The 70833-nt window shown below is 44.4% G+C and overlaps 3 protein-coding genes and 1 pseudogene across 6 annotated transcripts in view; all 4 read left to right on the top strand.

The window, feature by feature from the left end:
* LOC147346432 (serpin B3-like) overlaps nt 1-9016 on the top strand; it is a 10042-nt gene extending 1026 nt beyond the window's left edge. The window contains exons 2-9 of one of the 2 annotated variants that reach the window (XM_086373746.1): nt 1285-1431; nt 2264-2453; nt 3040-3096; nt 4836-4964; nt 5280-5397; nt 6564-6706; nt 6997-7152; nt 8073-9016. In XM_086373746.1, coding sequence (XP_086229872.1) covers nt 2289-2453; nt 3040-3096; nt 4836-4964; nt 5280-5397; nt 6564-6706; nt 6997-7152; nt 8073-8477 — 1173 coding nt within the window. In that variant the 5' untranslated portion in view covers nt 1285-1431; nt 2264-2288 and the 3' untranslated portion in view covers nt 8478-9016. Of the gene's footprint in view, nt 1-1284; nt 1432-2263; nt 2454-3039; nt 3127-4835; nt 4965-5279; nt 5398-6563; nt 6707-6996; nt 7153-8072 lie in introns of both variants that reach the window. The other variant, XM_086373745.1, reaches the window with a different exon arrangement.
* A 19840-nt stretch (nt 9017-28856) lies between these two features.
* Nucleotides 28857-50441, top strand: LOC147346430 (serpin B3-like). 2 transcript variants are annotated; one of them, XM_086373743.1, is made up of 8 exons: nt 28857-29272; nt 30104-30293; nt 30878-30964; nt 46613-46741; nt 47055-47172; nt 48360-48502; nt 48793-48948; nt 49615-50441. In XM_086373743.1, exons 2-8 carry the CDS (start codon nt 30129-30131, stop codon nt 50020-50022), a joined length of 1206 nt encoding a protein of 401 aa, XP_086229869.1. In that variant the 5' UTR covers nt 28857-29272; nt 30104-30128; the 3' UTR covers nt 50023-50441. The 2 variants fall into 2 exon arrangements, with proteins under 2 accessions (XP_086229869.1, XP_086229870.1); XM_086373744.1 differs by lacking the exons at nt 28857-29272; nt 30104-30293; nt 30878-30964 and adding exons at nt 43440-43489; nt 44503-44692; nt 45278-45334.
* LOC147346431 (serpin B4-like) lies at nt 31941-34707 on the top strand (annotated as a pseudogene). Its single transcript, XR_015153343.1, has 3 exons — nt 31941-32089; nt 32383-32538; nt 33887-34707. The product of XR_015153343.1 is annotated as a serpin B4-like (transcript).
* Nucleotides 50442-62357: 11916 nt separating the features above from the next.
* LOC147346429 (serpin B4-like) lies at nt 62358-70246 on the top strand. Its single transcript, XM_086373749.1, has 8 exons — nt 62358-62444; nt 64635-64807; nt 65638-65827; nt 66414-66500; nt 66683-66807; nt 67489-67630; nt 67924-68079; nt 69426-70246. The coding sequence occupies exons 3-8, from the start codon at nt 65663-65665 to the stop codon at nt 69828-69830; spliced, it is 1080 nt and encodes a 359-aa protein (XP_086229875.1). The 5' UTR covers nt 62358-62444; nt 64635-64807; nt 65638-65662; the 3' UTR covers nt 69831-70246.
* The last annotated feature ends 587 nt before the right edge of the window (nt 70247-70833 follow it).

Below are 70833 nucleotides of genomic sequence, written 5' to 3'. Positions count from 1 at the left end.
CTTCACAGTCCAACTCTCACATCCATTCATGACCACAGGAAAAACCATAGCCTTGACTAGACAGACCTTTGTTGGCAAAGTAATGTCTCTGCTTTTGAATATGCTATCTAGGTTGGTCATAACTTTCCTTCCAAGGAGTAAGCATCTTTTAATTTCATGGCTGCAGTCACCATCTGCAGTGATTTTAGAGCCCCAAAAAATAAAGTCTAACACTATTTCCACTGATTCCCCATCCAATTCCCATGAAGTGATGGGACCGGATGCCATGGTCTTACTTTTCTGAATGTCGAGCTTTAAGCCAACTTTTTCACTCTCCTCTTTCACTTTCATCAAGAGGCTTTTGAGTTCCTCTTCACTTTCTGCCATAAGGGTGCTGTCATCTGCATATCTGAGGTTATTGATATTTCTCCCGACAATCTTGATTCCAGCTTATGCTTCTTCCAGCCCAGCGTTTCTCATGATGCACTCTGCATATAAGTTAAATAAGCAGGGTGACAATATACAGCCTTGACATACTCTTTTTCCTATTGGGAACCAGTCTGTTGTTCCATGTCCAGTTCTAACTGTTGCTTCCTGACCTGCATATAGGTTTCACAAGAGGCAGGCCAGGTGGTCTGGTATTCCCATCTCTTCATAATGGACCTCAATTTATTTTTCTGATACATCTTTGTGTAAGAATGAGAAAACTGCCCCCCAAATGACCCCTGTTTATTTACATCTTGTTCCTCCTGAGAGCAGGTGACTCTGCAAGAAAAAGAGCTTCCCTTTGATATGAGAACTCAGGGACCAGCTGGGGGTGCTGTCAGGAGGATGGGGTCACAGGGAGGACCGCAGCCAAGGTCCCGCTTTTTGGGGAAGGCAACTGATACCTATTCTCCGCACATGGCTGAGACACTTTGCCAGTATCTCTTAAACTGAGAGTTTGAAATATTTTTCTAGTTATGTGAATAAATCTCAAGGACATCGTCAGGTTGGACCAGCTCTCAGAACATAAAATAGAAAATGTAAGCTATTTAATCATTTTTGTTAGAAGTGGTCTTAAGGAAAATTCAACATGTAAGAGAAGACAGGTTTTTATGGGTTATGTCTGTTTGGAAATAATGGATCAGGGCATGTAAGAAGTCGGGGCTTAGCTGTATTGTCGTTGGTCTTAGACGCCTACAGGTGGTTGACAGGAGCTAGTGATCACAGTTCTCAGTTTCTTCTGGGATGAGAAAGAAGTACAGGAACTGGACAATCATTTAATCTTCACTCACAAAGACTTTGTGCTTATGAATGTGACAGTACCTGGTAAAGAAATCAAAAGTTGATCTACTTGAAATACCAGCTGCTTTGAGGCACTGGAGGCGGATAGAGAGGAATATATCCAGGGCTGAGCCCTCCCGGCACACAGGCTTGCAGACCGCCTGCCCAGCTCCTCCAGGAACACAGGTAAGTGCTTCCAGAAGCTCTGTGTAACTCCAGGAATCCTTTCTGAAAATAACAAGGATTATGGTCTTTTTTTATGACTGCCCTGGTGGCTCAGATGATAAAGCAGCAGCCTACAATGTGGGAGACCTGGCTTCAATCCCTGGGTCAGGAAGATCTCCTGGAGGAGGAAATGGCAACCCACTCCAGTATTCTTGCCTGGAAAATCCCATGGAGTCTGTCCATGGGGTCTCAAAGAGTCAGACACAACTGAGCGACTTCACTTTCACTTTCATGGTCTTTTTTTAATGCTGCTTCTATTAATATTTCTTTGGTATGGTGGTACTTCACTTATTCTCCCAGAGCAAAAGTAAAACACCTTTTTTTTCTCCTGATTTAGTTCTTAGATTATTTATTTATTTCCCAAAAAACCCTGCTTCTTTGGAAGCACATGTGATCAGGGGTAGGATGTCCAAGACCCACAAATCCTTCAAGTAAGATCTTACTATAGAGGAAGGTGCCTAACAGGAGATGGCTGAATGTTACCACAACAGTCTTTGCCTGGTGTCTGTTATGAATCATTTTTTACCCAGTCTTAATGTAATCACTAAGGAGGAAAAGATAAAGATATTCTATTACTTTTTCACAAATGTTCTTTAAAAACTAATGTCAATAGTCCTCTAGTTATGAAATGCATACTGTTCATTTTAAAAGGCTTCAAAAGTAAGAAGAGGAGAAATGTTGATTGCCAGAATCACCCACCTCACATATACAGCATTTAAAAAAAATTATTACAGTATTACAGACTACCTTCCTTCCCTAGAGTGATGATAAAATGCGTCTGATGCTCTTCCAGGAATCCCAGACCACATCCAGCCACCATGAGTTCCCTCGGTGAAGCAATCATCCACCTTGGAATTGATCTGTTCCATCAGATCAGACAATCAAAGAAGGAAAATATCTTCTATTCCCCTTTAAGTATCTCGTCAGCCTTAGCCATGACTTACTTAGGGGCCCAAGAAAACACCGCATCAGAAATGCAGAAGGTGGGTGGCAGCTGCCTTTCCGGCACAGGTTTGCATGGGGTGTCTGCTGGCTGCTGTGCAGATGACCACAGGTCTGCTGTCCCCGGGTCCCACGGGAAGCTCAAGCAGCCCCACGACTGGGTGGGCACAGAGAGGGGCACGCACTCTCCCGCAGGGCTCCCCACCTGCTTCCTGTGCCTGGACTTCCTCTGGGGGCTGGGATGAAGCCCTCCAGTTGCCCAACAACCAGAGGTGAGGCCTTAATGGAAGACTTCACTGGAAGTGAGGCCCTGACTAAAGTCCACGGGAGACCTCTTTACATGTTTCCTCAACGATGAATGAGAAACGAGACACGGTTCTTTAAAGTGCACAGCGCTCAAGCAGCTTTGTGTTTTCCACACACAGACTGTGTTTTTTAAGGATGAAGCTTTCACTGAACATTTCTGTGTGCTTTTTGTTTCCTCTTGAGTTTGTCTCGTGAGGGGCGGTTATTTGGTATATAGTTTTGTTTGTGGGTATTCTTTTGTCCTTCCGTTCTTTCTTTTTTACTTACTCTGATGTGTATAGATCGTTACAGACTCCTTGTCCCACTCCCTGTCTTCTCCAGGTCCTTCACTTCAATGAAATCACAGAGAAGCCAAGAGGAACAGCGACAAGAAATCCCGTGAGGCAGAGAGCATTGGATGTAGAGGAGGTCATACGTCCAAGAGGGCCGTAGCTTAAACTGGGGATTTCAGATAGACTGGGAAAAGTCCATTTTTAGAGGTCATGCTAGGCAAACTGGAGAGAGTGGTTTCTCAGTTCACGTGTGTGCGCGTGGGAAATCATTTCGGCTATGTCCTACTCTTTGTGACCCCATGAACTGTAACCCTCCAGGTTCCTCTGTCCGTGGGATTCTCCAGGCAAAAATACTGCAGTGGGTTGCCGTACCCACCTCCAGGGGATCTTCCCACCCCAGGGACTGAGCCAGCATCTCTCATGTCTCCTGCATCAGCAGACAGGTTCTTTACCACTGGCACCACCTGGAAAGCCCTCTCATTTCACATTACATGCTTCTTTACTTCCCTGGTGGCTCAGACGGCACAGCATCTGCCTGCAATGAGGGAAACATGGGTTCGATCCCTGGGTCAGGAAGATGCCCTGGAGAAGGAAATGGAAACCCACTCCGGTACTCTTGCCGGGAAAATCCCATGGACGGAGGAGCCTGGTAGGCTACAGTCCGTGGGATCACAAAGAGTCAGACATGACTGAGCAACTTCACTTCACTTCCCATCCTTTCACTTATTTACCTCATATCTTTGTTTTTCTGAAAGGAGAGAAGCATATGCTTAACATCAGGGACTCTGAAACCTGAAGGAGCTTCAAATAGTGATCTGCTGTTCAGGAATGAGGAACATGGCAAAAATACGATGGCTCTCAGCCACAGTGACTCCATCCCAATTAGCCAGGGGCAATAAAAGGGTTGCTGCATCGCACCCAAATACATGCAAATAGGACAGCAGGGCCAGGAAACTCTGGTAAACGCTGGTAAACTCTGGTAAACTCTGGAAACTCTCATAAAGGTTAAATATTATTATATAGAATAAAAATGAGTATATTAATCACAATATGTTCCTATAATTGCGTGGTTTTAATTAGCTCTTAGATTAAGAGCAATAAGCATATGATCAAGTGTATTATGGAGTATTTTGGAAAATGAATGAGAGCTACGTTTTATCTAAATAGTCTAAAACTCTTAGCCAGAAAGTGAGAGATTCTGAACTCAGACAAGCCTACATTGAAAAAGTTATCTGTATCTCCTTGGAGAAGTTTCTAAGCTCTCTGAGCTCTCCTGTCTTCATGCGAATGGCACTGAAGACTTAGAGATGCTGAGGTACAGCTGTTCCCAGGCTATCTGGCACCCACTGTTCCTACACTGGGAAGTGTGGCCATCACAGTGAAGAGCCACAGATCACAGTCAACAGGTCTTCGAAGGTAATCCCCTAAAGGATATAACAGGGCATCGAATCACAGCATAGGACGACATACAGAGTTCATGTTCTCACACAGCTGGTGACTTAGAAATTCTCTATGGCTCCAGGCCTCCAGGAGCTTATGTTTAGCTGAGACCTTTACCCTAACCGTTGGAGACGACTGAGAGACACTGCAATAATGGAATGCTGATGCATCTCTAGTTCAACAGAGAAAAGGTTGGAGTGTGTTAGAGCAGGAAGAGAGAGTTGCCTGGAAGATTTAATGTAAAGATTAGGAAAGCTAATTCCAGTAACACGCGCCAATTAGGGGAAATAACCACAACCATCATCCCTGGGGATACCTCCCTCTAGACAGGGATCCACAGACCCCTGGGGGTGTGCTGTTTACATTGACAGAGAATCCAATGAGCTCACTTTTTGACATTTGAAGGTTGAAAAGCCAGGAAATGTTCATCAACACTTTCAAAAGCTTCTGACAGAATTAAAGAAATCCACTGATGCCTATGAGCTGAGTGTCGCCAACAGGCTCTACGGAGAAAAGGAGTTTCGGTTTCTCCAGGTGAGTTTCCTGGTCTGTCACGCCTTTGGTCTGCATCCCTGGTCCTCGGGCCACATCTCCTAATGGGGGCGGGGGGTGCAGAGGAGCCTGGGGACCCACACGGGGGCATTACTCCCAAGGGGCGCCAGGCTCCCCGACCACAACCGCACCCGCTGGAGTGTCCAGAGGCTGATAGCACACCAGTGAGGGGGGCTAGGGATTGGCTTGTGAACTCTGCTTGATCAGGATTTAACACATTTAATTTAATTTGGGAATACCTACATAGTTACTGATAAATTACTTTTCATTCCTGCTATCTTCCTGCTCATGTCATAGGAATACATGGATAATGTTAAGAAATTTTATCTAGCCAGTGTGGAATCTGCTGATTTTAAAAATGCTGCAGAGGAAAGTCGAAAGATGATTAATTCCTGGGTGGAGAGCCAAACCAATGGTAGGTTATGAGAGAGTCACTCATTACAAATTCCGGCTGAGTCCCCGCTGTGTGTGAACACGGTGCTGGACCCTGACCGGGCTGTCAGGAGCGGGGTGAGACGAGACTGCAGAGGGTGGGGAGGCCCTGCAGGGGGTGGACGGTCCACGTCAGTGTGGAGAGAAACGGGCGGGGGTGCTCCGATGACCAGCCCCCTGCAGGCACAGCTGGGTCTGGAAGACAGTGTCTTGTGGATCCCAAGTCTCTGCTCAGACTTCAGGTTGATTCATAAGTTGTTTCTAAATTAAAGGCGTAACTTCCGGGTTATAATCCCTAAGAGAAAATATGAAGAGTCCACTTTTGCTTTCTTAACTGGGAAACAAGCCGCTCTCCGTCACACCATCCTTCTTGCAGAAATGACCACCTGCAGGAGAAGGGTCCTGGCCCACGTCCCCCTCCCACTGGATTGTCACAGTGTCCACCCCACCCAGGGAGGGGCTGGACAACATCTCCATCCCATGAACCGTATCCTACCTCCCTTCCGAAACATAGGCTTAACCTACAGCAACTCAATGTGCAGAATGAAGAAGACAGGGAATGGAAACAAGAGACAAAGCTATTGAGGGAACAGGAAGGGAGGAAAGGGAAGAAGAAAACTGACCAGTAAAGGTCAGCTGAAATCAGTTCTTCAGAATTGATGACCTGTTCATCAGTTCTGATGAACAACGTATTGTCAGAATTGATCACCCAGAATTCTTGGGTCAGGAAGAGCCCCTGAAGGAGGGCATGGCATCCCATTCCAGTATTCTTGCCTAGAGAGTCCCATGGACAGAGGAGCCTGGTGGGCTGCAGTCCGTGGGCTCACAGACTGAAGAGGCTTAGCACAGCATGGCATCTTAAATATCATAGAAATATCATGGCATCTTAAATATCAGAAATCAGTTCATCAGGATTCCTTGTGAAATGACTGATGTGCCCACACACACAGACTGAGCAGGGGCGTCTGCATGAGGGCGACTCCATCAGGCTCGGGCTGTGAGCAAAGCCTCACCTGGTGAACCGCTGGGCATGGAGTCCCTCACGGGCTGACGTGTCAATATTTAATCATCACTTGTAACTTTCAACGCATCTGACAGATAAACCACTTGTGCCTTTCATGACAGACCTTTGATTTTCTGTCTTTGCAGGAAAAATCAAGGACCTATTTCCCGAAGACTCTCTCGACAGCTCTACTGCTCTGGTTCTGGTGAACGCAGTCTACTTCAAAGGGCAGTGGAACCAGAAATTTAAGGAAGAACATACTGCAGAGGAAAAGTTTTGGCTGAACAAGGTATTGTCTGTAATTTACGTGTATAACCAAGTGTAGCTACATGCACTGTGAAATTTAAATGCATAGTAATTAATATATAACTCGTATAGAAGATAGAATTTGTCAAGGCTTATTTTCTTGTCCTTTTTTTAAACTTTATTTACTTGGGATTCCTTGAAGAAACTCTTATCTCTAAGACACAAATTTCCCAGATCATCTCTTCGGAGGCTGAGTTTGGTGTCTCAATAATACTATCTTCTTTTCTGGACTACTGCTCACTTGGCATTCTTTTGCACATGAATTTACTGCAGGATACAAGCAAACCTGTGCAGATGATGAAACAAACCAATAGTTTCAAGTTCGTGTCACTGGAGGACGTGCAAGCCAAGATCCTGGAAATCCCGTACAAAGGCGAAGAGCTAAGCATGATGGTGCTGCTGCCCAATGAAGTAGACGGTCTGCAGGAGGTAAAACCTGGTATTCACAGTCTCCATGCCATTGCTCACATTTCCAGTGATTCAGTGCTTGTGTGGGCTGTTCATAGATTGGTGGTACTGGCTGGCAGCATAGAACAAATAATAATAATAATAACATCTGCTACTGCTACTGCTACTGCTAAGTCACTTCAGTCATGTCCGACTCTGTGGGACCCCATAGATGGCAGCCCACCAGGCTCCCCCATCCCTGGGATTCTCCAGGCAATAACACTGGAGTGGGCTGCCATTTCCTTCTCCAATGCATGAAAGTGAAAAGTGAAAGTGAAGTCGCTCAGTCGTGTCCGACTCTTAGCGACCCCATGGACTGCAGCCCACCAGGCTCCTCCGTCCATGGGATTTTCCAGGCAAGAGTACTGGAGTAGGTGCCAGTGGCTCAATGGTAAAGAATCCGCCTACAGTGTGAGAGCCACAGGAGACACGGGTTCAATCCCTGGGTCAGGAAGTTCCCCTCGAGGAAGAAATGACAACCCACTCCAGTATTTCTGCCTGGGAAATCCCATGGACAGAGGAGCCTGGAGGGATGCAGACCATGGGGTCACAAAAAGAGTCATACATGATCTTCACATGAAATACATGTTGTTTCATTTCTGTGTGCATGTTTATATAACACACACCCACACATGTGTATAGACATTTCTGTATACGTGTATATAGTGTGTACATACATACATAAAAAGAGCAAAGTTATAAATGTATAAAAACATTTATTTGATCATATGATATATATTCAGGACTGTTATTGTTTCCTCCTCAGAGAAAATGTAATAAACTGAATCTCCTGTATTCATGTTTACTGTTAAAATAAAGGTTTCCCAGACATTTCAATCCAAGGTTAGGTGGGCTCCATGACCATGAGAATCCTGACAGTTGTTCCTTTTCCACTGTTACAGCTTGAAGACCAGCTCACTGCTGAGAAGTTAATAGCGTGGACGAGCCCACAGAATATGAGGAAGAGACAAGTGGACTTATACCTGCCTCGGTTTAAAGTGGAAGAGAGCTATGACCTCGTGCCCACACTGCGAGCCCTGGGGATGGTGGATGCCTTCAATGTCAGGGTCGCCAACTTCTCGGGCATGACTGGGAGACGTGATCTGGCGGTATCAAAGGTCTTCCACAAGTCCTTTGTGGAGGTGACCGAGGAGGGCACGGAGGCCGCGGCTGCTACCGGTGTGGGTGTTCGTGTCTTATCAGCACCGTTTCAAGAGAGTTTCCGCTGCGATCACCCTTTCCTGTTCCTCATCAAACACATCAAGACCAACAGCATCCTCTTCTGTGGCCGAGTCTCTTCCCCTTAGACGTCCTTGGGCAGCGGCCACACTCGGGGACATTCAGAGAGCTGTTTCCGGAGCTTGAATGCTGGTGTAACAGGTTCCCTTGGATTCGTTTTCCTTTCCAATCTCACAGTCACCACTGAGCATGTACTGGTGGAATATGAATACGAAGTCTGTCTATCGCTCTCCTTCCACAAACATGTAAACGGACTCTAACTCTCCGTGATAACTCCTTTCTGCACAAAATGTTCAATATATTTTAAAAGATTAGCTGATTCATGTCAATGTATGGCAAAAACCACCACAATATTGTAAACTAATTAGCCTCCACTTAAAATAAATTAATAAGAAAAGATTATTTCTATACTCTATCTCTACTAAGCTTCAAATATCATAGCTCTTATTAAAAAGTTACATATACTAAAAAATATATACTGTAAATCATATATACTCTTCACCTAGGCACTCACATTTCTTTGGATTTAGGTGGTATGTGGGACACTTACATGTCTAAAGTTTTTGATTTTGTGAAATACATTATCAATAAAACAATGATTTATTCATGTCGTTCATTGCTTTTCCTTTTTTTTCTTATCAACAAAGTATAAGTGAACCAACCCACATAGAAAAGGTAATTTAGAAAGATATTGTCATATATAAAAATTCAAAATAGTAGAGCATGATGAGGTTGAAGAGGTGGACTGTTACCGGAGTGTGAAAGGCTTTATAACCCGTGTTAAGAACTTAAATATAAGAGTCCAGAACTCAGAGATGGAATACGAACTGAAACTCTAATTAGATTAGGAAGACAATACCAGGAATAGACAGATAACAGAGTTACTGAGAGAGCTGTGGTAATCATAGCTGAAGGCAAGAATGGGATCAGACTGGGGGAGTATACAGTGAGAAGAAGGGCAGGCCTGCACGTGACCCTGAAATACACAAATACTTAAATGTCAAGTATTAGCAGTATCTATTTCCTAAAACATAGCTCTCCTTAGGCCAGGAGGAATCTTTTGGAGGTGACAGACATGTTTACTACACAGATTGGGGTGATGGTTTCACAGATGTATTCTCATCTCAAAACTCACAAAGTTGTATACGTTAAACATGTCCAGCGCTTTCTACATCAGTCATACATCAATAAGGTTATTTTTGAATGGAACATAGTGAAAATATTTATGTGGTTTAAAAAATAAAAATACAGATAATAGAAGTTTAATAAAGAATCTCATGTTCATACAAAATACCTCTCCCCAGGATACCACCTGGTCCCCATTGGGTTGGCCAAAGCTAAAAAGGCTGTTCAAACCCCATGTGGAGAGAACATGGATCAGTCAGAACTCTCCTATACATCTGGTAGGGATACAAAAACTGCAACCACTTTGGAAAACAGTCTTATAATTTTAATTTTTCCATCTTTATTAAGATATAATTGACCCGTAACACTGAGCAAGAAGAAGGTGGACAACGTGTGGATCTGACCCACTGATTTTCTGCAAAGCGATCACCATCCCAGCTCACACTGATACCTCTGCCACGTCACATCATTACCATTTCTTCTTTGTGAGCTGTTTTTGTTCAAGAAGAGTTGTCTCCTTCTTGATCTCTTTGGGGGACAGGAGGCTAGGGTGTCCTAACACTGCTATCTGGGTGATGTTCCTCCAGAAAACTTAAAAATCTCCATGGTTGAGCAATGTCCTTCTAGAGAAAGTCTTTCTCAAGTGTGCAAGATACTCATATTGGTACTTTCTTGTAAAGTCAAATGTATACTGACCAGACAATCTAGTAATTCCATGACTTGATTTTACCCAGGAGATGTGAATACCACCATCACAAAAGGACTAGCATACAAATGTTCATTGAAATTTTATTCATAACGGCTGCTGCTGCTGCTGCTGCTGCTGAGTCGCTTCAGTCGTGTCCGACTCTGTGCGACCCCAGAGACGGCAGCCCACCAGGCTCCCCTGACCCTGGGATTCTCCAGGCAAGAACACTGGAGTGGGTTGCCACTTCCTTTTCCAATGCATGAAAGTGAAAAGTGAAAGTGAAGTCGCTGAGTCCTGTCCGACTCTTAGCGACCCCATGGACTGCAGCCTACCAGGCTCCTCCATCCATGGATTTTCCAGGCAAGAGTACTGGAGTGGGGTGCCATCGCCTTCTCCGTCATAATGGCTGAAAAGCTGGCAAAGCCTCAAACTTTTATCGGAGCTTGCTTTTTTTTTTTTTTTTTTCCGGAACTTTTATAGAAACAAAAGAACAGAAATCTCTGATTCCTACAGTGACATAGATAAAATTCCTACACACTACACTGTGCGAAAAAGCAGCTGAACAGGAAGAGTGCATGTTATGTCATTTCTCTATGTGACAATCTTTTAAAGAGTAAATTTACTTACATCTCAATACAAAAGAGACCTTTGAAACACTTAGAGCAACATGATCATGGGAAATGAAAACAAAAAACACCAAAAAAAGATAAACGATTACTAAACATGAAAGCTAATATTTTACTCCAATATCATGTGTTAGTGAGATGAATCAGAGCTTAATTAGGGCTTCCCTGGAGGTTCAGACGGTGAAGAATCCACCCGCAATGCGGGAGCCTCGGGATCGATCCCTGGATGGAGAAGAGCCCCTTGAGAAGGGAATGGTACCCACTCCAGTCTTCCTGCCTGAGAAATGCCATGGACAGAGGAGCCTGGCGGCCTACAGTCCACGGGGTTGCAAGAGTCAGACACGACTGAGCAGCTAACACTTTCAAAGCATAATTTCTCTGTGCTTTTTCATTTAAGACAAAGATGTAGACTCTTAAACACTTACTTGTTCCACATCTAACATAGAATACTGAACTTTGTTAATAGCAGTTTTTAAATTAAAATAACACTTTTTAAAACTTTTTATTTTGTATTGTGGTATAACCAATAAACAACGCTGTGATAGATTCAGGGGAGCAGTGAAGAGACTCAGCCACACACACACACGTTTCCATTCTCCCCTGAGCTCCCCTCCCATCCAGGCTGCAGGTGACAGTGAGCAGAGGTTCTGTGCTCCAAGCAACAGTCAGCTGTTTATCCATTTTAGATGTGGTAGTGTGTACCTCTCTCCCCAGCGCGCTGACTGTCCCTTCCCACACCCTCCCGCCTGGGGCCCTAAGTTCCTTCTCCAAGTCCGAGTCTGTTTCTGTTTTATAACCAAGTTTGTTTGTGTTGTCTCTTTTAGGTTCTGCACATGAGGTGTTATACAGTATTTCTCCTCCTTTGTCTGACTTACTTCACCCAGTGCGATCATCTCTAGGTCCATTCATGCTGCTGCTAATGGCATGATTTCATTCTTTTAAGAATCAGAATCCCGGGGATAGAGGAGCCTGGTGGGCTGCCGTCTGTGGGGTCGCACGGAGTCGGACACGACTGATGTGGCTAAGCAACAGCAGCAGCAAACGTTTCTAGAGATAAACTAAATGAAGAGTTGGAGAAGGAAATGGCAGCCCACTCCAGTATTCTTACCTGGAAAATCCCATGGACAGAAGAGCCTGGCAGGCTACAGTCCATGGGGTCACAAGAGTCAGAACTTAGTGACTAAACCACCACCACCACCAAATGAAGAGTCTATCTATCACAGGAAAAAATGTTTTTGACCAGACTGTTAAAAATACATTTTATGCATTAATTGAATAATACACACCAAAATTACTTCCATGACTTCTCTCCAAACTCATAAAACTTTTTAGTTTGGCTTATAGGATGGCTGATCGTACTGGATTGACGAAAACACCCCCCTTCCACATAAGAAAATTCATGCCTAATCATAGGTTGTGACCTTATTTGGAAGTAAGTCACAGACATAACTACTTAACACAAGATCATACTGACTCAGGGTGGACCCTAACACAATGACTAGGATCCTCAGAAGAAGAGAAGAGACATTCAGAGAAGAGTCACGTAAAGACAGACGCTCAAGCCCAGGAACTCTAGGGACCATCGAGCCTGCAAGAGGCAAAGCTTTCTCCTCTGGAGCCTTCAGAGGAAGTGTGTGCTGAGAACACATTGATTTTAGGCCCCAGGCGTTCAGAAGAGAGGGAGAATGAGTGCCAGTGGTTTTAAGCCTCAGTTTCAGGTATACCACGGCGCGCGTCCTAGGAATCCGACATGCTGCTTGAGAGCGGAAGGGAGCCCCTCACACTCCCCTGCCTAAACTGCTGGATGACCTTAATTAGCTAGTGCAAAACTCAAGTATGTCAGCAATTTTAAAAAATATTTTCAAACAATCACATACATACAAATGAAATAATATTACAAATCAAAATTCAAGGAAATTCTTTGATTTGAGCAATACATCTTTGACAGGAAGTACAGATAATTCGGATATTCTGCCAAGTGACCGTCACACACAGGGAGGACATCACTGCAACGAGTTAGAGCCAGGCATCTCTTGTGCAATACTAGATACTTACCAGAGTCTATGGAGTTGATGCTATCCTGCTTGGATCACTGAGGAACTGAAGGTGGTGCTGACAGCTGTCCCTGGAGGTCCTGGTGAGATATGTGCTAAAGCCAGCATCATTTCTAGGAACACAGAGGCTGCTTCTGGAAGCCATGAAGAGGGAAATGTACAGTGCTGTCATGGTCTCTGATGGGATGAGATTCAGGAAGTCATTTGTCACCTACTGTAAAGGATCCTTGCAAACCTCCCTTGTCGCTTAGTCCCTGCTTCTACCACTGTGGTCCACACCCTTCACTAAGCCCAGGGCCAAATCCTAGAAAATAGCTGAGAACCCTTTCTCTGCACAGTGAATCACTAGGAAGCCATAAAAATATGATGGTTAAACACATCATGTGACCATCCCTACGTGCAAATGGAAGCAAGAGCCTTCATCCAAATCTAAGAGGCCAGCAATCAGTGGTTCCTAGCTGATGCACAAAGAAAAGGCTCTCTTTCTGTTCCAAAGATACACTCATCCTAGTGAAACATTAGCAAAGACCCATAAAAGCTGAGGCAGGAGGCAGTGTCATTTTTCTGATAAGGCGAGAAGCTATACAATAAAATTTTAACTAAAAGGGCAACCCACTCCAGTACTCTTGCCTGGAAAATCCCATGGACAGAGGAGCCTGGTAGGCAACAGTCCATGAGGTTGCAAAGAGTCGGACACAACTGAGCGACTTAACCTTCTTTTCACTCAAGGAATTAATCAGTCCTTCATTAAGCTATAATAATCCATTAGAATACTAAATGTCAATCCAAAACTAATGAAAGGAAGGGCTGCAGGAATGGTTCTGGAGATGGGAGCTGTGGAGAGGATGGAGAACGGAGTGGGAGGGAGGGGAGAGAAGGGCATGGAGCTGAGAGAAGTGGGCCAGGGATCCTTGTCGGAAGCTGCTGCTGGGGTGGGTGAGCACCAGGCAGAACACAGAGAGCGCCTGACGTCCATCCCCAGGCAATGCAGAAACCTGGTGGCTTCCCTGATGGCTCTGATGGTAAAGAACCCACCTGCAATGCAGGAGACCCAGGTTCCATCCTTGGATATGAAAGATCCCCTGGAGAAGGGCATGGCAACCCACTCCAGTGTTCTTGCCTGGAGAACCCCATGAACGCGGAAGCCTTGGGGGCCACAGTCCATGGGGTGGCAAAGAGTCGGACACGACTGAGGGACTAACGCTAAGGGTGGCCACAGGAAGTGAGTTTGAGAGAGAAGGTCAGAGGTGTGGAGGACAGCTGAAGATAGGATTCCAAGAAAGAGGACTCAGCAAGAGACGAGTCTTTCAGAAAATTCACTGTAAAGACTGAGAGGGGACCATCAGAAGGCGATGAGGAAGCCACTGTTGGGCTCCAGAAGGGAAGTTTCAGAGGTGTGATTGGTTAGACTACAGTGGATAGAGGGGCACGCGAGGAATCCGCTCCCACCTGGGTTAGCCTCAGCCTGGAAGACAAAGCACAGACGCTGTCAGTGTCTCGGTGTTTCTGTAGACAAACCACATGTAAAGCAGATGATTCTCAATGCAAATCATCTATCATAATAGGCGTTATATAGCACCCAGCCCATCCCTACATTTCTCCAGCAAGCACGTCACCTACGTTCCCAGAATTACATTTCAGTGATCAACTGTTCCTCTTTCCCACCCACAAGTAAAATGGTAACTACTCATCACTTTGCAACATGCTTTTTCTTCACTGGACACTCTGTTTGAGGATGTATCTTCTTTGGCACATGAATATCTGACACATTTATGTTCATTTCATTTATGAACATAAATGAACAATTATGTTCAGATTAATTTTTGCCCTTTCCTTCTCCAGGCGATCTTCCCAACCAAAGGATCAAACCTTTCACATTGCAGACCAAGTTGTTACCATCTGAGCCACCAGGGAAGCCTATTTATGTTCACAGCTGCTGGATATTGTGTAAACCTTTATTTCCCTTCTTCTTTAATATACATATTTTTTCTACTGTCATGGTCAACAGTTCTGGAATGCACCTCCTCAAATATGTCTCCTTCAGCACAGCATGTGCGTTATCACAGGGTGCATATTTAAATAGAGTCTTGGTGAATCTTAATTATACTGCCAGGAGAAACATCAATAACCTCATATATGCAGATGACACCACCCTTATGGCAGAAAGGGAAGAACTAAAGAGCCTCTTGATGAAAGTGAAAGAGGAGAGTGAAAAAGTTGACTTAAAGCTCAACATTCAGAAAACTAAGATCACGGCATCCAGTCCCATCACTTCATGGCAAATAGACCGGGAAAAAGTGGAAACAGTGGCTGACTTTGTTTTGGGGAGCTCCAAATCACTGCTGGAGAAGGCAATGGCACCCCACTCCAGTACTCTTGCCTGAAGAATCCCATGGACGGAGGAGCCTCGTGGGCTGCAGTCCATGGGGTCGCTAGGTGTCAGACACGACTGAGCGACTTCACTTTCATTTTTCACTTTCATGCATTGGAGAAGGAAATGGCAACCCACTCCAGTGTTCTTGCCTGGAGAATCCTAAGGACGGGGGAGCCTGGTGGGCTGCCGTCTATGGGGTCGCACAGAGTCGGACACGACTACAGTGACTTAGCTAGCTTAGCTTAGCTTAAAATTACTGCAGATGGTGATTGCAGCCATGAAATTAAAAGACGCTTACTCCTTGGAAGGAAAGTTATGACCAACCTAGATGGCATATTAAAAAGCAGAGACATTACTTTGTCAACAAAGGTCCATCTAGTCAAGACTATGGTTTTTCCAGTAGTCATGTATGGATGTGAGAGTTGGACTATAAAGAAAGCTGAGCACTGAAGAATTGATGCTTTTGAACTGTGGTGTTGGAGAAGACTCTTGAGAGTCCCTTAGACTGCAAGGAGATCCAACCAGCCCATCCTAAAGGAGATCAGTCCTCGGTGTTCATTGGAAGGACTGATGTTGAAGCTGAAACTCCAATACTTTGGCCACCTGATGTGAAGAGCTGACTCATTTGAAAAGACCCTGATGCTGGGAGGGATTGGGGCAGGAGGAGAAGGGGACGACTGAGGATGAGATGAATGGATGGCATCACCGACTCAATGGACATGAGTTTGAGCAAGTCTTGATGACTGTAGCTTTGTAGTATAATCTGAAGCCAGGAAGGTTGATTCCTCCAGCTCCATTCTTCTTTCTCATGACTGCTTTGGCTATTCGGGTTCTTTTGTGTTTCCATATGAACTGTGAAATTTTTTGTTCTAGTTCTGTGGAAAATGTCATTGGTAATTTGATAGGGATCACACTGAATCTGTAGATTGTGTTGGTAGTATGCTCATTTTCACAATATTGATTCTTCCTACCCAGGAGCATGGAATATCTATCCATCTGTTTATGTTATCTTTGACTTCTTTCAATAGTGTCTTATAATTTTCTGTGTACAGTTCTTTTTTCTGCTTAAGTAAGTTTATTCCTAGATATTTAATTCTTTTTGTGGCAATGGTGAATGGGATTGATTCCTTAATTTCTTTCTGATTTTTTATTGTTAGTATATAGAAATGCAAATGATTTCTGTGTGTTGATTTTGTATCCTGCAACTTTGTTAAATTCACTGATTAGCTCTAGTAATTTTCTGATACTATCTTTATGGTTTTATATATATAGTATCATCTCATCTGCAAACAGTGAGAGCTTGACTTCTTCTTTTCCAATCTGGATTCCTTTTATTTCTTTGTCTTCTCTGATTGCTGTAGCTAGGAATTCCAGAATGATGTTGAATAATAGTGGTGAAAGTGGACACCCTTGTCTTGTTCCTGATCTTAGGGAGAATGCTTTCAGTTTTTCATCACTGAGAATAAAGTATGCTGTAGGCTTAACATATATGGCCTTTACTATGTTGACATAGGTTCCTTCTATGCCCGTATTTTTAAGAATTTTAATCATAAATGGTGCTGAATTTTGTCAAAGGTTTTTCCTGCATCTTTTGTGATTATCACACGGTTTTTATCTTTCAATTTGTTAATTGGTGTATCACATTGATTGATTTGTATATATTGAAGAATCCTTGCACCCCTGGAATAAACCCAACTTCATCATGGTGTGCAAGCTTTGTGATGTGTTGCTGAATTCTGTTTGCTAAAATTTTGCTGAGGAGTTTTGCATCTATGTTCATCAGTGATATTGGTCTGTGGTTTTCTTTTTGTGTGTTCTCTTTGTCTAGTTTTGGTATCAGGGTCATGGTGGCCTCGTAGAATGAGTTTGAAAGTGTTCCTTCTTCCACAATTTTTTGAAAGATATTTAAAAGGATAAGCATTAGTTCTTCTCTAAATGTTTGATAGAATTCTCCTGTGATGCCATCTGATCCTGGGCTTTTGTTTTTGGGGAGATTTTTGATCACAGCTTCAATTTCAATGTCTTCTCATTGGGTTGTTCATAATTTCTATTTCTTCCTGGTTCAGTCTTGGAAGGTTGAACTTTTCTAAGAATCTGTCCATTTCTTCCAGGTTATCCATTTTATTGCCATATAGGTGTTCATAATAGTCTCTTCTAATCCTTTGTGTTTCTGCCTCGTCTGTTGTAAACTCCTTTTTAATTTCTAATTTTGTTGATTTGATTTTCTCTCTTTTTTGATGCATCTGGCTAAAGGCTTGTCAATTTTGGTTATCTTCTCAAAGAACCAGCTTTTAGTTTTATTCATCTTCACAATTCTTACTTTCATTTCTTTTTCATTTATTTCTGCTCGGATCTTTATGATTTTTTTCCTTTTACTAATTTTGGAGGGTTTTGTTCTTCTTTTTCAGTTGTTCTAGGTATAAAGTTAGGTTGTCTACTTGATGGTTTTCTTGTTTCTTGAGGTAGGGTTGTATTGCTATAAGCTTCGCTCTGAGAACTGCTTTTACTACATCACATAGGTTTTGAGTTGTTGTGTTTTCACTGTCATTTGTTTCTAGAAACTTTTTGATTTCCCTTTTGATTTCTTCAGTAACCTGTTGGTTATTTAGAAATGCATTGTTTAATCTCCATGTGTTTGTGTTTCTTAGTTTTTTTTTTTTTCCTTGTAATAGATATCTAGACTCATAGCATTGTGGTCGGAGAGGATGCTTGATATGATTTCAATTTTCTTAAATTTACTGAGGTTTGATTTGAGACCCTAGATGTGGTCTATCCTGGAGAATGTTCCATGTGCACTTGAGAAGAGGGTGTATTCTTCTGCATTTGTATGGAATGTCCTGAAGATTTCAGTGAGATCCATTTCATCTAATGTTATCACTTAAGACTTGTGTTTCCTTATTGATTTTCTGTTTTGATGATCTGTCCATTAGAGTGAGTGGGGTGTTAAAGTCTCCTACTATTAATGTGTTACTGTCCATTTCTCCTTTTACGTCTGTTAGTGTTTGTCTTATGTATTGAGGTGCTCCTATGTTGGGTACATAGAGATTTACAATTGTTATGTCTTCCTCTTGGACTGATCCCTTGATCATTACTTAATGTCCTTCCTTATCTCTTGTAATCTTCTTTATTTTAAGGTCTGTTTTATCTGATATAGGATTGTTACTCCAGCTTTCTTTTGCTTCCCATTTGCATGGAATATATTTTTCTATCCTCTCACTTGCAGTCTATATGTGTGTTTAAGTCTGAAGTGGATTTCTGGTAGACAGCATATATATGGGTCTTGTTTTTGTATCCATTCCGCCAGTCTGTGTCTTTTGGTTAGAGCATTTAATCCATTTAAAGTAATGATTGATATATATGCTCCTTTTGCCATTTTCTTAATTGTTTGGGGCTGATTTTGTAGATCTTCTTTCTTCTCTTGTATTTAGTGACTATATAAGTCCCTTTAACATTTGTTGTAAAGTTGGTTGGATGGTACTGAATTCTCTTAACTTTTTCTTGTCTGAAAAGCTTTTTAGTTCTCCATCAATTTTGAAGGAGATCCTTGCTGGGTACAGTAATCTTGGTTGCAGATTTTTCCCTTTCAGTACTTTAAATATATCCTGCCATTCCCTTCCACCCTGTAGAGTTTCTGCTGAAAGATCAGCTGTTCAATGTGTGCAGTTTCCCTTGTATGTTACTTGCTTTTCCCTTGCTGCTTTTAATATTCTCTCTTAGTGTTTAATCTTTGTTAGTTTGATTATTATGTGTCTTGGCATGTTTCTCCTTGGGTTTATCCTGTATGGGACTCTTTGTGCCTCTTGGACTTGATTGTCTTGATTTCCTTTTCCATGTTGGGGAAATGTTCAACTATAATGTCTACAAAAATTCTCTCATATGCTTTTGTTTTCTCTTCTTCTGGGACCCCTATTATTTGAATGTTGGTGTGTTTGATATTGTCCCAGATGTTTCTGAGACTATCCTCAGTTCTTTTCATTCTTTTTACTTTATTCTGCTCTTCAGAAGTTATTTCCATCATTTTATCTTCCAGCTTACTGATTCATTCTTCTGCTTCAGCTATTGATTCTTTCCAGAGTATTTTTAATTTCAGTAATTGTTTGTCTCTGTATGTCTATTCTTTAATTCTTCTAGGTCTTTGTTAATTGATTAATTGTTAATTGTTAATTGATTCTTGCATTTTTACCATTTCGTTTTCTAGGTTTTTGATCATCTTTACTATTATTACTCTAAATTCTTTTTCAGGTAGTTCGCCTATTTCCTCTTCATTTATTTGAACATCTGTGTGTCTGGTTTGTTCCTTAATTTGTGTGGTATTTCTCTACCTTTTCATTATTTTTTTTAACTTACTGTGTCTGAGGTCTCCTTTTCCCCAGCTTCAAGGTTGAATTCTTTCTCCCTTTTGGTTTCTGCCCTCCTATGACTGGTCCAGTGGTTTGTGTAAGCTTCATATAGGGTGAGATTGGTGTGAGCTTTTTTGTTTGCTTGTTTTCCTCTGATGGGCAAGGCTGAGTGAGGTGGTCACCCTGTCTGCTGATGACTGGGTTTGTATTTTGTTTTGTTTGCTGATTGGATGAGGCAGCCTGCACAGGTGCTACTGGCAGTGGGTGACGCTGGGTCCTTTTCAAGTGCTTTCCTTTGTGTGAGTTCTCGCTATTTGATACTCCCTGGGGTTAGCTCTCTGGTAGTCTATAGTCTTGGAGTCAGTGCTCCCACTCCAAAGGTTCAGGGCTTGATCTCTAGTCAGGAACAAAGATTCCACAAGTGGTTTGTTATGGCATTACGTGAGATAAAAACAAATACCCAAAAACGAGAAAGCAAAGATGAACCCCAGCAAATGGCAGTTACAAAATCAGGCAAATAATAATTAAAATGATGGAATATGCACAATACATATACACCCATAAGCAAAGTCAAAACAGTCCAACAAAAATAAAGTAAATTGACCTGGTGAACAAAGGAAACCAAAAATCATATTTACCAGTTAAGACAAAACTAACTAAAGCACAAACTGGAAAACAAAACTAAAGCAAGGTGCCAAATGGGGATAAAGCAATGAAAATAAAACTAACAAATATGTTGAAAGGAAAGGAAAGAAAGAAAAAATGATATGCAAAGTTAAATAGAGGTAGATGAAGAAGATTTATATACATCAAAGATTAACTGCAAGGGGAAAAGAACAGTAAAAAAGGCAAACAAAGGAAAAAATATAGAAGAAATATAATAGGCTTAACAATTAAAATTATATTAAAAAGAAAAGAAAAAAGAGAAGAAGAAAGAAAAAACAAAAGGAAAACCCCACAGAACTGCGAAAGCCCAATGTAGAGTCAGAGGTTTATAACAACAATAAAAAGTGTGACTGAATATACACATATACATATACACCCATAAACTAAATCAAAACAGTCCAACAAAAATAAAATACAATAGATTGACCCAGCGAACAAAGGAAACCAAAAATTGTATCTACCAGTTAAGAACAGAACTAACTAAAGCACAAACCGGAAAACAAAACTAAAGCAAGGTGCCAACTGGGGATAAAGCAATGAAAATAAAACTAGCAAATATGTTGAGAGGAAAGGAAAGAAAGAAAAAATAGATATGCAAAGTTAAATAGAGGTAGATAAGATTTATATACAATAACTGCAAGGGGAAAAGAACAGTAGGAAAAGCAAACAAAGGAATAAATGTATAAAAATAAGAATAGTAATAATAAATTAAAAAAGAAAAAGAGGAAAGAAAAAAAAAAAAAAACGGGGGTAGGGGGAAACTCCATAGACTGCAAAAGCCCAATGTAGAGGCAGAGGTTTATAACAACAATAAAAAATGTGACTGAGGAACAAAAAACTCAAAAGCTTAATTATATTTCATGGTGCCAATAAAATCAACAAAACAGCGGGTGAAAAAAAAAAAGAAAAAAGAATCCAAAAGAATCTACAGAACAAATCAAAACAGAATCTACAGAGCAAGTCAAAAGATAAGAATAACATAAACATAATAATAAATTCTTGACTCACTGCTGTCAGAGTCCTTTCCGTCGCTGGGAGTCAGTCCACCTCACCTCCCTGGGATGCCCTCCAACACTGTACTGATCTCTAGACCTGCTGTGGGGGCAGCTCAGATTCTAACCTGGTCCTACTCCTGTGTGTTCTTCCCTCCAACGTCCCCACCTATCAGAAATAGTACGTTTTCTTTCATGGGAGCTCTCAAAATCCTTTTATATATTCCATAGACACAGAGTCTGCCTAGTTGATCGTGTGGATTTAATCTGCAGCTTGTACAGCCGGTGGGAGGCTTTGGGGTCTTCTTCCTTAGTCACACTGCCCCTGTGGTCTTCAAATGTGGGGTCTGCCCCTGAGGCTTCCCTAGAGAACTTGGGTTTGCCCCTGTGAGGACCACGTGTGGAGGTGGTGCAGCTGCTTGGGTTGCAGGGTTTCTGGCAGCACCAGGTACTCAGGGGAGTTTGCGGCTAGGGCACCAGGAAATACAGTATTCGAGAAGGGTATGGCAACCAGTATCCGCCAACACACTCCAGTATTCTTGCCTGGAGAACCCTCCTGACAGAGGAGCCTGGCAGGCCACAGTCTACAGGGTCGCAAAGAGTTGACACGATGCAAGCCTGCTTGCATAGATGCAAGATTTTTTTGCCTGTGTCAGCTCTGCTGAGAGTTGAGTGTGAAGGTGGTGCAGCTGCTTGGCTTTCAAGTGTTCAGGGACACAGACTGCCTCAGCCGCAGGAGTTATGGCCCTGAAAGTGAAAGTGGAAGTTGCCCAGTCATGTCCGACTCTTTGCAACTCCATGAACTAGAGCGTCCATAAATTCTCCAGGCCAGAATACTGAAGTGGGTAGCCTTTCCCTTCTCCAGGGGATCTTCCCAACCCAGGGGATCTTCCCAACCCAGGGATCAAACCCAGGTCTCCTGCATTGCAGGCGGATTCTTTACCAACTGAGCTATCAGGGAAGCCCTATCAGAGTCCTTCGGAGTCTTTTTTCGAGCCTCTTTGTAGCTGGCGATCAGAAGGCCTCTTTGGCCAGTCTTTCTTCGTAGCTCCACCCTTCAGGCACTTAGACAGCTCCCTGGCTGGGGTCCTTCTCTGTAGTTCAGCTCATCAGGCACTTAAAGGGGCACCCTGGGTGGGGTCCTACTCTGTAGTTCAGTGAGTCAGGCATTTGATGGGCCAGCCTCTCTATAGTTCAGGAGCCAACTGTGGCCAGAGAGAGGCTATGGTGATGGCTCCACCCCCACGTGTGACTCAGGAGTATCGCCTTGCTTCCATGGCTGCCTGGCTTTCCTTCACAGGCATTTTCCACCACGATCTCCTCCCTCACATCCCCTCGATCCGTCTCTCCACAGTCAACAGCAGCCCTCGCTCTGGGATTGCCCCACAATCCCTAAACTCCAGCTCCCAGCTGCTGCGCCTTCCAGGGGATCTGCATCCCTGTCTGGGGTGTGTATGGCTGTGGCAAGGACTGTCTGATTCTCCTTCCATTCAAGCTGTCCCAGATCCGCTGTTTCACTCTAGCCTTAAATGTGCCTCCTCTGACTCAGACAATCGCCCCGATGTGGGGATTGGACCCCTGCTTCAGTGCCCCCACCCACCAAGATCCAGGCGGGTGCAGTCCTGCTAACACTCTGGTTTTTCCCCCTGGTTCGGTCCTCCTGCCGAGTTCTGCGTGGTTCTATATATTCTCTTCCCCCGGCAAGGTCCTCCCGTCCGCTCTCAGCTGGTGTTCTGCATGCACGTCTGTGTCTGAAGGTGTATGTGTCCATGGAGAGAGACGTAGTCCACATTCACCCACTCCTCCACCATCTTGTTCTCCCTCCAACAATCATATATCATGAAATATTCCCAAGTTACTTGGACTATCTAGCATTTTTACAAGCACTGTATCAGTAAGTCTCCTCTACATCACACTGTTTCCTACATGATACCAATACTTAGAATTTTTTTAATGTCAGTTTTATTGCTATTAATCTCACTGTCGTAGTAAGTGCATTTTGCTGACCTAGAAAGATTAAGAATCTTACTGCTGTAAACATATCTATTTTTTTTTAGGATTTCCTGGTCAAGATCCATGAAAACTGTCTTTCAGATTTCTTTTCGATGACTTTCCTATCCCATCATAAGAAAGCAGCTGATCCCACACATTGTCACAGCAGCAACTAGCACCACAGTGGCTGAGGCCCCTACACCTGTCTTCCACTTGCACTTCATGCCCCACCTCCATCGCTAATAACTTGATGCTACGTGTGCCCCAGTCCTGTGCCCTAGTGCCTCTCGGCACATGCCTCTCAGTATGGGGCAGCTGTTGCTGCTACTCTGTCGACAAGTCGTCTCTGACTCCTTGTGATCCCAGGGACTGCAGCACACCAGGCTTCCCTGTCCCTCAATATCTCAGAGAGTTTGCTCAAACTCATGTCCATTGAGTCGGTGATGCCATCCAACCATCTCACCCTCTGTCATCCTCTTCCCCTCCTGCCCTCAATCTTTCCCAGCATCAGGGGCTTTTCCAATGAGTCAGCTGTTTCCTGACTCAATATGGGACAGATTCAATCCTCAAATCCCAGTCAAAGATGTTTCTTCTAAAGCTATTTGTTCACTATTCTAGTCAAGTGTCTAGCAGAAAACAATTGACTCCAGTCAAAGTAGGTGATAAAGGAAACTTGAATAAGGGGACTATACGAAGTATGCTCAGGGCTTCCCAGGTGACACTGTTGGTAAAGAACCAGTCTGCTAATGCAGGAGCTGTAAGAGACTTGGGTGCAATCCCAGGGCCAGGAAGATTCCCTGGAGGAGAGCATGGCAACCCACCCCAGTATTCTTGCCTGGACAACCCTGTAGACAGAGGGGCCTGGCGAGCTACAGTCCAAGAAGTCACAAAGAATCAGACATGGCCAAAGCAACTTAGCATGCATGCACACATGCACAAAGAATGCCAGGGCTAAAAGAAACCAAGGAAGAGCGGGGACGCGTGCAGGGACAGCAAGCGTGAGGAGACCTTGCCACGCCCAGACCCACAGCAAGGGCAGGAATGGTGGCAAAATCAGGAGAAGGGAGCTGTGGCTGCAGAAAAGCTGCCCAATAAAGTTCCCGGGCTTTGGCAAAGAAATGCAGCCATCTCTCGACAGGAGGCTGAGAGGAGCAGGGTGACTGAGCAGCCCGACCTCACCAGCTGCAGGTCTACTCTTGGTGCCTCCCACAGACCAGATGCAACACTCCCCAGAGGACCAGGACCCTGATTATGTCTCCCTGCATCTCTGCCTCCTGGGGACACAGGAGGTTGAGACAGTGAAAGATGAAACTGGAGAAGCAAAACAAAATCCCGCGCATACGCACGATTTCCCATGTAATCAAATTTATTCTTCCCTCTGGAACTTTACCACTTCATTAATGCTCCAGTGACAGGAATTATCAATAATTAACATTGCTTTAAATAAAGTGCATATTTAAATAGATAAGGAAGACCATGGATCCAAATTGCAAAAGAACAAAAGACATGACTACATTTTCACAAACAAGGAGGTTGAACTGGAACAGAGCTGCAACATTGAATAAGCATGGATTCCATCCGTTACCTATGGAATACAAGGTTGGAAGACACTGAAAAAGCTGAACGCATTGAGGATAAAGAGCAAAATCTTAAACGAGGGAGAGGCAATCAATTAGTGAATATTAAGGAGTAATATACAAGATGACAGGTAGGCACATGGTAAGATAGATGCATGTCAGAAACTTGACAAGGGACATCAAGACAAAGAAAGAACAATGGCTGGAAATGAGTGGAAACAAGAGAAAGAGAAGACCATGTTTTCTGGCTTCACAATATGAAGCAGGAGAATGAGGAGGTGCCTCTAAGAAAAGACCAGGGAACATGCAATCCTGGAGAAAATCCACATTTCAGATAAAGCAAGGAGGAAGAGGGACAGTCCTAGGAAAACGGAGAACTTAGCAGATTTCCTGGCAGCAGAACAGGAAAGCCAAGATGAAGCGAAGTGGGACTTGAGAGAGATCCGCAAGCGACAGGGTGGAATGGTGATAAGCAGAGAGTAGAATGGCTGTCTTGGGTGGAATTGGATCCATGGGTGTTGGGGGAACCGTGGTGATGAACGAATTGTCTCAGTCTCCCATGGCACACCTACAAACGAGAGCATTCCCTGACTAGGGGAAAGCTGCGATCGGCAGATACCCTGTTGTTGGATGCTTGGGGGATCTCTTCAAGTAACCAACTTACCTGCAGGTGGGCACAACCGTACCCATGCCCCCGAGGTTGTGCAGCTCAGTGATGCTGACAAATCACCGCACACCTCACAAGGAAGGAGAAAACAATAGGAAAACAGGAGCTATTCCTCACCATCCCACTAGAGATAATGGGATGGATTCTCAAAGCATCACTTCCTCTTCAGCTGTATTGGGTTCCTGGACTCATGATGCCAGTCAGCTTTATTGGGTTCCTGGACTCACGATGCCAGTGAGGTTAGCGTATTTAGAAAATACCCAAAGACAGGTTGGCAAGTACTGACTTGCAAAATCCTCTGAGATTTGCTGAGTCTCCTGTGACACTGTATGATATCACAGTGTCTTAACCTTGTCTATTACACACCAGGAGCATTTTTCAAAAGGAGGGAGAGAAAGGTATCACACGGCTTCTTATTTGAACTAACCCAGGTTCACTCTAAAATTTTAGCAAAACCCTGATCCTTATCAGTTAGTGCCTCTTCCTCAAAGCCAGCCTCTGCACCACAAGCCTCGGTAATTTACTCACAGGAGGAATCAGCTCAGTCAGTGGCTCCCTTGAGTCCACGTCTCCTGCTCTGTCCCCTGGGCTTCCTCCAGGCCCAGCCGGGGCTCCTTGCTTCTGCCTCTGGGCTCAGAGCCCTTTCTTTGAACCCAAAGACGTTCACCCTGCTCCGGCCCGGGGGCTTCCCTGCTCTCAGACAGCGCCCGTGATGCAGCCTTGACTGGGAGCTCTTATTCCTCATGTTTGCTGTTTTCCATCCTGGGTCTTTTCTCCTGCTTATTTCCTTCTTCTTTAGACTCAGCTCCCCCATCAGACTCCAGCAGACTCCATCCTCACTCAGCCCACCAGTCTCAGCTCAGGGGTCTCTGACCTCCAGTGTCATTTGGGGCTCAGGACACACATAACCAGGAGGAGCCCTAAGAGCAGCAGGGCTGAGCTCAGGTATCATCTTTCCAGTTTAGACGCACAGGTCTCCCCTTCCTGCAGTTCGTGTCTCCATCCCTGTGCTTCTGGGACTCTGTGGTGGGTGAGTCTTCCTGGGAGTGAGCGAGCGAGTGACAGCAGACTCAGCTGGTGGCAGAGGTTAAAAAAGGAGCAAGGACAGTAACAAACCTGGAGGCGAGCAGAGAATCAGTACCGCACACACGTGCTTCCATCACAGGCTGGTGGGAAAATAAACGGAGCAGCTGCTGGGGAGGGCAGTCTGGCGGCTCTAAATCGACTTTCCGTGTGACCCAGATGTTTCACTGTTGGGTAAATGCCTGAGATATTAAAACAAATGTCCACAGTGAAGTTTCTAAATTTTACACAGCCCCAAGACAGCATCTGAAACCCAGCCTTCACTCCTAGTGACTGTGAGACTCACGGAGGAAAATCTGAGGACCCACTTCCACCCCTCCAGATTTTGTGGAAGGACATGATCTCTCTTGAGAGGGCAGAAGATGCAGGTTCTTTTCATCTGAACACAAGAAGGTTTGTCAGTAAAGGCCCAGAGTCTGTCTCCACACCTCCTTCTGGGGAGTGGATACACACGTAGTCTCCTGAGCCAGGTACCTGCCTGGAGAGCTCACCTGGGCAATTCACTACCTTAGACACCTGGGCTTCTCCTCCCCACCACGCTGTGCCTCGTTTCTGTCTTTGAGAAATGGGGGAAACAATGGATCTGCCTGAACATGTCGTTAAAGGGGGAAATGGGTGAATACATAACCCCCCTTAGTAAAAGTCAACAATTTATGGCATCGTTCTGTTATTGGAATGCTGAACACACGAAGAGAATGTGGCTCCAGTGGTAAGATCCTTAACCATGACATTCAAAGAACACAATTCCCTGTCTCGTTTCTCTTACAGGCGTTTGACTCTGTCCTCGTGAGCATGAAACAGAAGAGGGTGAGCTACAGAGCATGACGACCGAGAAATGTCTTCATCAGTTCAGTTCATTTCAGTTCAGTCGCTCAGTCGTGTCCGACTCTGCGACCCCATGAATCCCAGCACGCCAGGCATGCCTCTCCATCACCAACTCCCGGAGTTCAATCAGACTCACGTCCATCGAGTCAGTGATGCCATCCAGCCATCTCATCCTCTGTCGTCCACTTCTCCTCCTGCCCCCAATCCCTCCCAGCATGAGAGACTTTTCCAATGAGTCAACTCTTAGCAAGAGATGGCCACAGTACTGGAGTTTCAGCTTTAGCATCATTCCTTCCAAAGAACACCCATTACTGATCTCCTTTAGAATGGACTGGTTGGATCTCCTTGCAGGCCAAAGGACTCTCAAGAGTCTTCTCCAATACCACAGTTCAAAAGCATCAATTCTTTGGCACTCAGCTTTCTTCACAGTCCAACTCTCACATCCATACATGACTACTGGAAAAACCACAGCCTTGACTAGACAGACCTTTGTTGGCAAAGTAATGTCTCTGCTTTTGAATATGCTATCTAGGTTGGTCATAACTTTCCTTCCAAGGAGTAAGCATCTTTTAATTTCATGGCTGCAGTCACCATCTGCAGTGATTTTGGAGACCCCCAAAATAAAGTCTGACACTGTTTCCACTGTTTCCCCATCTATCTGCCATGAAGTGATGGGACCAGATGCCATGATCTTCGTTTTCTGAATGTTGAGCTTTAAGCCAACTTTTTCACTCTCCTCTTTCACTTTCATCAAGAGGCTCTTTAGTTCTTCTTCACTTTCTGCCACATGGGTGGTGTCTTCTGCATATCTGAGGTTATTGATATTTCTCCCCGAAATCTTGATTCCAGTTTGTGCTTCTTCCAACCCAGCGTTTCTCATGATGTACTCTGCATAGAAGTTAAATAAGCAGGGTGACAATATACAGCCTTGACGTACTCCTTTTCCTATTTGGAACCAGTCTGTTGTTCCATGTCCAGTTCTAACTGTTGCTTCCTGACCTGCATATAGGTTTCTCAAGAGTCAGGTCAGGTGGTCTGGTATTCCCATCTCTTCATAATGGACCTCAATTTATTTTTATGATACATTTTTTTGTAAGAATGAGAAAACTGCTCCCCAAATGACCCCTGTTTATTTACATCTTGTTCCTCCTGAGAGCAGGCAACTCTCTCAGGAAAAAGAGCTTCCCTTTGACAATAGAACTCGGGGACCAGCTGGGGTGGCTGTCAGGAGGATGGGGTCACAGGGAGGAGCGCAGCCAAGGTCCCGCTTTTTGGGAAAGGCAACAGATACATATTTCCCACACACGGCTGAGACACTTTGCCAGTATCTCTTAAACTGAGAATTTGAAATATTTTCCTAGTTATGCAAATAATTCTCAAGGACATCATCAGGTTGGACCAGCTCTCAGAACATAAAATAGAAAATGTAAGCTATTTAATCATTTTTGTTAGAAGTGGTCTTAAGGAAAATTCAACATGTAAGAGAAGACAGGTTTTTATGGGTTATGTCTGTTTGGAAATGGCAGCTCAAGGCATGTAAAGAGGTCGGAGCTTGCCTGTACTCTCAGTGGTCCTAGGCCCCTACAGGTATTTCACAGGAGCTAGTGACTGCAGTTCTCAATTTCTTCTGGGATGAGAAGGAAGTACAGGAACTGCATAATCATCTAATCTTCACTCACAGAGACTTTGTGCTTATGAATGCGACAGTACCTGGTGAAGAAATCAAAAGCTGATCTACTTGAAATACCAGCTGCTTTGAGGCACTGGAGGCGGATAGAGAGGGATATATCCAGGGCTGAGCCCTCCCGGCACACAGGCTTGCAGACCGCCTGCCCAGCTCCTCCAGGAACACAGGTAAGTGCTTCCAGAAGCTCTGTGTAACTCCAGGAATACTTTCTGAAAATAATAAGGATTATGGTCTTTTTTTTATGACTGCCCTGGTGGCTCAGATGATAAAGCAGCAGCCTACAATGTGGGAGACCTGGCTTCAATCCCTGGGTCAGGAAGATCTCCTGGAGGAGGAAATGGCAACCCACTCCAGTATTCTTGCCTGGAAAATCCCATGGAGTCTGTCCGTGGGGTCTCAAAGAGTCAGACACAACTGAGCGAATTCACTTTCACTTTCACGGTCTTTTTTTAATGCTGCTTCTATTAATATTTCTTTGGTATGGTGGTACTTCACTTATTCTCCCAGACCAAAAGTAAAACACCTTTTTTTTCCTCCTGATTTAGTTCTTAGATTATTTATTTATTTCCCAAAAAACCTTGCTTCTTTAGAAGCACATGTGATCAGGGGTAGGATGTCCAAGACCCACAAATCCTTCAAATAAGATCCTTCTATAGAGGAAGGTGCCTAACAGGAGATGGCTGAATGTTACCACATCAGTCTTTGCCTGGTGTCTGTTATGAATCATTTTTTACCCAGTCTTAATGTAATCACTGAGGAGGAAAAGATAAAGATATTCTATTACTTTTTCACAAATGTTCTTTAAAAACTAATTTCAATAGTCCTCTAGTTATGAAATGCATACTGTTCATTTTAAAAGGCTTGAAAAGTAAGAAGAGAAATGTTGATTGCCAGAATCACCCACCTCACATATACAGCATTTTAAAAAAATTATTACAGTATTACAGACTACCTTCCTTCCCTAGAGTGATGATGAAATGCGTCTGATGCTCTTCCAGGAATCCCAGACCACATCCAGCCACCATGAGTTCCCTCGGTGAAGCAATCATCCACCTTGGAATTGATCTGTTCCATCAGATCAGAAAATCAGAGAAGGAAAATATCTTCCTATTGCCTTTCAGTATCTCGTCAGCCTTAGCCATGACTTACTTAGGGGCCCGAGAAAACACCGCATCAGAAATGCAGAAGGTGGGTGGCAGCTGCCTTTCCGGCACAGGTTTGCACGGGTTGTCTGCTGGCTGCTGTGCAGATGACCACAGGTCTGCTGTCCCCGGGTCCCACGGGAAGCTCAAGCAGCCCCACGACTGGGTGGGCACAGAGAGGGGCACGCACTCTCCCGCAGGGCTCCCCACCTGCTTCCTGTGCCTGGACTTCCTCTGGGGGCTGGGATGAAGCCCTCCAGTTGCCCAACAACCAGAGGTGAGGCCTTAATGGAAGACTTCACTGGAAGTGAGGCCCTGACTAAAGTCCACGGGAGACCTCTTTACATGTTTCCTCAACGATGAATGAGAAACGAGACACGGTTCTTTAAAGTGCACAGCGCTCAAGCAGCTTTGTTTTCCACACACAGACTGTGTTTTTTAAGGATGAAGCTTTCACTGAACATTTCTGTGTGCTTTTTGTTTCCTCTTGAGTTTGTCTCGTGAGGGGCGGTTATTTGGTATATAGTTTTGTTTGTGGGTATTCTTTTGTCCTTCCGTTCTTTCTTTTTTACTTACTCTGATGTGTATAGATCGTTACAGACTCCTTGTCCCACTCCCTGTCTTCTCCAGGTCCTTCACTTCAATGAAATCACAGAGAAGCCAAGAGGAACAGCGACAAGAAATCCCGTGAGGCAGAGAGCATTGGATGTAGAGGAGGTCATACGTCCAAGAGGGCCGTAGCTTAAACTGGGGATTTCAGATAGACTGGGAAAAGTCCATTTTTAGAGGTCATGCTAGGCAAACTGGAGAGAGTGGTTTCTCAGTTCACGTGTGTGCGCGTGGGAAATCATTTCGGCTATGTCCTACTCTTTGTGACCCCATGAACTGTAACCCTCCAGGTTCCTCTGTCCGTGGGGTTCTCCAGGCAAAAATACTGCAGTGGGTTGCCGTACCCGCCTCCAGGGGATCTTCCCACCCCAGGGACTGAACCAGCATCTCTCATGTCTCCTGCATCAGCATACAGGTCCTTTACCACTGGCACCACCTGGAAAGCCCTCTCATTTCACATTACATGCTTATTTACTTCCCTGGTAGCTCAGACGGCACAGCATCTGCCTGCAATGAGGGAGACCTGGGTTCGATCCCTGGGTCAGGAAGATGCCCTGGAGAAGGAAATGGAAACCCACTCCAGTACTCTTGCCGGGAAAATCCCATGGACGGAGGAGCCTGGTAGGCTACAGTCCGTGGGATCACAAAGAGTCAGACATGACTGAGCAACTTCACTTCCCTTCCCGTCACTTATTTACTTCATATCTTTGTTTTTCTGAAAGGAGAGAAGCATATGCTTAACATCAGGGACTCTGAAACCTGAAGGAGCTTCAAATAGTGATCTGCTGTTCAGGAATGAGGAACATGGCAAAAATACGATGGCTCTCAGCCACAGTGACTCCATCCCAACTAGCCAGGGGCAATAAAAGGAGACTGAACACCTTCCCAGTCAGGAGCAGGGGTGTCTGCACGAGGGTGACTCCATCAAGCTGGGGCCGTGAGCAAAGCCTCACCTGGTGAACCACTGGGCATGGAGTCCCTCACGGGCTGACTTGTGTGAATATTTAATCATCAGTTGCAACTTTCTAAACATCTTCCAGACAAACCACTTGTGCCTTTCATGACAGACTTTTGATTTTCTGTCTTTGCAGAAAGAATCAAGGATCTGTTTCCCAAAGACTCTCTCGACAGCTCTACTGTTCTGGTTTGGTGAATGCCGTCTATTTCAAAGGGCAGTGGAACCAGAAGTTTAAGAAAGAAAATACTGTGGAGGAAAAGTTTCGGCTGAACAAGGTGTTGTCTGTAATTAATTTATAATAATGTTACATAGCTCTCTGTACAATGTGAAAGTTAAATACATATTTGATCATTTCCTTTATAACTGCGAGTAGAAGTAGGATCTATCGAGGCTGTCTTTTTTTGCCTTTATTTAGTTGGTATAGGTGAAGAAACTCTTGTCTCTAATTCACAGATTTCCCAAACCATCTCTTAGAAGGAAGATGAGTTTGGTATCTCAATAAGATTATCTTTTTTTTCTTTTGGACTAATGCCCATTTAGCATTTTTGGCCACATGAATTTATTGCAGGATGCAAGCAAACCTGTGCAGATGATGAAACAAACCAATAGTTTCAATTTCATGTCACTGGAGGACGTGCAAGCCAAGATCCTGGAAATCCCGTACAAAGGCTCCGAGCTAAGCATGATGGTGCTGCTGCCCGATGAAGTAGACGGTCTGCAGGAGGTAAAACCTGGTGCCTGTGGCGCTTCATGCTGCTGCTTACATTGCTGGCGACACAGCGCCTGTGCGGGCTGCTCACAGAAGCAGTGCTCACAGAATGCTGGTGATGTGCCAGGAGAGCAAAATACTGGAGTGTGTCATTTCTTCTCTGTTGAGTCTAATGGAAAATCATGAAGGAGAACTTGGCATCCTGTCACTTTCCAAAAAAATAGACCTTATAGTGTGATATGGAAGAATATGTAGAAAATCTTAACTTCACAGGCCCCAGTAATACTCTGAGAAAACTAGAATGCCACTTCAAAAAGTAATATGCTTGGCTCACATGTGAATATTTTGCAACCGTCAAAACTTCACCTACTCCAGTCTATTCATTTGAAGACAGGGGAGACTAAGAGTCAAATGTAGGTGACTCTTTCACTCATGAACAACATCAAACAAAGTAAAACACTGCTGAGCTCCATCCTGCAGACTGAATCACATGCTTCGTAGAGAGCAGACAAACCAACCTATCTTGATGCTCACTTTCTATTCAGACGCATTCTCTCAGAGTTCTTTGGAGCCTCATTGCTGGGAATTTAAAAAAAAGTGAATCTTCCTTTTAGCATTGTTATATTGGTTCAAGATAATTTGTAAAGAAACCAATAACAATATCCGGCATGTAAAAGTCGTTCCATAAATGGCCATCTGCAATTACTGTAATAGCCAATGATGCTGAATTTGCAGTGAACTTGCCACACGTAAAATATATATGCGGTAGCTTAGGGACTAACACATGATGCCTAAAAATGTTAATTAAGTAAACACATACACTGAATCTCTACTTAATGGTGGTATTATGCAACAATTTAAACTTGATCAGAGAAACATATCTATACAGGAAACGTTTTCAAATAGGTCAAGCAAGTAAAAGGAATAATAATGGGTTGTACACTATAATTATATCATGCAAAAACTATGCACAAAAAGACATTAACAAGACAAGACTATTTGAAAATGAAACATGTAGTGATCTGGCAACTTAAGAAGTGAAGATATATAGTTCATCTTTTACAAAATAAATTTATTTAATCGTTCTGCTGTTATGTATGGATATATATACACATATATATACAGAAGGCTCAGTTTATCATATAAATATTACAAAATATTCAGCTTATAATATACAATGAGATTACATGCAATATATAAATATATGTATATAATATAGTGAGTTTATATGTATAATATAACTGAACCTCCTGTATTCATGTTTACTGTGAAGATAATTGTTTTCCAGACAATTCAATCCTAGGTTAGGTGGGCTCCATGACCGCTGAGAATCCTGACAGTTGTTCCTTTTCCACTGTTACAGCTTGAAGACCAGCTCACTGCTGAGAAGTTAATAGCGTGGACGAGCCCACAGAATATGAGGAAGAGACAAGTGGACTTATACCTGCCTCGGTTTAAAGTGGAAGAGAGCTACGACCTCGTGCCCACACTGCAAGCCCTGGGGATGGTGGACGCCTTCCGTGATGGGGTGGCCGACTTCTCGGGCATGACCGGGGGACGCGATCTGGTGGTGTCAAAGGTCTTCCACAAGTCCTTTGTGGAGGTGACCGAGGAGGGCACGGAGGCCGCAGCTGCTACTGATGTAGAAATTATTGAAAGAGCAGGAAGAAATTCTGAGAGTTTCCGCTGCGATCACCCTTTCCTGTTCCTCATCAAGCACATCAAGACCAACAGCATCCTCTTCTGTGGCCGAGTCTCTTCCCCTTAGACGTCCTTGGGCAGCGGCCACACTCGGGGACATTCAGAGAGCTGTTCCCGGAGCTAGAATGCTGGTGTAACAGGTTCCCTTGGATTCATTTTCCTTTCCAAACTTATAGTCACCACTCACAATGTATTGGATAAAATATTGTTTGTCTGTCTCTATCTTTTTACAAAACATGTAACCTACTCTATTCCCCATGAAAACACCTCCTTGGACAAAGTGTTCACTATATTTTAAAAAGTTATTTCCATACTCTATCTTCTACTAAGTTTGAAATATCATAGCTCCTATTTCAAAAGTTATTTTTACTTTTCAAACCTAGACATTCACATTGAGTTCAGGTGGTATGTGGGACACTTAGATGTCTAAATTTTTAGTTTTCTGAAATACATTATCAATAAAACCATGGCTTGTTCATGTCACTTGTTGCTCATCATTTTTTGTTTTCAACAAAGTGCAAGTGACCCCCCACACGTGGAAAGATCATATAGAAAGATATTATCCTTTATAGACATCAAAATAGTGCAGGATGATGAGGTTAACAAGGCAGACTGCTGTCAGAACATGGAAGGCTCTGTAACCCATGTAAGAGCCCAACTATAAGCGTCTAGAACTCAGACTTGGGATGTAAACTGAGTCTCTAAGTAGGTAAGACAGATGATACATATGTTAGAGCTACTGAAAGAAATATGGTAATCGTGGCTGAAGCAGAGATGGGATAAGACTGGGAGAGCATCCAGTGAGAAGAAGGGCTGACAAGTGACCCTGAAGTCCACCAACTCAAAAAGCAAGGAACTGATAAATTTTATTTCCCAGAACATAACATTTCTCAGGGCAAGAGGAATCATTTGGAGATGATATGTTTATTACATAGATTGGCATGATGGTTTCACAAATATATACTCACCTCAAACCTCCTGATGTTCATACATTAAATACATACAGCTCTTTATACATCATTCATCATTCATACATCATTCACATTCTCTCATCACAGTATTGTCATTTCTTTTTCGGGAGGTGTGTTGTTCAAGAACAGCTGTCACACTGTTGATCTCTAAGGGAGAGGGGAAGCTGGGGTCTCCTATGCTGCCATCTGGGTGATGTCTCCAGAAAACCACATATCTCCTTGGCTGAGCAATGCACTTCTAGAGAAAGTCTTTCTCAAGTACACAAAGTGGCACATATCACTACTTTCTTACAGGGTTAAAAGTTGACCAGACTATTACCAGACCAGTAATTCCACATCCTGATTTTACCCAAGAGATATGAATACATCCACCACAAAAGGTCTAAGACACAAATGTTCACTGAAGCCTTATTCGTAATGGCCAGAAAGCTGGCAAAACCTCAAATGTCTAACAGCTGAACAAAACAGGTGAAGGAAAGTACAAACCCAAGAACAGTACTTAGAGATAAAAAGGAAAAACTACTGACAACATGGATTAAACTCCTACACGCTGTGCTGTGCAAACAAGAGACTGAAAAGAATGAGTGTGTGTTATGTAATCCCCTCACGTGACAATTTTACACTATAGATAAATGTAGCTGGGCATCCCCGGTGGCTCAGTGGTAAAGAACCCGCCGGACAATGCAGGAGACATGGATTTGATCCCTGGGTTGGAAAGGTCCCCTGGAGAAAGGAATGGCTCCCCTCTCCAGTGTTCTTGCCGGGAGAATCCCATGGACACAGAAGCCTGGTGGGCTACAGTCAGTCCATGGGGTCGCAGAGTCAGACACAACGGAGAGACTAATCGACAACAAATGTGGTTACATCTCAATACAAGAGACTTTTGAAACACTTAGAACAATACGGTCATAGGAAATGATAGTAAAAAATACAAAAAACTGATAGCCAATTATTAAATATGAAAGCGAGTATTTTATTGAATGAGATGGATTAGAGCATAATTTCCCTGTGCTATTTCACTTAAGACGAAGATGGATACCGCTAAACACTCATTGGTTGTGTGGCTAACGTAGAGTCTTGAGCTTTGCTATTGGCAGGTTGAATCACTAAACATTTCCAGAGATGAAACAAATGAGGAATCACCTTCATAAGAGAAGAAATTTTGATCGGATTAATAACACAAAAGTTGTATATTAATTGAATACTACACACTGTATTGGGAAGAAATTTTATAAGTTTCATTCATGGGTTTAACCCAACGTATCTTAAAACTATATAACCATGAAACACTCCAGAGGTTTGGTATTTCCTTGTGTTTGAATAAGTATCAGGAATAACATAAAAATGTGTCCAGTGTAAACTCATAGGTAGAAATATCACATTTAGTTTGAGTAGATTTCCAGACGCTCCTCTGGCTGGGTCTCCAAAAGATCCCAATCTGAAAACAGTGAAAGATTTGAGAAGTTATGTTGTTAGTGAAAAGTTGTCATTACTCCTTCCATCACCTTGCCTTATCTTATCTTCAGAACAGGTTGTTCTGAGCTGAACTACTGCCCTTCGGATGCTGCACCCTTCACAGCGTACAGGAATCTCTATGAGCCAGGGAAGCAGAAGCCCTGTGAGTGGGCCTGTGCAGTCTTGATCCATCAGTAAAGCAGTTTTGTCTTGGTTGCTCCCAGGCGTTTCTCATCAGGAAGATCTGAGGGAGGCGACAAGCTCACTGTTCTTTTGTGACATGTGGGCAGGTTGGGAAACCTGCCCCTGTGAACGCAGGAGATTCTCAGGTAGCTAAGTCTGGAGACAGAACACAGGCCCTTGAGATGTTGCAGCTTCGTACAGTAATAATGCCTCCATAGGCACCTGGAAGCTTGCTCCAAGGGGTGCGCTGGGGCAGCCTTCCAGCCTCACGCAGGGGCTGGAACCTCAGCTGTGACGGTTCCAGGACCCCGGTCCGCCGCAGGGGCTCAGTCTCTCTGCCTCCCTCTGCACCGCCCTCCCTTCCACCTCTGTCTCTCTCCCCCTCTTTTCCTCTCCCTGCCTCCCTACACGTTCTCTCTCTCTGTCTCTCTCTCTCACCAAACTCGCACAGCATCTAAACAAGGGAGCTGGGTCAGCAGGGCTCCACCATTAAATAAACCTCGGCTTTGGAGCTAAGCCTCCAGGAAGGCCTCAGGAAAAGCCCCTGCCGGGGCAGCCAGTTTCCCGCGCTGCCCTCCCATCTCCACCCTTGAAACGAGGACTTCACCTCCTGGGGCTCTGAACCGCTGCCACGCTTAGTGGCCCTGAAACCAGGAACAAGCCAGAGCGCATCTCTCCTCACCCTTCTGGGTTCTGGGGAGGAGAAGCACCGCCGGAGCCACGACAGAGCCGCCCACACCCGCAGGCCGGCCCTGCGAGGCCCTGACCGCCTCCTGCGCGCCGCCCCCCGGCGCCGCGTCCGCTCCAACGCCGCCGCCGGCCCCGCTGCTCCAGGGCCTCGTGTCCTGAGCTCTCAGTGTCCGCGCTGCGCAGGCTTGCTCAGGATCGCATGGATACAGATAAATGTCTCGTGGTCATGGAGAAATACTGCCATGGCTTCTCTCCAGACTCTTAGGAGTGTTTAGTTTGGCTGATAGGATCGCTGGTGGTACCGCACTGAAGAGAACTTCCTCTGCCCCCCACACCTCCCCAATTTATTTCTAATCGCAGAGTGTGACCTTATGTGTAAATAGATCATAGACATAGCTAGTTAACATAAGATCGTACTGACTCAAGCTGGGTCCTCATCCAATGACTGGACCCTTCTATGAAGAGAAGAGACACAGGGAAGACGGTCATGTCGAGACAGAGGCACAGGCCCGGAAACTCGACGAACCACCAGGGAGTAGAAAAGGTAAAGAGAATTCTCCCCGAGAGCCTCGCGAGGAAGTGTGGTCCTGAGAACACACTGATTTTAGACCTCAAGCCTCCAGAAGTGGGAGAGAATGAATACGGTGGTTTGAAACCTCAGTGTGGGCCGCTCACGACAGAGGTCCTAGGAACCTAACACAGTGCCTGGAGAGCAGAGAAGTGCCCTCTCACGCTCCCGTGCCTAAACTGTTAAGTTATGGTAGTTTACTAGAGCAAAAAATCAACCATTCTACCAATCAAAAATACATTCAAAGAAGGACATGAACCTCATCAAAACAGCATTGTACATCAACATTCAATGCAATGCCCTGAATTTCAGGAGCACATCTTCTACTTGAAGTATAGGGAATTAGGATTCATTGTCAGGTGGTCATCAGATGCAAGGAGGAAATCCCTGGAACAAGTTAGAGCCAGGCGTTCCTTGAGCAATAATAGACATTTACTGGAGTCTATGGAGTTGACGTTTTCTTGCTTGGATCACTGAGAAACTGAAGGTGCTGATGACAGCTGTCCCTGGCAGTCCTGGTGAGATATGTGCTAAACCCAGAGTCACGTCCGGGAACACAGAGGCTGGTTGCAGAAGTCATGGGGTGGGGAAGGATGGTGCTATCATGGTCTCAGAGTTTGTCTCAGAGGATGAGGCTTAGGAAGTCAGTGCCCACCAAATGTAAAGGAGCTTTGGCAAACCTCCCTCGTCATTAAGTCCCTGCTTCTAGCACTGTGGTAGAGACCCTTCACTAAGCTCAGTACTAAGTCATAGAACATAATTAAGAACTCAATGAATGGAGAGTGAATCATTAAGAAATTATAAAAATAGATAATCAAACACATTATGTGATCACCCCTACATTCACACGGAATCAAGAAGCCTTCATTCAAATGTAAGAGACCAAGAGTCACTGATTCCTAGTTCATGCACAAAGAACAGTCTCTCTCTTCCTGCATTCTACCAAAAAATTAAGAGACCCATAAAAGCGAATCCTGGAGGCAGTGCGATCTTTCTGATATGATAAGAAGTTAGAGAATAAAATTTTGACTAAGGACTTACTCAGTCCTTCCTTAATATATAATTTTAATCAATTCAAGGGGCTTCCCAGTTGGCACTGGTGGTAAAGAACCAGGTTGCCAACACGGGAGACATAAGAGACCCAGGTTCAATCCCTGGATTGGGAAGATCCCCTGGAGGAGGGCATGGCAACCCACTCCAGTATTCTTGCCTGGAGACTCTCCATGGACAGAGGAGCCTGGTGGGCTACAGCCCAGAGGGTCACAAAGAGTGGGAAACGACTGAAGTGACTTAGCAAACACACACGAAATCAATTGGAATGTTAAATGTCAATCAAAAACTGCTGCTGGGCATACACACGGAGGAAACCAGAAGGGAAAGAGACACATGTACCCCAATGTTCATCGCAGCACTGTTTATAATAGCCAGGACATGGAAGCAACCTAGATGTCCATCAGCAGATGAATGGATAAGAAAGCTGTGGTACATATACACAATGGAGTATTACTAAGCCATTAAAAAGAATACATTTGAATCAGTTCTAATGAGGTGGATGAAACTGGAGCCTATTATACAGAGTGAAGTAAGCCAGAAGGAAAAACATAAATACAGTATACTAACGCATATATATGGAATTTAGAAAGATGGTAACGATAACCCTGTATATGAGACAAGAAAAGAGACACTGATGTATAGAACAGTCTTATGGACTCTGTGGGAGAGGGAGAGGGTGGGAAGATTTGGGAGAATGGCATTGAAACATGTGAAATGTCATGTATGAAACGAGATGCCAGTCCAGGTTCAGTGCACGATGCTGGATGCTTGGGGCTGGTGCGCTGGGACGGCCCAGGGGGATGGTATGGGGAGGGGGGAGGGAGGAGGGTTCAGGATGGGGAGCACGTGTATACCTGAAATTTAAAAAAAAAATAATGATAAAAAAAATTAAAAAAAAAAAAACTGCTGAAAGGAAGGGCTGTAGAAATGGTTCTAGAGACAGGAGATGTGAGAGAGGGTTGGATGGTGCTAAGCACAGAGTAGGATGACTGTCCCGAGTGGAACTGGAGGCATGGGAATGGGGAGACGGGTGGTGAGAATGAACTGTCTCAGTCTGCCATGACACACCTACAGACAAGACCATTCCCCAACTAAGGGACATTAAGGTAAATCTGATTCATCCTGTTCAGATGCTATTTACATTGTGCGGATCTGTATCTGTATGGGAATATTAAAACAGTAATTGATCATATATGAAATGAGTCGCCAGTCCAGGTTCGATGCACGATACTGGATGCTTGGGGCTGGTGCACTGGGACGGCCCAGAGGGATGGTATGGGGAGGGAGGAGGGTTCAGGATGGGGAACACATGTATACCTGTGGCAGATACATTTTGATATATGGCAAAACCAATACAATATTGTAAAGTTAAATAAAATAAAATTTAAAAGAATAAATAAATAAAACAGTAATTGGCAGATATCCTGTTATTGAAAGCTTGAAGGGTTTTCTCAAGTAACCAGTTTACCTGCAGATGGGTATGACCACGTGCATAATAAGAAGGAAGAGATAAAATGCCCCCTAGGATGTGCACCTCAGCAAAGCTGGTGAACCTTCACGCCCTTCACAAGGATGGAGGAAACCAGGAGGAGAGCAGAGGAGCTATTTTGAAGCAACCTACACAGGTATTAGAAATATGTGGGATGGTTCCTGGACATGTCATTTCCTCCTCAGTTTTATTGGATTCCGGGATTCATGATGCCAATGATGTTGGTATATTTAGAAAATACCCAAAGGCAGGTGGCAAGTACTGACTTGCAGAATCGTCTGAGAAGTGCTGAGTGTCCTGTGACACTGTGTGACATCGTGGTGTCTTCACCTTGTCTAATACATGCCAGGAGGACTTTTGAAAAGGAGGGGGACCAGGATGTGATATGGATTCTTATTTGAACTAACCAAAGTTCCCTCTAAATTTAAGCAAAATCCTTTGCTTTGCATACATGCTCAGTCGTGTCCCACTCTTTGCCACCCCATGGACTGACTGTTGCCCGACAGACTCCTCTGTCGCTGGGATTTCCCAGGCAAGAATACTGGAGTGGGTTGCCATTTCCTCCTCCAGAACAAAATCTTGATCTTCATCAGTTAGTTACTCTTCCTCAAAGCCAGCCTCTGTACCACCAACCTTGGTAACTTACTCACAGGAGGAATCAGCTCAGTCAGTGGTTCCCTTGAGTCCTCGACTCCTGCTCTGTCCCCTGGGCTTCCTCCAGGCCCAGCCGGGGCTCCTTACTTCTGTCTCTGGGCTCAGAGCCCTTTCTCTTTGAACCCAAAGACGTTCACCCTGCTCGGGCCCGGGGGCTTCCCTGCTCTCTGACAGCGCCCATGATGAAGCCTTGACTGGAGCTCTTATTCTGCATGTTTGTTGTTTTCCGTCCTGGATCTTTTCTCCTGCTATTTCCTTCTTCTTTATACTCAGCTCCGCCATCAGACTCCAGCAGACTCCATCCTCGCTCAGCCCACCCAGTCTCAGCTCTGGGGTCTTTGACCTCCAGTGTCATTCGGGGGTCAGGACACATAACCAGGAGGAGCCCTAAGAGCAGCAGGGCTGAGCTCAGGAATCATCTTTCCGGTTTAGGCACACAGGTCTCCCCTTCCTGCAGTTCGTGTCTCCATCCCTGTGCTTCTGGGACTCTGAGGTGGGTGAGGCTTCCTGTGAGTGGGTGCTGTGCTGGGACTGCACACTTGGACCAAGGGCAGTACTGAGTGCCGGGTGAGGAGAGGATTGGAGCCCACACACACGTGCTTTCTCCTAACCTGCTGGAAGTAAAGTGGTGCAGCTGCTGGGGAAGGCAGTCTGGTAGTTCTTCTAAATCAATCAGAGAGTGAAATTCAACCAATCAATCGATCAAGTGTAAACTTACTGTTGACCCACAGATTTCATTCTTAAGTATATGCCTAAGAAATTAAAACATACGTCCACACTGAAACTGCTAAATTTTACACAACCCTAAGAGTATCTGAAACCCTGCCTTCCTCCCTAATGACTGTGGCATCCTTGGAGGAGAAATTAGGGACCCATTCCCACCCCTTTATATTTTGTGGGAGAACATGATCTCTACTGAGAGGGCAGAAGACGCAGCTTCTTTTCATCTAAACACAAGGAGATTTGTCAGTAAAGACCCCGAGTCTGTCTACAACTCCCTGTGGGGAGTGAATACACACGCAGCCTCCTGGAACCAGCTACCTGCCTGTAGAGCTCACCTGGGCAATTCACCACTTGAGCTTCTGTTCAGTCACTCAGTAGCTCATTTCTGTTATCTGTGAAATGGGGAAAACAAACTCACCAACCTAAACATGGTACTAAAGAGGAAAATGGGTGAATACAAAACCCCAGTGTTTTGTATTAAAACAGCAGTGTTTGATATTATTCTATTACAGGAACACCAGATGCTTGAAGAGATGAGACTCCAGTGGTGAGACTCAGCCATGCCATTCAAAGAACACATTTTTTCCTCTTTTTTTCTTACAGACATTTGACTCTGTTGTTCTGGTCATGAATCAGAAGTGGGTGTGCTGCAGATCAGGATGATGGAGAAATGTTGTAGTTCTGGAGCTCAAGCTATTTACTTTTCTGAGAAATCTTCGTAAAAAACATTAGAAAACTGCCCTTAAAATGTGTCCTGTTTGTATCCGTTGTTCTTCTCAGTGAGAGCAAGTGAGTTTGCTGGAAAATGAGCTGCCCTCTGACCTTAGCAACCAGGGCACAACTGGGATTAACCACGAGGACAATGGGGTCACCGGGAGGACCATGCCAGGGTCCAGCCTCGAGGGGAGGCAGATCATGCCTGGTCTCCACCTACAGCTGACAGTTTGCCAGTCTCTCTTCAGCTGAGACATTGAGCTATTTTCCCAGGTATACAAAATATTTTTAAAGAAACAGCCTTTTCAGAACTTAAAAAATGTCAGCGTTTCAATTGTTTGTATTAGAAGTGGTCTTAAACACAAGTCAACATGTATTAACAAGAGAAGAAAGATTTTTAAGGGTTATTTCTGGCTGGGCCTAGTTCCTCAGGGCACGTGAAGAAGCTGCCACATAAGTGTACTGTCACAGGTGCCGGAAAGGCATGTACATGAGTTTCCCATGAGCACGGATGGTAGGGCACAATTTCTTCTGCAGAAGGAAAGGACTTACAGGAGTTGGTCAATAATCTTGTCTTGACTCATAAAGACTTCTTCCTCATGAAGTTGAAGGTAAGTGGTGACGAAATCAGAAGTTGATCTTGAAATACCACCTGCCTTGAGGAAAGGGCGGCGGCTGGTAGAGGTATATATATTCAGGGCTGAGCACGCCCGGCACACAAGCTTACAGGCTGCCTGCCCACCTCTGCTTCCTCCAGGAACACAGGTAAGTGCTTCCAGCAGCTCTGCGCTAACTCAGGAGTCCTCTCTGAAATTAATAATGAATGTGATGTTTTATCATGCGTGTGTTAAATATTTCATTTGGTATGATGGCATTTGACATATTCTGCCACAGAAGAACTTTTTCTCCTGATTTAGTCCATAGGTAATTTACTTATTTCTAAAAGAAAACCCACGTTCCTTTGGGAGCACGTGTATCAGGGGTAGGCTGTCCAGCATCCACAGATCCTTCAAGTAAGGCACGGAGGTACCTGATGGGAGATGGCTGGATGTTACCACATCCATTTTGCCTTTGAATCTGTTATAAATTCACTTGGAAAGACCTGGAGGCTGGGAAAAATTGAAAGGAAAAAGGAAAGGGGGCAGCATGGATGGGATGGTTATACAGCATCACGGACTCAATGAATATGAATTTGGACAAACTCTGGGAGGTAGTGGAGGACAGAGGAGCTTGTCCATGGAGTGCAAAGAGTTGGACACGACTTAGCAACTGAACAACAACAACACAACCTCTGTTATAAAGCACGTTTTACCCACTCTTGTACAGTCAGTAAGGAAGAAACAGTAAAGATACGCTATTACTTTTTAGAAAAATGTTCTTTAAATACTAATTTCAATAGTCGTCTAATTATGAGATGGATACAGGTACATCTCTCAATTATGAAATGTATAACATCAAGTTTCTATTATATTTAAGAAACGTTTTCTATAAATAAGGCTTCCCAGGTGGCACTAGTGGTAAAGAACAAATCTACCAGTCCCGGAGCTGTAAGCGATGTGGGTTCAGTCCCTGGGTGGGGAAGATCCCCTGGAGGAAGTCATAGCAACCCACTCCGGTATTCCTAATTTCAAGTCTTCTAATTACCAAATGTATGGAAAGGAAAAATCTTCGTTGCCAGAAATCCACAACCCACACATAAGGCTTTCTTTTAGAAATTCTCATTACAGACTACCTTCCTTCCCTAGAGTGATGATAAAATGCATCTGATGCTCTTCCAGGACTTCCAGACCACATCCGGCCACCATGAGTTCCCTCAGTGAAGCAATCATCCACCTTGCAATTGATCTGTTCCACCAGATCAGAAAATCAGAGAAGGAAAACATCTTCCTGTCGCCTTTCAGTATCTCGTCAGCCTTAGCCATGACTTACTTAGGGGCCCGAGAAAACACCGCATCACAGATGCAGAAGGTAGGTGGCAGCTGCCTTTCCATCACAGGTTTGCATGGGGTGTCTGCTGGCTGCTGTGCAGATGACCACAGGTCTGCTGTCCCCGGGTCCCACGGGAAGCTCAAGCAGCCCCACGACTGCGTGGGCACAGAGTTATGGGGGCAGGGCTCCCCACCTGCCTCCTGTGCCTGGACTTCCTCTGGGGGCTGGGATGAACCCCTACAACTGCCCAACAACCAGAGGTGAGGCTTTAATGGAAGACCTCAGTAGAAGTGAGGCCCTGACTTAAGTCCACGGGAGATATCTTTACATGTTTCCTCAACGATGAATGAAAAACGAGACACAGTTCTTTAAAGTGGACAGCGCTCAAGCAGCTTTGTGTTTCCCACACACAGACTGTGTTTTCTAAGAAGCAAGTGTTTGCACTGAATATTCTTTCTTCTTTTCTTTGTTCCTTATGCTTTGGGGGTTTTTTGTTTGGTTTGGTACTTGGTTTGCATTTTCTTTCCTTTCTTCTTCCTGACTTTTTTCTTTCTTTTTGGTCGACTGTGATGCACACAGATATATCAGGTGACACTTCTTTGCCCCACTGTCTGTCTCCTCCAGGTCCTTCACTTCAATAAAATCGCAGAGAACACAAGAGGAGGAGCCGCAAAAGAGCACGTGAGTCACAGGGCACCGGATTTAGAGGATCACGTATCCAAGAGGGTCATAGTTTAAACTGGGAATTTCAGACCAAGTGGGGAAAGTCCACTTTTAGGGACATCTTAAGTGAAACCCAGCGGACAGAGTTGTAGCTCATTTCACGTTACATATATGTGCTTCACGTCTTTGTTATCCTAGAGGAGAGTAGCATGTGCTTCACGGGAAGGGCTCGGAAACCCAAAGGGGCTTCAGATTGCGCTCTGTTGTTCAGGAATGACAAATGTGGACAATACAACTGCTCTGAGCCACAGTGACTTCATCCCAGTTAACTGGGGATGATAAAATGTCTGCTGCAATACATGCAAATCCATGTGAAACAGAATAGCAGGGCCAGGAAAATGAAAACTCTGATGTATAGTATGTATTTTATTATGGTTATTATAGCAAAATGATAACTATACTATTTACAACATCTTTCTAACATTGCATAGTATTAACTCATAATATTAATATTATTATTGGATAATGTTAAATCATGATGGTAGTTCATATTATGAAGACCAATAGGTAGGCATCAAAATATATTATGGAAAGTGATTAACTGAGAGCTATTGTTTATAGGCTCGTCCAAAACTCTCAGGTAGCAAGGTTAAGGTTCTGGATTGAGACAAGCCTGGGTTGAAAACCTGGCTCTGTCTCCTTGCAGAAGCTACTTAGCCCTCTGCACTCTCTTGTCATCATGTGAATCCAGCCAAGGACTTAGAGATGCTGGTGTACAGCTGCCGGCAGTGTCCCAGACACACACTGCTCCCACAGTGAGAAGTGCGGCCATCAGAACGAAGAGCCGTAGGGCAGAGTCAACAGGTCTTAGAAGACAATCCCACCAGGAGTATAACAGGGCTTCACGTCATAACCTAGGACGATACACAGATTTCACTTTCTCACACAGCTGATGACTGTCAGAGATGCACTATGGTCTGGCCCTCAAGAAGCCTAACTTTAGCTGAGGAGGTGACCCTAAGCATTGCAGACGGCTAAGACAGTGCCTGGAGGAACGGCGCTGCGTGGGAGTTCAAAGGAGAAAAGAGTGATGTGTCTGAGCAGGAGAAAGAATTGCCTAGGAGACCGGCTGTAAGGATTAGGAAGGCTATACCTGTAAAACACACCAATTAGGGGAAATAACCACAACCATCATCCCTGGGGATACCGCCCTCTAGACAGGGATCCACAGACCCCTGGGGGTGTGCTGTTTACATTGACAGAGATTCCAATGAGCTCACTTTTTGACATTTGAAGGTTGAAAAGCCAGGAAATGTTCATCAACACTTTCAAAAGCTTCTGACAGAATTAAAGAAATCCACTGATGCCTATGAGCTGAGTGTCGCCAACAGGCTCTACGGAGAAAAGGAGTTTCAGTTTCTCCAGGTGAGTTTCCTGGTCTGTCACGCCTTTGGTCTGCATCCCTGGTCCTCGGGCCCCATCTCCTAATGGGGGGAGGGTGCAGAGGAGCCTGGGGACCCACACGGGGGCATTACTCCCAGGGGCGCCGGGCTCCCTGACCACAACTGCACCCGCTGGAGTGTCCAGAGGCTGATAGCACACCAGTGAGGGGGGGATAGGGATTGGCTTGTGAACTCTGCTTGGTCAGGATTTAACACATTTAATTTAATTTGGGAATACCTACATAGTTACTGATAAATTACTTTTCATTCCTGCTTTCTTCCTGCTCATGTCATAGGAATACCTGGATAATGTTCAGAAATTTTATCTAGCCAGTGTGGAATCTGCTGATTTTAAAAATGCTACAGAGGAAAGTCGAAAGATGATTAATTCCTGGGTGGAGAGCCAAACCAATGGTAGGTTATGAGAGAGTCACTCATTACAAACCACGGCTGAGTCCCCGCTGTGTGTGAACACGGTGCTGGACCCTGACCGGGCTGTCAGGAGCGGGGTGAGACGAGACTGCAGAGGGTGGGGAGGCCCTGCAGGGGGTGGACCGTCCACATCATGCGGAGAGAAACGGGCAGGGTGCTCCGATGACCAGCCCCCTGCAAGCACAGCTGGGTCTGGAAGACAGTGTCTTGTGGATCCCAAGTCTCTGCTCAGACTTCAGCTTGATTCATAAGTTGTTTCTAAATTAAAGGCGTAACTTCCGGGTTATAATCCCTAAGAGAAAATATGAAGAGTCCACTTTTGCTTTCTTAACTGGGAAACAAGCCGCTCTCCGTTACACCATCCTTCTTGCAGAAATGACCACCTGCAGGAGAAGGGTCCTGGCCCACGTCCCCCTCCCACTGGATTGTCACAGTGTCCACCCCACCCAGGGAGGGGCTGGACAACGTCTCCATCCCATGAACCGTATCCTACCTCCCTTCCGAAACATAGGCTTAACCTACAGCAACTCAATGTGCAGAATGAAGAAGAAGACAGGGAATGGAAACAAGAGACAAAGCTACTGAGGGAACAGGAAGGGAGGAAAGGGAAGAAGAAAACTGACCAGTAAAGGTCAGCTGAAATCAGTTCTTCAGAATTGATGACCTGTTCATCAGTTCTGATGAACAAGGTATTGTCAGAATTGATCACCCAGAATTCTTGGGTCAGGAAGAGCCCTTAAGGAGGGCACGGCATACCACTCCAGTATTCTTGCCTAGAGAGTCCCATGGACAGAGGAGCCTGGTGGGCTACAGTCCGTGGGCTCACAGACTGAAGAGGCTTAGCATGGCATGGCATCTTAAATATCATAGAAATATCATGGCATCTTAAATATCAGAAATCAGTTCATCAGGATTCCTTGTGAAATGACTGATGTCCCCACACACACAGACTGAACACCTTCCCAGTCAGGAGCAGGGGCGTCTGCATGAGGGCGACTCCATCAGGCTCGGGCTGTGAGCAAAGCCTCACCTGGTGAACCACTGGGCGTGGAGTCCCTCACGGGCTGACTTGTGTCAATATTTAATCATCACTTGTAAACTTTCAACGCATCTGACAGATAAACCACTCGTGCCTTTCATGACAGACCTTTGATTTTCTGTCTTTGCAGGAAAAATCAAGGAACTATTTCCCAAAGACTCTCTCAAAAGCTCTACTGTTCTGGTGCTGGTGAACGCCGTCTACTTCAAAGGGCAGTGGAACCAGAAATTTAAGGAAGAACATACTGCAGAGGAAAAATTTTGGCTGAACAAGGTATTGTCTGTAATTTACGTGTATAACCAAGTGTAGCTACATGCACTGTGAAATTTAAATGCATGGTAATTAATATATAACTCGTATAGAAGATAGAATTTGTCAAGGCTTATTTTCTTGTCCTTTTTTTAAACTTTATTTACTGGGGATTCCTGGAAGAAACTCTTATCTCTAAGACACAAATTTCCCAGATCATCTCTTAGGAGGCTGAGTTTGGTGTCTCAATAATACTATCTTTTTTTCTGGCCTACTGCTCACCTGGCATTCTTTTGCACATGAATTTACTGCAGGATACAAGCAAACCTGTGCGGATGATGAAACAAACCAATAGTTTCAAGTTCGTGTCACTGGAGGACGTGCAAGCCAAGATCCTGGAAATCCCGTACAAAGGCGAAGAGCTAAGCATGATGGTGCTGCTGCCCAATGAAGTAGACGGTCTGCAGGAGGTAAAACCTGGTATTCACAGTGCTCCATGCCATTGCTCACATTTCCAGTGATTCAGTGCTTGTGTGGGCTGCTCATAGATTGGTGGTACTGGCTGGCAGCATAGAACAAAAAAATAATAATAATAACATCAATATCATAAACATCAGTGGCTCAATGGTAAAGAATCCGCCTGCAGTGTGTGAGCCACAGGAGACATGGGTTCAATCCCTGGGTCAGGAAAATCCCCTGGAAGAGGAAATGACAACCCACTCCAGTACTTCTGCCTGGGAAATCCCATGGACAGAGGAGCCTGGAGGGATGCAGACCATGGGGTCACAAAGAGTCAGACATGACCTTCACATGAAACACATGTTGTTTCATTTCTGTGTGCATGTTTATACAACACACATCTACACATGTGTATAGACATTTCTACATATGTGTATATAGTGTGTACATACATACATAGAAAGAGCAAAGTTATAAATGTATAAAAACATTTATTTGATCATATGATATATATTCAGGACTGTTATTGTTTCCTCCTCAGAGAAAATCTAATAAACTGAATCTCCTGTATTCATGTTTACTGTTAAAATAAAGGTTTCCCAGACATTTCAATCCAAGGTTAGGTGGGCTCCATGACCATGAGAATCCTGACAGTTGTTCCTTTTCCACTGTTACAGCTTGAAGACCAGCTCACTGCTGAGAAGTTAATAGCATGGACGAGCCCACAGAATATGAGGAAGAGAGAATTGGACTTATACCTGCCTCGGTTTAAAGTGGAAGAGAGCTACGACCTCGTGCCCACACTGCAAGCCCTGGGGATGGTGGATGCCTTCAATGACAGGGTTGCCAACTTCTCGGGCATGACCGGGAGACGTGATCTGGTGGTATCAAAGGTCTTCCACAAGTCCTTTGTGGAGGTGACCGAGGAGGGCACGGAGGCCGCAGCTGCTACAGGTGTGGGTGTTGCTGTCATCACATCATTGCCGATTCGTGAGAGTTTCCGCTGCGATCACCCTTTCCTGTTCCTCATCAAGCACATCAAGACCAACAGCATCCTCTTCGGTGGCCGAGTCTCTTCCCCTTAGACGTCATTGGCCAGCGGCCACACTCGGGGACATTCAGAGAGATGTTCCCAGAGCTTGAATGTTGGTGCAACAGGTTCCCTTGGATTTATTTTCCTTTCCAAACTTATAGTCACCACTCACAATGTATTGGATAAAATATTGTCTGTCTCTCTCTCTCTACAAACACATGTAACCTACTCTATTCCGCATGAAAACGCCTCCTTGGACAAAGTGTTCACTATATTTTAAAAAGTTATTTCCATACTCTATCTTCTACTAAGTTTGAAATATCATAGCTCCTATTTCAAAAGTTATTTTTACTTTTCAAACCTAAACATTCATATTTATTTGAGTTCAGGTGGTATGTGGGACCCTTACATGTCTAAATTTTTTAATTTTCTGAAATGCATTATCAATAAAACCATGGCTTGTTCATGTCATTTGTTGCTCATCCTTTTTTTTCCCAACAAACTGCAAGTGACCCCCACACATGGAAAAGATCATATAGAAAGATATTATCCTACATAGAAATCAAAATAGTGCAGCATGATGAGGTTAACAAGGCAGACTGCTGTCAGAACATGGAAGGCTCTGTAACCCATGTAAGAGCCTAGATATAAGCATCTAGAACTCAGACTTGGGATGTGAACTGAGTCTCTAAGTAGGTAAGAGAGATGATACATATGTTAGAGCTACCGAGAGAAATATGGTGATTGTAGCTGAAGGCAGAGATGGGATAAGATTGGGAGACCATCCAGTGAGAAGAAGGGCTGACATATGACCCTGAATTCCACCAACCCATAAAGCAAAGAACTCACAAATTTTATATTCCAAAACATAACTTTTCTCAGGGCAAGAAGAATCATTTGGAGGTGATATGTTTATTACAAAGATTGGCATGACAGTTTCACAGATATATACTCACCTCAAAACTCATGACGTTCATACATTAAATACATACAGCTCTTTATACATCATTCATACATGAAGAAAGTTATTTTTGAATACAAAGTAATAAAAATCAATGTGTGACTTTAAACATAAAGATAATAGATGCTTAATAAAGAATATAATGCATATACACCACAGGACAGGCTTCCCTGGTGGTGCAGTGATAAGGAATCTGACTGCCAAGCAGGAGACCTGGGTTCAAAAAAGAGCTGGACATGAGGTAGTGACTAAACAACAGAACACCAGACACTAAACAACAGAACACCAGACACCACAGGACACCAACTTGTCCCCATGGGATTGCACAAAGCTAAAATTAAAAGACTGGTCAAACCCTGTGTGGAGAAAACGTGGATCAACCGGAACTCTCCCACACCACTGGTAGGGATACAAAAGCTGCAACCACTCAGGAAAATAGTCTTGATATTTTATTTTTTCAATCTTTATTAAAATATTATTGGCCCATAGCACTGAGTAAGTTGAAGGTGAACATGCAGTACACTCATTTTCTACATACAAATCTGATACACTCATTTTCTACAAAGTGACCACCAGCACAGCTTGCACTAACACTGCTCTCTCAGGGCAAGAGGAATCATTTGGAGGTGATATGTTTATTACACAGATTGGCATGATGGTTTCACAGATATATACTCACCTCAAAACTCCTGACGTTCATACATTAAATACGTACAGCTCTTTATACACCATTCATCATTCATACATCATTCACACTCTCTCATGACAGTATTGTCATTTCTTTTTCGGGAGGTGTGTTGTTCAAGAACAGCTGTCACACTGTTGATCTCTAAGGGAGAGGGGAAGCTGGGGTCTCCTATGCTGCCATCTGGGTGATGTCTCCAGAAAACCACATATCTCCTTGGCTGAGCAATGCACTTCTAGAGAAAGTCTTTCTCAAGTACACAAAGTGGCACATATCACTACTTTCTTACAGGGTTAAAAGTTGACCAGACTATTACCGGACCAGTAATTCCACATCCTGATTTTACCCAAGAGATATGAATACATCCACCACAAAAGGACTAAGACACAAATGTTCACTGAAGCCTTATTCGTAATGGCCAAAAAGCTGGCAAAACCTCAAATGTCTAACAGGTGAACAAAACAGGTGGAGGAAAGTACAAACCCAAGAATAGTACTTAGAGATAAAAAGGAAAAACTACTGACAACATGGATTAAACTCCTACACGCTGTGCTGTGCAAACAAGAGACTAAAAAGAATGAGTGTGTGTTATGTAATCCCCTCAGATGACAATTTTACACTATGGATAAATGTAGCTGGGCATCCCCGGTGGCTCAGTGGTAAAGAACCCGCCTGACAATGCAGGAGACATGGATTTGATCCCTGGGTTGGAAAGGTCCCCTGGAGAAGGGAATGGCTTCCCTCTCCAGTGTTCTTGCCGGGAGAATCCCATGGACAGAGAAGCCTGGTGGGCTACAGTCAGTCCAAGGGGTCGCAAGGAGTCAGACACAACCGAGCGACTAATCGACAACAAGTGTAGTTACATCTCAATACAAGAGACTTTTGAAACACTTAGAACAATACGATCATAGGAAATGATAGTAAAAAATACAAAGAAGTGATAGCCAATTATTAAATATGAAAGCGAGTATTTTATTGAATGAGATGGATCAGAGCATAATTTCCCTGTGCTATTTCACTTAAGACGAAGATGGATACCGCTAAACACTCATTGATTGTGTGGCTAACGTAGAGTCTTAAGCTTTGCTATCGGCAGGTTGAATCACTAAACATTTCCAGAGATGAAATAAATGAGGAATAACCTTCATAAGAGAAGAAATTTTGATCGGATTAATAACACAAAGTTTGTATATTAATTGAATACTACACACTGTATTGGCAAGAAATTTTATAAGTTTCATTCATGGGTTTAACCCAACGTATCTTAAAACTATATAACCATGAAACACTCCAGAGTTTTGGTATTTCCTTGTGTTTGAATAAGCATCAGGAATAACATAAAAATGTGTCCGGTATAAACTCATAGGTAGAAATATCACATTTAGTTTGAGTAGATTTCCAGACGCTCCTCTGGCTGGGTCTCCAAAAGATCCCAATCTGAAAACAGTGAAAGATTTGAGAAGTTATGTTGTTAGTGAAAAGTTGTCATTACTCCTTCCATCACCTTGCCTTATCTTATCTTCAGAACAGGTTGTTCTGAGCTGAACTCCTGCCCTTCGGATGCTGCAATCTTCACAGCGTACAGGAATCTCTATGAGCCAGGGAAGCAGAAGCCCTGTGAGTGGGCCTGTGCAGTCTTGATCCATCAGTAAAGCAGTTTTGTCTTGGTTGCTCCCAGGCGTGTCTCATCAGGAAGATCTGAGGGAGGCGACAAGCTCACTGTTCTTTTGTGACATGTTGGCAGGTTGGGAAACCTGCCCCTGTGAACGCAGGAGATTCTCAGGTAGCTAAGTCTGGAGACAGAACACAGGCCCTTGAGATGTTGCAGCTTCGTACAGTAATAATGCCTCCATAGGCACCTGGAAGCTTGCTCCAAGGGGTGCGCTGGGGCAGCCTTCCAGCCTCACGCAGGGGCTGGAACCTCAGCTGTGATGGTCCAGGACCCCGGTCCGCCGCAGGGGCTCAGTCTCTCTGCCTCCCTCTGCACCGCCCTCCCTTCCACCTCTGTCTCTCTCCCCTCTTTTCCTCTCCCTGCCTCCCTACACGTTCTCTCTCTCTGTCTCTCTCTCTCACCAAACACGCACAGCATCTAAACAAGGGAGCTGGGTCAGCAGGGCTCCACCATTAAATACACCTCGGCTTTGGAGCTAAGCCTCCAGGAAGGCCTCAGGAAAAGCCCCTGCCGGGGCAGCCAGTTTCCCGCGCTGCCCTCCCATCTCCACCCTTGAAACGAGGACTTCACCTCCTGGGGCTCTGAACTGCTGCCACGATTAGTGGCCCTGAAACCAGGAACAAGCCAGAGCGCATCTCTCCTCACCCTTCTGGGTTCTGGGGAGGAGAAGCACCGCCGGAGCCACGACAGAGCCGCCCACACCCGCAGGCCGGCCCTGCGAGGCCCTGACCGCCTCCTGCGCGCCGCCCCCCGGCGCCGCGTCCGCTCCAACGCCGCCGCCGGCCCCGCTGCTCCAGGGCCTCGTGTCCTGAGCTCTCAGTGTCCGCGCTGCGCAGGCTTGCTCAGGATCGCATGGATACAGATAAATGTCTCGTGGTCATGGAGAAATACTGCCATGGCTTCTCTCCAGACTCTTAGGAGTGTTTACTTTGGCTGATAGGATCGCTGGTGGTACCGCACTGAAGAGACCTTCCTCTGCCCCCCACACCCCCCCAATTTATTTCTAATCACAGAGTGTGACCTTATGTGTAAATAGATCATAGACATAGCTAGTTAACATAAGATCGTACTGACTCAAGCTGGGTCCTCATCCAATGACTGGACCCTTCTATGAAGAGAAGAGACACAGGGAAGACGGTCATGTCGAGACAGAGGCACAGGCCCGGAAACTCGAGGAACCACCAGGGAGTAGGAAAGGTAAAGAGACTTCTCCCCGAGAGCCTCGCGAGGAAGTGTGGTCCTGAGAACACACTGATTTTAGACCTCAAGCCTCCAGAAGTGGGAGAGAATGAATACGGTGGTTTGAAACCTCAGTGTGGGCCGCTCACTACAGAGGTCCTAGGAACCTAACACAGTGCCTGGAGAGCAGAGAAGTGCCCTCTCATGCTCCCGTGCCTAAACTGTTAAGTTACGGTAGTTTACTAGAGCAAAAAGTCAACCATTTCAGCAATCAAAAATACATTCAAAGAAGGACATGAACCTCATCAAAACAACATTGTACATCAACATTCAATGCAGTGCCCTGAATTTCAGGAGCACATCTTGCCGGGGTCCAGCCCTGGTGGATCCAGGGAATTCGAAGCGGGGACGGCTTGGCAAGGATCAGGAAACAACTGCTTAATTAAATGTTAATTAAGGATATAAAGAGTAATAGAATAAGGATCGCTCAGTGAGGAAATTCAGTGGAGAAAAGAGGCTGAATAATTCAGCCAGAAGGTAAGAGAAAGAAGGACATGGTGAGACCAAGTTTCGGTGAACAAAGCCCGCACTTTATTTTCCAAAGTAGTTTTTATACCTTAAGTTATGCATAGAGGATAATGGGGGAAGGGGTAGAGTCATGCAGTAAGCCAGGCTTTCTTCCTGCAAACTTATCATATGCAAAAGTTTAGGTGATTTGCATCATCTTCTGGCCCAGAGGCCTTTTCCTCTAAAGGTGATTATTCTAAAGTCAGGTGCCAGCCTCCAAAAAGCATTAGATAAAGTTGCATTCCTACAGAGCAAAGGTGTGGTGGGCTATAACAAGAAAAAGAATTAACTCAAGGGTCCCAGGTTACAAACATTAAAGCTACTACTTACACCAATTATATTAATCAATACACTGCCAGGGACACAGCAGGTAAGGGATATGGAGACTTAGCAGCAAATATTGGCCCAACAAGTGAAAATCCCTTCACCAATACAATTTCTAATCAATCTTTTGACTGCTCAAAGGAATCTGTATTTAGACAGTTTAGAACATCTCATGCCTCTCACAGTTTGGAGGCTCTGAGCAATCACATGTGGCCGGAAAAACCTATTCAGGCAGGCTAGAGGACTTCCAAGGGAGTTTGTAGGTTGAAACACTGTCACACCCAGGAATTATTAACTGGAGCTGTAAGCTAACTCTTTTTTCGGAGAGAGGTAGTGGGGGACAGGTGAAAGCACAAAGCAGAAAGTAGGCAGACTCTGGTTTTGGGGGTAGATTGCTCGAGAATTTCCAGGGAGACTCCTGAGGCTTGATCCTGCCTTTGCGTATGCCAAGCCTCCTTCCTCATGACCTTTGCCAGGGGCGGAGCTCCTCACATGGCTACCGGCAGTGATAGAATTCCAGTTGAGCTATTCCAGATCCTGAAAGATGATGCTGTGGAAAGTGCTGCACTCAATATGCAATATGCCGGCTCCCGGCATCTCCCCGTTTTTTATTTCTTAAAACAGCCAGAAATCTTTCACTGGAAGTACAGGTAATTAGGATGTTCTGTCAGGTGGTCATCAGATGCAGGGAGGAAATCCCTGGAACGAGTTAGAGCCAGGCGTTCCTTGAGCAATGATAGACATTTACTGGGGTCTATGGAGTTGACGTTATCTTGCTTGGATCACTGAGAAACTGAAGGTGCTGATGACAGCTGTCCCTGGCAGTCCTGGTGAGATATGTGCTAAAGCCAGAGTCACGTCCGGGAACACAGAGGCTGGTTGCAGAAGTCATGGGGTGGGGAAGGATGGTGCTATCGTGGTCTCAGAGTTTGTCTCAGAGGATGAGGCTTAGGAAGTCAGTGCCCACCAAATGTAAAGGAGCCTTGGCAAACCTCCCTTGTCATTAAGTCCCTGCTTCTAGCACTGTGGTAGAGACCCTTCACTAAGCTCAGTACTAAGTCATAGAACATAATTAAGAACTCAATGAATGGAGAGTGAATCATTAAGAAATTATAAAAATAGATAATCAAATACATTATGTGATCACCCCTACATTCACATGGAATCAAGAAGCCTTCTTTCAAATGTAAGAGACCAAGAGTCAGTAATTCCTAGTTCATGCACAAAGAACAGTCTCTCTCTTCCTGCATTCTACCAAAAAATTAAGAGACCCATAAAGGCGAATCCTGGAGGCAGTGCGATCTTTCTGACATGATAAGAAGTTATAGAATAAAATTTTGACTAAGGACTTACTCAGTCCTTCCTTAATATATAATTTTAATCAATTCAAGGGGCTTCCCAGTTGGCACTGGTAGTAAAGAACCAGGTTGCCAACACGGGAGACATAAGAGACCCAGGTTCAATCCCTGGATTGGGAAGATCCCCTGGAGGAGGGCATGGCAACCCACTCCAGTATTCTTGCCTGGAGACTCTCCATGGACAGAGGAGCCTGGTGGGCTACAGCCCAGAGGGTCACAAAGAGTGGGAAACGACTGAAGTGACGTAGCAAACACACACGAAATCAAATGGAATGTTAAATGTCAATCAAAAACTGCTGAAAGGAAGGGCTGTAGAAATGGTTCTAGAGACAGGAGATGTGAGAGAGGGTTGGATGGTGCTAAGCACAGAGTAGGATGACTGTCCCGAGTGGAACTGGAGGTATGGGAATGGGGAGACGGGTGGTGAGAATGAACTGTCTCAGTCTGCCATGACACACCTACAGACAAGACCATTCCCCAACTAAGGGACATTAAGGTAAATCTGATTCATCCTGTTCAGATGCTATTTACATTGTACGGATCTGTATCTGTATGGGAATATTAAAACAGTAATTGATCATATATGAAACGAGTCGCCAGTCCAGGTTCGATGCACGATACTGGATGCTTGGGGCTGGTGCACTGGGACGGCCCAGAGGGATGGTATGGGGAGGGAGGAGGGTTCAGGATGGGGAACACATGTATACCTGTGGCAGATTCATTTTGATATATGGCAAAACCAATACAATATTGTTAAGTTAAATAAAATAAAATTTAAAAAAATAAATGAATAAAACAGTAATTGGCAGATATCCTGTTATTGAAAGCTTGAAGGGTTTTCTCAAGTAACCAGTTTACCTGCAGATGGGTATGACCACGTGCATAATAAGAAGGAAGAGATAAAATGCCCCCTAGGATGTACACCTCAGCAAAGCTGGTGAACCTTCACGCCCTTCACAAGGAAGGAAGAAAACAGGAGGAGAGCAGAGGAGCTATTTTGAAGCAACCTACACAGGTATTAGAAATATGTGGGATGGTTCCTGGACATGTCATTTCCTCTTCAGTTTTATTGGATTCTGGGATTCATGATGCCAATGATGTTGGTATATTTAGAAAATACCCAAAGACGGGTGGCAAGTACTGACTTGCAGAATCGTCTGAGAAGTGCTGAGTGTCCTGTGACACTGTGTGACATCGTGGTGTCTTCACCTTGTCTAATACATGCCAGGAGCACTTTTGAAAAGGAGGGAGAGAAGGCTGTGATATGGATTCTTATTTGAACTAACCAAAGTTCCCTCTAAATTTAAGCAAAATCCTTTGCTTTGCATACATGCTCAGTCGTGTCCCACTCTTTGCCACCCCATGGACTGACTGTTGCCCGACAGACTCCTCTGTCGCTGGGATTTCCCAGGCAAGAATACTGGAGTGGGTTGCCATTTCCTCCTCCAGAACAAAATCTTGATCTTCATCAGTTAGTTGCTTTTCCTCAAAGCCAGCCTCTGTACTACCAACCTTGGTAACTTACTCACAGGAGGAATCAGCTCAGTCAGTGGTTCCCTTGAGTCCTCGACTCCTGCTCTGTGCCCTGGGCTTCCTCCAGGCCCAGCCGGGGCTCCTTGCTTCTGTCTCTGGGCTCAGAGCCCTTTCTCTTTGAACCCAAAGACGTTCACCCTGCTCGGGCCCGGGGGCTTCCCTGCTCTCTGACAGCGCCCGTGACGCAGCCTTGACTGGGAGCTCTTATTCCTCATGTTTGTTGTTTTCCATCCTGGATCTTTTCTCCTACTTATTTCCTTCTTCTTTAGACTCAGCTCTGCCGTTAGACTCCAGCAGACTCCATCCTCGCTCAGCCCACCCAGTCTCAGCTCTGGGGTCTTTGACCTCCAGTGTCATTCGGGGGTCAGGACACATAACCAGGAGGAGCCCTAAGAGCACCAGGGCTGAGCTCAGGAATCATCTTTCCGGTTTAGGCACACAGGTCTCCCCTTCCTCCAGCTCGTGTCTCCATCCCTGTGCTTCTGGGACTCTGAGGTGGGTGAGGCTTCCTGTGAGTGGGTGCTGTGCTGGGACTGCACACTTGGAGCAGGCGCAGTACTGAGTGCCGGGTGAGGAGAGGATTGGAGCCCACACACACGTGCTTTCTCCTAACCTGCTGGAAGTAAAGTGGTGCAGCTGCTGGGGAAGGCAGTCTGGTAGTTCTTCTAAATCAATCAGAGACTGAAATTCAACCAATCAATCGATCAAGTGTAAACTTACTGTTGACCCACAGATTTCATTCTTAAGTATATGCCTAAGAAATTAAAACATACGTCCACACTGAAACTGCTAAATTTTACACAACCCTAAAAGAGTATCTGAAACCCTGCCTTCCTCCCTAATGACTGTGGCGTCCTTGGAGGAGAAATTAGGGACCCATTCCCACCCCTTTATATTTTGTGGGAGAACATGATCTCTACTGAGAAGGCAGAAGACGCAGCTTCTTTTCATCTAAACACAAGGAGATTTGTCAGTAAAGGCCCGGAGTCTGTCTACACCTCCCTGTGGGGAGTGGATACACAGGCAGCCTCGTGGAACCAGCTACCTGCCTGGAGAGCTCACCTGGGCAATTCACCACCTGGGCTTCTGTTCAGTCACTCTGTGGCTCATTTCTGTTATCTGTGAAATGGGGAAAACAATCTCAGACAGTCACTCAGTCGTGTCCGACTCTTTGCAACCCCATGAAGTGCAGCACGCCAGGCCTCCCTGTCCATCACCAACTCCCGGAGTTCACTCAGACTCACGTCCATCGAGTCAGTGATGCCATCCAGCCATCTCATCCTCTGTTGTCCCCTTCTCCTGCTGCCCCCAATCCCTCCCAGCATCAGAGTCTTTTCCAATGAGTCAACTCTTCACATGAGGTGGCCAAAGTACTGGAGTTTCAGCTTTAGCATCATTCCTTCCAAAGAAATCCCAGGGCTGATCTCCTTCAGAATGGACTGGTTGGATCACCTTGCAGTCCAAGGGACTCTCAAGAGTCTTCTCCAACACCACAGTTCAACAGCATCAATTCTTCGACACTCAGCCTTCTTCACAATCCAACTCTCACATCCATACATGACCACAGGAAAAACCATAGCCTTGAGTAGACGAACCTTTGTTGGCAAACTAATGTCTCTTTGAATATGCTATCTAGGTTGGTCATAACTTTCCTTCCAAGGAGTAAGCATCTTTTAATTTCATGGCTGCAGTCACCATCTGTAGTGATTTTGGAGCCCAGAAAAATAAAGTCTGACACTGTTTCCACTGTTTCCCCATCTATTTCCCATGAAGTGGTGGAACCAGATGCCATGATCTTCGCTTTCTGAATGTTGAGCTTTAAGCCAACTTTTTCACTCTCCACTTTCACTTTCATCAAGAGGCTTTTGAGTTCCTCTTTACTTTCTGCCATAAGGGTGGTGTCATCTGCATATCTGAGGTTATTGATATTTCTCCCGGAAATCTTGATTCCAGCTTGTGCTTCTTCCAGCCCAGCGTTTCTCATGATGTACTCTGCATATAAGTTAAATAAGCAGGGTGACAATATACAGCCTTGATGCACTCCTTTTTCTATTTGGAACCAGTCTGTTGTTCCATATCCAGTTATAACTGTTGCTTCCTGACCTGAATACAAATTTCTCAAGAGGCAGATCAGGTGGTCTGGTATTCCCATCTCTTTCAGAATTTTCCACAGTTTATTGTGCTCCACACAGTCAAAGGCTTTGGCATAGTCAATAAAGCAGAAATAGATGTTTTTCTGGAACTCTCTTGCTTTTTCTATGATCCAGCAGATGTTGGCAATTTGATCTCTGGTTCCTCTGCCTTTTCTAAAATCAGCTTGAACATCAGGAAGTTCACGGTTCACGTATTGCTGAAGCCTGGCTTGGAGAATTTTGAGCATTACTTTACTAGCATGTGAGATGAGTGCCATTGTGCGGTAGTTTGAGCATTCTTTGACATTGCCTTTCTTTGGGATTGGAATGAAAACTGACCTTTTCCAGTCCTGTGGCCACTGCTGAGTTTTCCAAATTTGCTGGCATATTGAGTGCAGCACTTTCACAGCATCATCTTTCAGGATTTGGAATAGTTCAACTGGAATTCCATCACCTCCACTAGCTTTGTTCGTAGTGATGCTTTCTAAGGCCCACTTGACTTCACATTCCAGGATGTCTGGCTCTAGGTCAGTGATCACACCATCGTGATTATCTGGGTTGAAGATCTTTTTTGTACAGTTCTGTGTATTCTTGCCATCTCTTCTTAATATCTTCGGCTTCTGTTAGGTCCATACCATTTCTGTCCTTTATCGAGCTCATCTTTGCATGAAATGTTCCTTTGGTATCACTGATTTTCTTGAAGAGATCCCTAGTCTTTCCCATTCTGTTGTTTTCCTCTATTTCTTTGCACTGATCGCTGAAGAAGGCTTTCTTATCTCTTCTTGCTATGCTTTGGAGCTCTGCATTCAGATGTTTATATCTTTCCTTTTCTCCTTTGCTTTTCGCTTCTCTTCTTTTCACAGCTATTTGTAAGGCCTGCCCAGACAGCCATTTTGCTTTTTTGCATTTCTTTTCTATGGGAATGGTCTTAATCCCTGTCTCCCGAACAATGTCATGAACCTCATTCCATAATTCATCAGGCACTCTATCTATCAGATCTAGACCAACCTAAATATGGTACTAAAGAGGAAAATGGGTGAATACAAAACCCCCTCAGGAAATAGTCAGCAGTGTTTAATATTATTCTATTACAAGAACACCAGATGCTTGAAGAGAAGAGACTCCAGTGATGAAACTCAGCCATGCCATTCAAAGAACACATTTTTTCCTCTTTTTTTCTTACAGACATTTGACTCTGTTGTTCTGGTCATGAATCGGAAGTGGGTGTGCTGCAGTTCAGGATGATGGAGAAATGTTGTAGTTCTGGAGCTCGAGCTATTTACTTTTCTGAGAAATCTTCGTACAAAAACATTAGAAAACTGCCCTTAAAATGGGTCCTGTTTGTATCCGTTGTTCTTCTCACTGACAGCAAGCGAGTCTTCTGGAAAATGAGCTGCCCTCTGACCTTAGCAATCAGGGCACAGCTGGGATTAACCACGAGGACAATGGGGTCACCGGGAGGACCGCACCAGGGTCCAGCCTCCAGGGGAGGCAGATCACGCCTGGTCTCCACCTACAGCTGACACAGTTTGCCAATCTCTCTTCAGCTGAGACATTGAGCTATTTTCCTGGGTATACAAAATATTTTTAAAGAAACAGCCTTTTCAGAACTTAAAAAATGTCAGCTTTCGATTGTTTGTATTAGAAGTGGTCTTAAACATGAGTCAACATGTATTAACAAGAGAAGAAAGATTTTTAAGGGTTATTTCTGGCTGGGCCTAGTTCCTCAGGGCACGTGAAGAAGCTGCCACATAAGTGTACTGTCACAGGTGTCGGAAAGGCACGTACATGCGTTTCCCATGAGCACGGATGGTAGGGCACAATCTCTTCTGCAGAAGGAAAGGACCTACAGGAGTTGGTCAATAATCTTGTCTTGACTCATAAAGACTTCTTCCTCATGAAGTTGAAGGTAACTGGTGAAGAAATCAGAAGTTGATCTTGAAATACCAGCTGCCTTGGGGCACGGGCGGCGGCAGGTAGAGGTATATATATTCAGGGCTGAGCGCGCCCGGCACACAGGCTTGCAGGCTGCCTGCCCATCTCTGCTTCCTCCAGGAACACAGGTAAGTGCTTCTAGCAGCTCTGCGCTAACTCAGGAGTCCTTTCTGAAAATAATAATGAATGTGATGTTTTATCGTGCGTGTGTTAAATATTTCATTTGGTATGATGGTATTTTACATATTCTGCCACAGAAGAACTTTTTCTCCTGATTTAGTCCATAGGTAATTTACTTATTTCTAAAAGAAAACCCACGTTCCTTTGGGAGCACATGTATCAGGGGTAGGCTGTCCAGCATCCACAGATCCTTCAAGTAAGGCACGGAGGTACCTGATGGGAGATGGCTGGATGTTACCACATCAGTTTTGCCTTTGAATCTGTTATAAATTCACTTGGAAAGACCTGGAGGCTAGGAAAAATTGAAAGGAAAAAGAAAAGGGGGCAGCATGGATGGGATGGTTATACAGCATCACGGACTCAATGAATAGGAATTTGGACAAACTCTGGGAGGTAGTGGAGGACAGAGGAGCTTGTCCATGGAGTGCAAAGAGTTGGACACGACTTAGCAACTGAACAACAACAACACAACCTCTGTTCAGTTCAGTTCAGTTCAGTTCAGTCGCTCAGTCGTGTCCGAGTCTCCCAGACCCCCTGAATCGCAGCACGCCAGGCCTCCCTGTCCATCACCATCTCCCGGAGTTCACTCAGACTCACGTCCATCAAGTCAGTGATGCCATCCAGCCATCTCATCCTCCGTCGTCCCCTTCTCCTCCTGCCCCCAATCCCTCCCAGCATCAGAGTCTTTTCCAATGAGTCAACTCTTCGCATGAGGTGGCCAAAGTATTGGAGGTTCAGCATTAGCATCATTCCCTCCAAAGAAATCCCAGGGCTGATCTCCTTCAGAATGGACTGGTTGGATCTCCTTGCAGTCCAAGGGACTCTCAAGAGTCTTCTCCAACACCACAGTTCAACAGCATCAATTCTTCAGCGCTCAGCCTTCTTCACTGTCCAACTGTCACATCCATTCATGACCACAGGAAAAACCATAGCCTTGACTAGACAGACCTTTGTTGGCAAAGTAATGTCTCTGCTTTTGAATATGCTATCTAGGTTGGTCATAACTTTCCTTCCAAGGAGTAAGCATCTTTTAATTTCATGGCTGCAATCACCATCTGCAGTGATTTTAGAGCCCCAAAAATAAAGTCTAACACTATTTCCACTGATTCCCCATCCAATTCCCATGAAGTGATGGGACCGGATGCCATGGTCTTACTTTTCTGAATGTTGAGCTTTAAGCCAACTTTTTCACTCTCCTCTTTCACTTTCATCAAGAGGCTTTTGAGTTCCTCTTCACTTTCTGCCATAAGGGTGGTGTCATCTGCATATCTGAGGTTATTGATATTTCTCCCGACAATCTTGATTCCAGCTTATGCTTCTTCCAGCCCAGCGTTTCTCATGATGCACTCTGCATAGAAGTTAAATAAACAGGGTGACAATATACAGCCTTGACGTACTCCTTTTCCTATTGGGAACCAGTCTGTTGTTCCATGTCCAGTTCTAACTGTTGCTTCCTGACCTGCATATAAGTTTCTCAAGAGGCAGGTCAGGTGGTCTGGTATTCCCATCTCTTCATAATGGACCTCAATTTATTTTTCTGATACATCTTTGTGTAAGAATGAGAAAACTGCCCCCCAAATGACCCCTGTTTATTTACATCTTGTTCCTCCTGAGAGCAGGTGACTCTGCAAGTAAAAGAGCTTCCCTTTGACAATAGAATTCGGGGACCAGCTGGGGGGCTGTCAGGAGGATGGCTCACAGGGAGGACTGCAGCCCAGGTCCCGCTTTTTGGGGAAGGCAACTGATACCTATTCTCCACACACGGCTGAGACACTTTGCCAGTATCTCTTAAACTGAGAATTTGAAATATTTTCCTAGTTATGCAAATAATTCTCAAGGACATCCTCAAGTTGGACCAGCTCTCAGAACATTAAATAGAAAATGTAAGCTATTTAATCATTTTTGTTAGAAGTGATCTTAAGGAAAATTCAACATGTAAGAGAAGACAGGTTTTTATGGGTTATGTCTGTTTGGAAATGGCAGCTCAAGGCATGTAAAGAGGTCGGAGCTTGCCTGTACTCTCAGTGGTCCTAGGCCCCTACAGGTATTTCACAGGAGCTAGTGACTACAGTTCTCAGTTTCTTCTGGGATGAGAAGGAAGTACAGGAACTGCACAATCATCTAATCTTCACTCACAGAGACTTTGTGCTTATGAATGCGAAAGTACCTGGTGAAGAAATCAAAAGCTGATCTACTTGAAATACCAGCTGCTTTGAGGCACTAGAGGCGGATAGAGAGGGATATATCCAGGGCTGAGCCCTCCCGGCACACAGGCTTGCAGACCGCCTGCCCAGCTCCTCCAGGAACACAGGTAAGTGCTTCCAGAAGCTCTGTGTAACTCCAGGAATCCTTTCTGAAAATAACAAGGATTATGGTCTTTTTTTTATGACTGCCCTGGTGGCTCAGATGATAAAGCAGCAGCCTACAATGTGGGAGACCTGGCTTCAATCCCTGGGTCAGGAAGATCTCCTGGAGGAGGAAATGGCAACCCACTCCAGTATTCTTGCCTGGAAAATCCCATGGAGTCTGTCCGTGGGGTCTCAAAGAGTCAGACACAACTGAGCGAATTCACTTTCACTTTCACGGTCTTTTTTTAATGCTGCTTCTATTAATATTTCTTTGGTATGGTGGTACTTCACTTATTCTCCCAGAGCAAAAGTAAAACACCTTTTTTTTCTCCTGATTTAGTTCTTAGATTATTTATTTATTTCCCAAAAAACCTTGCTTCTTTGGAAGCACATGTGATCAGGGGTAGGATGTCCAAGACCCACAAATCCTTCAAGTAAGATCCTACTATGGAGGAAGGTGCCTAACAGGAGATGGCTGAATGTTACCACATCAGTCTTTGCCTGGTGTCTGTTATAAATCATTTTTTACCCAGTCTTAATGTAATCACTAAGGAGGAAAAGATAAAGGTATTCTATTACTTTTTCACAAATGTTCTTTAAAAACTAATTTCAATAGTCCTCTAGTTATTAAATGCATACTGTTCGTTTTAAAAGGCTTGAAAAGTAAGAAGAGAAATGTTGATTGCCAGAATCACCCACCCCACATATACAGCATTTAAAAAAAATTATTACAGTATTACAGACTACCTTCCTTCCCTAGAGTGATGATAAAATGCGTCTGATGCTCTTCCAGGAATCCCAGACCACATCCAGCCACCATGAGTTCCCTCGGTGAAGCAATCATCCACCTTGGAATTGATCTGTTCCATCAGATCAGAAAATCAGAGAAGGAAAACATCTTCCTGTTGCCTTTCAGTATCTCGTCAGCCTTAGCCATGACTTACTTAGGGGCCCGAGAAAACACCGCATCAGAAATGCAGAAGGTGGGTGGCAGCTGCCTTTCCGGCACAGGTTTGCACGGGTTGTCTGCTGGCTGCTGTGCAGATGACCACAGGTCTGCTGTCCCCGGGTCCCACGGGAAGCTCAAGCAGCCCCACGACTGCGTGGGCACAGAGAGGGGCACGCACTCTCCCGCAGGGCTCCCCACCTGCTTCCTGTGCCTGGACTTCCTCTGGGGGCTGGGATGAAGCCCTCCAGTTGCCCAACAACCAGAGGTGAGGCCTTAATGGAAGACTTCACTGGAAGTGAGGCCCTGACTAAAGTCCACGGGAGACCTCTTTACATGTTTCCTCAACGATGAATGAGAAACGAGACACGGTTCTTTAAAGTGCACAGCGCTCAAGCAGCTTTGTGTTTTCCACACACAGACTGTGTTTTTTAAGGATGAAGCTTTCACTCAACATTTCTGTGTGCTTTTTGTTTCCTCTTGAGTTTGTCTCGTGAGGGGCGGTTATTTGGTATATAGTTTTGTTTGTGGGTATTCTTTTGTCCTTCCGTTCTTTCTTTTTTACTTACTCTGATGTGTATAGATCGTTACAGACTCCTTGTCCGACTCCCTGCCTTCTCCAGGTCCTTCACTTCAATGAAATCACAGAGAAGCCAAGAGGAACAGCGACAAGAAATCCCGTGAGGCAGAGAGCATTGGATGTAGAGGAGGTCATATGTCCAAGAGGGCCGTAGCTTAAACTGGGGATTTCAGATAGACTGGGAAAAGTCCATTTTTAGAGGTCATGCTAGGCAAACTGGAGAGAGTGGTTTCTCAGTTCACGTGTGTGCGCGTGGGAAATCATTTCAGTTATGTCCTACTCATTGTGACCCCATGAACTGTAACCCTCCAGGTTCCTCTGTTCGTGGGATTCTCCAGGCAAAAATACTGCAGTGGGTTGCCGTACCCGCCTCCAGGGGATCTTCCCACCCCAGAGACTGAGCCAGCATCTCTCATGTCTCCTGCATCAGCAGACAGGTTCTTTACCACTGGCACCACCTGGAAAGCCCTCTCATTTCACATTACATGCTTCTTTACTTCCCTGGTAGCTCAGACAGCACAGCATCTGCCTGCAATGAGGGAAACCTGGGTTCGATCCCTGGGTCAGGAAGATGCCCTGGAGAAGGAAATGGAAACCCACTCCGGTACTCTTGCCGGGAAAATCCCATGGACGGAGGAGCCTGGTAGGCTACAGTCCGTGGGATCACAAAGAGTCAGACATGACTGAGCAACTTCACTTCACTTCCCGTCCCTTCACTTATTTACTTCATATCTTTGTTTTTCTGAAAGGAGAGAAGCATATGCTTAACATCAGGGACTCTGAAACCTGAAGGAGCTTCAAATAGTGATCTGCTCTTCAGGAATGAGGAACATGGCAAAAATACGATGGCTCTCAGCCACAATGACTCCATCCCAACTAGCCAGGGGCAATAAAAGGAGACTGAACACCTTCCCAGTCAGGAGCAGGGGTGTCTGCACGAGGGTGACTCCATCAAGCTGGGGCCGTGAGCAAAGCCTCACCTGGTGAACCACTGGGCATGGAGTCCCTCACGGGCTGACTTGTGTGAATATTTAATCATCAGTTGCAACTTTCTAAACATCTTCCAGACAAACCACTTGTGCCTTTCATGACAGACTTTTGATTTTCTGTCTTTGCAGAAAGAATCAAGGATCTGTTTCCCAAAGACTCTCTCGACAGCTCTACTGTTCTGGTTTGGTGAATGCCGTCTATTTCAAAGGGCAGTGGAACCAGAAGTTTAAGAAAGAAAATACTGTGGAGGAAAAGTTTCGGCTGAACAAGGTGTTGTCTGTAATTAATTTATAATAATGTTACATAGCTCTCTGTACAATGTGAAAGTTAAATACATATTTGATCATTTCCTTTATAACTGCGAGTAGAAGTAGGATCTATCGAGGCTGTCTTTTTTTGCCTTTATTTAGTTGGTATAGGTGAAGAAACTCTTGTCTCTAATTCACAGATTTCCCAGACCATCTCTTAGAAGGAAGATGAGTTTGGTATCTCAATAAGATTATCTTTTTTTTCTTTTGGACTAATGCCCATTTAGCATTTTTGGCCACATGAATTTATTGCAGGATGCAAGCAAACCTGTGCAGATGATGAAACAAACCAATAGTTTCAATTTCATGTCACCTGAGGACGTGCAAGCCAAGATCCTGGAAATCCCGTACAAAGGCTCCGAGCTAAGCATGATGGTGCTGCTGCCCGATGAAGTAGACGGTCTGCAGGAGGTAAAACCTGGTGCCTGTGGCGCTTCATGCTGCTGCTTACATTGCTGGCGACACAGCGCCTGTGCGGGCTGCTCACAGAAGCAGTGCTCACAGAATGCTGGTGATGTGCCAGGAGAGCAAAATACTGGAGTGTGTCATTTCTTCTCTGTTGAGTCTAATGGAAAATCATGAAGAAGAACTTGGCATCCTGTCACTTTCCAAAAAAATAGACCTTATAGTGTGATATGGAAGAATATGTAGAAAATCTTAACTTCACAGGCCCCAGTAATACTCTGAGAAAACTAGAATGCCACTTCAAAAAGTAATATGCTTGGCTCACATGTGAATATTTTGCAACCGTCAAAACTTCACCTACTCCAGTCTATTCATTTGAAGACAGGGGAGACTGAGTCAAATGTAGGTGACTCTTTCACTCATGAACAACATCAAACAAAGTAAAACACTGCTGAGCTCCATTCTGCAGACTGAATCACATGCTTCGTAGAGAGCAGACAAACCAACCTATCTTGATGCTCACTTTCTATTCAGACGCATTCTCTCAGAGTTCTTTGGAGCCTCATTGCTGGGAATTTAAAAAAAAGTGAATCTTCCTTTTAGCATTGTTATATTGGTTCAAGATAATTTGTAAAGAAACCAATAACAATATCCGGCATGTAAAAGTCGTTCCATAAATGGCCATCTGCAATTACTGTAATAGCCAATGATGCTGAATTTGCAGTGAACTTGCCACACGTAAAATATATATGCGGTAGCTTAGGGACTAACACATGATGCCTAAAAATGTTAATTAAGTAAACACATACACTGAATCTCTACTTAATGGTGGTATTATGCAACAATTTAAACTTGATCAGAGAAACATATCTATACAGGAAACGTTTTCAAATAGGTCAAGCAAGTAAAAGGAATAATAATGGGTTGTACACTATAATTATATCATGCAAAAACTATGCACAAAAAGACATTAACAAGACAAGACTATTTGAAAATGAAACATGTAGTGATCTGGCAACTTAAGAAGTGAAGATATATAGTTCATCTTTTACAAAATAAATTTATTTAATCGTTCTGCTGTTATGTATGGATATATATACACATATATATACAGAAGGCTCAGTTTATCATATAAATATTACAAAATATTCAGCTTATAATATACAATGAGATTACATGCAATATATAAATATATGTATATAATATAGTGAGTTTATATGTATAATATAACTGAACCTCCTGTATTCATGTTTACTGTGAAGATAATTGTTTTCCAGACAATTCAATCCTAGGTTAGGTGGGCTCCATGACCGCTGAGAATCCTGACAGTTGTTCCTTTTCCACTGTTACAGCTTGAAGACCAGCTCACTGCTGAGAAGTTAATAGCGTGGACGAGCCCACAGAATATGAGGAAGAGACAAGTGGACTTATACCTGCCTCGGTTTAAAGTGGAAGAGAGCTACGACCTCGTGCCCACACTGCAAGCCCTGGGGATGGTGGACGCCTTCCGTGATGGGGTGGCCGACTTCTCGGGCATGACCGGGGGACGCGATCTGGTGGTGTCAAAGGTCTTCCACAAGTCCTTTGTGGAGGTGACCGAGGAGGGCACGGAGGCCGCAGCTGCTACTGATGTAGAAATTATTGAAAGAGCAGGAAGAAATTCTGAGAGTTTCCGCTGCGATCACCCTTTCCTGTTCCTCATCAAGCACATCAAGACCAACAGCATCCTCTTCTGTGGCCGAGTCTCTTCCCCTTAGACGTCCTTGGGCAGCGGCCACACTCGGGGACATTCAGAGAGCTGTTCCCGGAGCTAGAATGCTGGTGTAACAGGTTCCCTTGGATTCATTTTCCTTTCCAAACTTATAGTCACCACTCACAATGTATTGGATAAAATATTGTTTGTCTGTCTCTATCTTTTTACAAAACATGTAACCTACTCTATTCCCCATGAAAACACCTCCTTGGACAAAGTGTTCACTATATTTTAAAAAGTTATTTCCATACTCTATCTTCTACTAAGTTTGAAATATCATAGCTCCTATTTCAAAAGTTATTTTTACTTTTCAAACCTAGACATTCACATTGAGTTCAGGTGGTATGTGGGACACTTAGATGTCTAAATTTTTAGTTTTCTGAAATACATTATCAATAAAACCATGGCTTGTTCATGTCACTTGTTGCTCATCATTTTTTGTTTTCAACAAAGTGCAAGTGACCCCCCACACGTGGAAAGATCATATAGAAAGATATTATCCTTTATAGACATCAAAATAGTGCAGCATGATGAGGTTAACAAGGCAGACTGCTGTCAGAACATGGAAGGCTCTGTAACCCATGTAAGAGCCCAACTATAAGCGTCTAGAACTCAGACTTGGGATGTAAACTGAGTCTCTAAGTAGGTAAGACAGATGATACATATGTTAGAGCTACTGAAAGAAATATGGTAATCGTGGCTGAAGCAGAGATGGGATAAGACTGGGAGAGCATCCAGTGAGAAGAAGGGCTGACAAGTGACCCTGAAGTCCACCAACCCAAAAAGCAAGGAACTGATAAATTTTATTTCCCAGAACATAACATTTCTCAGGGCAAGAGGAATCATTTGGAGATGATATGTTTATTACATAGATTGGCATGATGGTTTCACAAATATATACTCACCTCAAACCTCCTGATGTTCATACATTAAATACATACAGCTCTTTATACATCATTCATCATTCATACATCATTCACATTCTCTCATCACAGTATTGTCATTTC

The sequence above is a fragment of the Bos grunniens genome, chromosome 24 (genome assembly GCF_055505025.1).
Source record: "Bos grunniens cultivar Pamir isolate PY7600 chromosome 24, Bosgru_T2T1.0, whole genome shotgun sequence".
Lineage (NCBI taxonomy): Eukaryota > Metazoa > Chordata > Mammalia > Artiodactyla > Bovidae > Bos > Bos grunniens.
This window is presented reverse-complemented; position numbering and strand designations above follow the sequence as displayed.

What these genes read in the sequence shown, in the direction of transcription:
- LOC147346430 (XM_086373743.1), top strand. Translation starts at nt 30,129, where the DNA reads ATGAGTTCCCTCGGTGAAGCAATCATCCACCTTGGAATTGATCTGTTC. An exon ending in GAGCATTGGATGTAGAGGAG is followed by an intron (nt 30,965 to 46,612) that starts GTCATACGTCCA and finishes TGACATTTGAAG; the next exon opens with GTTGAAAAGCCAGGAAATGT. An exon ending in AGGAGTTTCAGTTTCTCCAG is followed by an intron (nt 46,742 to 47,054) that starts GTGAGTTTCCTG and finishes CTCATGTCATAG; the next exon opens with GAATACCTGGATAATGTTCA.
- LOC147346429 (XM_086373749.1), top strand. Translation starts at nt 65,663, where the DNA reads ATGAGTTCCCTCGGTGAAGCAATCATCCACCTTGGAATTGATCTGTTC. An exon ending in TCTCCTGCATCAGCAGACAG is followed by an intron (nt 66,808 to 67,488) that starts GTTCTTTACCAC and finishes CTGTCTTTGCAG; the next exon opens with AAAGAATCAAGGATCTGTTT. An exon ending in AAGTAGACGGTCTGCAGGAG is followed by an intron (nt 68,080 to 69,425) that starts GTAAAACCTGGT and finishes CCACTGTTACAG; the next exon opens with CTTGAAGACCAGCTCACTGC.